This window comes from Rana temporaria, chromosome 1 (assembly GCF_905171775.1).
Source record: "Rana temporaria chromosome 1, aRanTem1.1, whole genome shotgun sequence".
Taxonomy (NCBI): Eukaryota; Metazoa; Chordata; class Amphibia; order Anura; family Ranidae; genus Rana; species Rana temporaria.
In genome coordinates, this window is record NC_053489.1 from 482069310 (window position 1) to 482141398 (window position 72089).

Sequence of the window (72089 nt, forward strand, 5' to 3'; positions counted from 1 at the left end):
TCCGCCACTGGGGGCATTTCTCATTGAAATGCAGCTTTGCGTATGCAAATGAGGACTTAAGCAGATTTTCAAAGCATTTCATCACTGTGATTTCTGCCTAAGTTCCGAATTTGCCTGCGCAAAACTAGGGCTGGTTTTATAATGTGGAAAGTTAGTCACACATTGTAAAGGCCCATTCCAGCGACGGCATTTGGTATGCATTCCCGAGGGAGAACTCCACGGCAATTTTAAAATTCAAAACCGGCATGGGTTCCCCCCCAGGAGCATACCAGGCCCTTAGGTCTAGTATGGGTTGTAAGGAGACCCCCCCACGCCGAAAAATCGACGTAGGGGGTCCCCCTACAATCCATACCAGACCCGTATCCAAAGCACGCTACCCGGCCGGTCAGGAAGGGAGTGGGGACGAGCGAGCGCCCCCCCCCCCTCCTGAGCCGTGCCAGGCTGCATGCCCTCAACATGGGGGGGTTGGGTGCTCTGGGGCAGGGGGGCGCACTGCGGGCCCCCCACCCCAGAGCACCCTGTCCCCATGTTGATGAGGACAGGACCTCTTCCCGACAACCCTTGCCGTTGGTTGTCGGGGTCTGCGGGCGGGGGCTTATCGGAATCTGGGAGTCCCCTTTAATAAGGGGGCCCCCAGATACCGGCCCCCCACCCTAAGTGAATGGATATGGGGTACATCGTACCCCTATCCATTCACCTGGAGGCAAAAAGTAAAAGTTAGTAAACACACAACACAAGGCTTTTTAAAATAATTTATTATTCTGCTCCGGATGCCCCCCCTGTCTTCTTTATTAGCTCTATTTCCAGGGGGGGCTTCTTCTTCCACTCTCCGGGGGTCTTCCACTCTCCGGGGGTCTTCTTCCACTCTCCGGGGGGGGTTTCTTCTTCCGCTCTCCGGGGGGGGGGCTTCTCCGCTCTCCGGGGGGCTTCTTCCATCTTCTCCCCTCTTCCGCTGTTGACTCGGCGAACACCGGTTCTTCTCCAGCTGTCCGGTGCCTTCTTCTTCAGCGCTGGCTGCCTGCTATGTTTGTGTGTTAGCTCAATTAGTAACAGGCAGCCGGCGCGGTCTTCTGTGACGTCAGGGTCTTCTGTTCTTCTCCCCTCTTCCGAAGTTGACTCGTCGCATCTTGTCGCTGTAATGATGGAAGCGCGCCTTGCATCCCATTTATATAGGCATCACCGTCCCATCATGCTCCGGCAGGTACCCACGTGGTGGGTGCACGTGGGTAGGCACCCACCACGTGGGTACCTACCGGAGCATGATGGGACGGTGATGCCTATATAAATGGGATGCAAGGCGCGCTTCCATCATTACAGCGACAAGATGCGACGAGTCAACATCGGAAGAGGGGAGAAGAACAGAAGACCCTGACGTCACAGAAGACCGCGCCGGCTGCCTGTTACTAATTGAGCTAACACACAAACATAGCAGGCAGCCAGCGCTGAAGAAGAAGGCACCGGACAGCTGGAGAAGAACCGGGGTTCGCCGAGTCAACAGCGGAAGAGGGGAGAAGATGGAAGAAGCCCCCCGGAGAGCGGAGAAGCCCCCCCCCCGGAGAGCGGAAGAAGAAACCCCCCCCGGAGAGTGGAAGAAGACCCCCGGAGAGTGGAAGACCCCCGGAGAGTGGAAGAAGAAGCCCCCCCTGGAAATAGAGCTAATAAAGAAGACAGGGGGGGCATCCGGAGCAGAATAATAAATTATTTTAAAAAGCCTTGTGTTGTGTGTTTACTAACTTTTACTTTTTGCCTCCAGGTGAATGGATAGGGGTACGATGTACCCCATATCCATTCACTTAGGGTGGGGGGCCGGTATCTGGGGGCCCCCTTATTAAAGGGGACTCCCAGATTCCGAAAAGGCCCCCGCCCGCAGACCCCGACAACCAACGGCAAGGGTTGTCGGGAAGAGGTCCTGTCCTCATCAACATGGGGACAGGGTGCTCTGGGGTGGGGGGGCCCACAGTGCGCCCCCTGCCCCAGAGCACCCAACCCCCCCATGTTGAGGGCATGCGGCCTGGCACGGCTCAGGAGGGGGGGGGGGCGCTCGCTCGTCCCCTCTCCCTTCCTGACCGGCCGGGTAGCGTGCTTTGGATACGGGTCTGGTATGGATTGTAGGGGGACCCCCTACGTCAATTTTTCGGCGTGGGGGGGTCTCCTTACAACCCATACCAGACCTAAGGGCCTGGTATGCTCCTGGGGGGGGAACCCATGCCGTTTTTTTCTTTGAAAATTGGCATGGAGTTCTCCCTCTCAGGAATGCATGCTGAGCGACGCTGTCATTTTTTTTTATAATTATTTGTTTTCCCGGCGCGTCTTTTTTTTTTCACCCGTCGCAACTTTAGTGTCCCGTCGAAATTCTCAAAGCCGCCCGGCGTTAATTACGTTCGCGCGCTGCACGTCGGGAAAATGACGTCACACGCATGCGCAGTACGGCCGGCGCGGGAGCGCGCCTCATTTAAATTTTAAACGCCCCCAGGAGAGGAGGACCGCCTTACGACGGCGGCACTTAAGTTACACGGCCTGAAATTTCTAGGTAAGTGCTTTGACGATCGGGCACTTAGGTAGAAATTTTAAGTCAGTGTAACTTAACTGCTGAAATTTAAGTTAGGCAGACTTTTTGAGAATTTGGCCCTCTGTGTATTTTTAGTTAGTTTCTCTCCTCTCTTCCACAAGCGCTTTGATTTTAGGAAGGGCTAGTCGTTTTGTTTGCATGTTACTAAATGTGTATTATCTATTTCTGTGTTTCCTTGGTGGCAATTCAGAGGCTTTTTGCTGACTGATGTATACAGCTACCAAGTCACTAGCTAGCATTAATCCTCTACAATAATAAAACAGTTATACAAACAAGTTGTATCTCTTCCAATATGGAATTACATTTCTATGAGTCTGTACATGAGACAATATATAGTAATAACTCCCAATACTCCATTCAGTAGAATATGTTGTATATTCAAAGGAAGGAATAAGTGAAATTAACTAATAATGTTATATAATATTAAAAGCATTAATTAATAGCGTTAAGAGTGTTTTGACAACACACAGAACCATGTACTTGCAAAAAATTCCTTTTTTGAACAATTATAAATGTACTGCAGAAAAAAAATGTGCACTTATATTTAAATTTAATCATACTTCCCCATCATGCGTAACTGGCAACCATCCTCCTACAGGTTGGCCAGGGAGGGATAAATATTCATAATCCAAACCTATTTCTATCCTATTGTCTATTTCCACTCTATTACTAATGGTAATCCCTGGTAGCAGGCATAAGTAGACAATCAAGCTGGGTTATGGTAGAACAAAGCAAAGATAGATCTAGCAATTTAGCTTCAGCTGAACGCATCAAGGCAGTGCTACATTTAGTGAGACACCCCTGGGGGAGCACGACTTGCCGAGCAACTCGGCAAGGCGATCTGCCCACGACTTTAGAGGCGACTTGCAAAATGACTTCTGTATTGAAGTCAATGCAAGTCGCCCTGAAGTCGTCCCAAAGTAGTACAGGAACCTTTTTGGAGTGACTTGAGTCGCTCCTATTAGAATGGTTCCATTGTACAGAACGGCGGCTTGTCAGGCGGCTAAGTCGCCTGACGAGTCGCGCCTGTGTGAACCGGCTCTTATATGCTACACATATTTGAAATAACGTTGAGCTTTGATTTTGTCACTTGCCAATCACATAATGAATCAAATACAACAACTGACACCTAGGATTATTTCCAGACCACACATAGATAACACTATGATTGTTAATTGAAACATGCCAAACTACAAAAAATACGGAATTAAACTGTGGTTGCATAATGCTTGAAACCAGCCTCTGAGCATTGCCTATACTATTTACTAATCAGGCAGACGGTTAGGCATCTTTAAACACACTAAAAAAGTAGGATTATGAGGTATGTCTTCGTATTTTGGCTAATATATGTAACCTCAACATGTATGCCAAAGATAATCATGACTGCTGAATACTACACCAACCTTTTACGGACTGCGTAAAACTGACCCCTTCTAGGTATAATGTCGTATAATGGGTTACCTACCTAGATACCAGGTAGGTCGGTAGATATTTAAAATACTCTCTAAAAGACCACAACAAATACAATAATAAAGCAGCAGTTAAAATCAAGGCTGGGTTAAAGAACAGCCACACTACCTGGGCATTCTTTTATTTGGTGCTAGTTTGGCCCATTTGTATCAATTTGTTGTTGCCTGTACTAATAAAACATTAAGAAAATACAATTTGTGTTGTATGTAAAATTAACTTACAGTATTTATAAAGATACAAGTTCTTAAGGTGAAATTCTCTCAATCAATATCCTATAATTTAGTTTGTACTTTTGTAATGCACTATAAATGAATAGCCACTTTATTTACAATGTACTGTTATTGCTATAAATTGCTCTCATATAATGTCCAAAGGAAAGAAAAGTGAAGAATTCCCAGCTTCAAACTGTTTAAATCATCAGTCATATTTGTTTTTACATAAAACATTAACAACTATGTATGCTAACAGAAACACAGTACCAATATAATGCCAATGGATAACAAGATCAGGAGGTGTCACATACCTGCCTGTGAATCCTGAGATGACAAGGGTGACCTCTTCCACAATTCTCATCTAAGCACCCCTGGTGGTGGAGACAGGGACTATTGGGGCAGCTGAAGGGTGCATGTGCCAGGAAGTTGGTTCCGCAAAATTCAACTTGGATATGTTGAAGTTGGATGAGCAGAAGCGAGGAGTCAGGTCACAAGCCAAGTTTAGTAACAGTCAAGCAGGTAGGTTCAGAATCACGTAGGTAGGAAAAAGCCTATACCTTAAGCTTAGTGGGGACCTCACCAGGGTCCCTGCTGGCTTACACATTTTGAAGGTACTTTGTCCTTCTTCATCAGAGCCCACCGTGCCTATGTTTAAAAGTAGCTATTTATTATATTTTACCCTTAATACAAATTGTTGTTGGATAATGCACTGGGCCAGTGCACCCTCTGTTTTTATCTATGTTCTACAGTGTTCTGAGGACAACCCCAGTCCTAGAGGGCAGCAAGGCTTCAAAAGTATTATCCACTTCCTACTACAGTGTACTTTTCCCATTTGAGCCGTCGCACTTATGTGCAGGGGATTATCGCTGTGGTACAGAATCACGATCAGAATCCAGGTTAGACACAGGCTGGGGCTGGGGTTGGCAACATGCTGCCAGCAAGGTACAAAATCATCAGGCAGAATCTTAGACAAAAGTTTAGACCAAGGTTGGTAACACACAGATCAGTAGCAGATATAACAGGCAAGAGGAATCCAAAGAGAGGTGTCAGATGTAGCTGGCTAGTAGCAAGATCAGAGTACAGATTACAGGGATCAGAGCTGAAGACAATCCAGCAATGAGGCTAGGAAGACATCTTGTCGTCATCATCAGGATGCATGCTTGAATGCACCCGTGCATGCTTGAGTGCACCTGTGAGCACTTTCCACACAAAAATGAGTTCTTGCTAGACAAGATTTCTGCCAGGAGGGCTGCCTGTACCCCCCTAGTGACAGTTCTGTACAAAAAAGTGTGAGCAAACTCAGTATATTAGTGATAATGACATTACATACCTGTTTCTAAAATAGATGCTAAAACATTTATTTTTTTTACTGTTATACAGTAGCTTCAAAGGGGGTAAAATCGTCAGAAACAATTGTGCATACATACTACAGCACATCACAGCATTAAATTACATGTTTTCTAGATGTGGGCACCCTAAACCTAAACCTCTAGCTGGTTTACTAGTGTTATTTATTTGTACGGTTCCAGGAATTATTTTACTCATTAAGCCTTTATGCATATATAAAAAACAAAAGGAAATGCAGCGCTAGTAAATGATAAATAATAGATAGTTCATGAAAATATATAAATACAAATATAAATACAGGCTCTTCCTAAATAAATAAAGAGAGCAATAAAAAAAGAAAAGTTCAGTGTGATAAAGAAGAAAAAAAAATCTCTCCAAAAAGCCACTCAGTGATTAAGAGTTAAATGATGAAAGTCCAGCAATAAACTTGTGATAAAAAATGCTGCCAGGAAAGGTGATCAAGTAAAATCCAATTTTCTGGTGATTAAAATGGTTCCTCACACCGCACACGTGAATTAAGACTGCCTGCTTACCAGAAGGAGAGACTGTTTTGCATCAGTCTCATAGAACATAGGGAAGTCAGGTCTCCCTGGAACCAATCCGTGAAATGACCAGAAGACATTCAGCAATGGGACCGGGATAATATAAACGATAAAAAAGAAAGGACTCACATAGCGTATTATGTATGTCTAAAGCAGGGGTTTAATAAGTAATGCACTTACAATTGGTTGATATAGGTAAAGCATGTAATTGTGCTGAAGAGCTGTAGTCTCTCCACTCCGATGCCTCTCGCTACTCGGACGAAAAACAACACCAACGTACAGGACGGAACGCAATGACGTCACGGCACCCTACGATCATTTCGTCTCGACAGGACTTCAACGGGGGATCAGCCGCTGAAGTCCTGTCGAGACTAAACTATCGTAGGGTGCTGTGACGTCATCACGTTCCGTCCTGTAAGTTCCGGCTGATCCCCCGTTGAGTGGAGAGACTACGGCTCTTCAGCACAATTACATGCTTTACCCTTATCAACCAATTGTAAGTGCATTACTTATTAAACCCCTGCTTTAGACATACATAATACGCTATGTGAGTCCTTTTTTTTTATCGTTTATATTATCCCGGTCCCATTGCTGAGTGTCTTCTGGTCAGGGAGACCTGACTTCCCTATGTTCTATGAGACTGATGCAAAACAGTCTCTCCTTCTGGTAAGCAGGCAGTCTTAATTCACGTGTGCGGTGTGAGGAACCATTTTAATCACCAGAAAATTGGATTTTATTTGATCACCTTTCCTGGCAGCATTTTTTATCACAAGTTTATTGCTGGACTTTCATCATTTAACTCTTAATCACTAGTGTTGCTCACGAATATTCGTATTGCGAATATTCGGCTCGAATATGGCATATTCGAGTATTCGCGATATATTTCGAATTTCGCAATGAATATTCGCAATTCCGAATATTCGCATTTTTTCAATTTTATTTTTAAAACAGATCACATCCTATCGACGTCTAAAAGCATTGCTGGTATGATTAGAGACCCTGGGCCGAGTAGCTAAGCTGAGGCGATCCTTTTATGTTGCCGAATATAAAAAAAAAAAATTGCGAATTTTCGCTAATGCGAATGCGAAAATGATTGCGAATTTTCGATAACTGTGGTAGGAGAACTCTGATTGTCTCTGATGCAAAAGGGGGGGCTTTGTGTATGTTTCTGTTATGAATATTTGTATGTTTGATATTATTTTTTTTTGTAAGAAGGAAAAAATTGCGCATACCTTAAAAAAAGGGGAGAATACAGCAGCAACTCAAAAATGTTATACAACATAAATTAATACAAGACAGAAAATGGAGTCGCTCTACAAGAATAAAAAATATGTCTAGTGACAAGACATGTGGGCAAATTATAAAATAAGCAAGCGCAAATAACTTGTGAAATACACAGTGAAACAAATATATAAAGAAATAAAGTCCCAATAATAGAAAAATAATCTTTCATAAAAATGTCTTTGATATGTGAAGTGAAAAAAGTCCAAAGCATGCAGCATGAACGTGTTCAATCTTCAAGGTGTTTGATTGACAAACGGCTGTGACAGATGGATAGAGTAAAGAATCACCACCAATGCAAAACACTTTTTATTTTGTATTGTAAAATATCAAGAATATTCTGAGCCAATCAGAGTGCTCCTTCCGCATTTGCCGAATATTCGCAATTATTTTGTATTGTAAAATATCAAGAATATTCTGAGCCAATCAGAGTGCTCCTTCCGCATTTGCCGAATATTCGCAATTATTTTGTATTGTAAAATATCAAGAATATTCTGAGCCAATCAGAGTGCTCCTTCCGCATTTGCCGAATATTCGCAATTATTTTGTATTGTAAAATATCACGAATATTCTGAGCCAATCAGAGTGCTCCTACCGCAGTTATCGAAAATTCGCAATTATTTTCGCATTCGCAATAGCGAAAATTCGCAATCATTTCATTTCGATAAAATATCACGAATATTCGAATTTAGCGAATATATCTCGAATATTCGACTATATATTCGAGATATATCGCGAAATCGAATATGGCGTATTCTGCTCAACACTATTAATCACTGAGTGGCTTTTTGGAGAGATTTTTTTTTTCTTCTTTATCACACTGAACCTTTCTTTTTTTCTTGCTCTCTTTATGTATTTAGGAAGAGCCTGTATTTATATTTGTATTTATATATTTTCATGAACTATATATTATTTATCATTTACTAGCGCTGCATTTCCTTTTGTTTTTTCTATGTTTTATTGAGTTGTTGTACACAACTTTTTGGTGCTAGCAGCTTACAGTTCATTTTTTCACTGTCACTAATTCAATATTCACGCCAGCGCAACGTCAGCCTTCTGTTTTTTTGTTTAACTTCATGCATATAAAATTAAGAAAATTCCAGAACTTTTCTGACCAATGGAAGCTTTTATGGTGTTGTGCTTACACTAAATAGCCATGAGCTTGTCTAAGCAGCTGAATGGCCATTTGAAAATACAGATGACCAACTCTTAAGAGCAGGGAAAAGGTTATAAAGATACATTTTAAATCTTCCTACTGAACTATTATACTATCCAAATTGTATTAAAAAATACAAGTTTAGGAGAAGGAAAGATTTGAAAGAGGAAGAAAATTTACATGAAGAAATTGTTGTCTCAGCAGAGGGTCGTTCGTTTTCAGTAGGGGGTGGGGCAACACTGATTATAAATGTGGGTATGAATCAGGAGGTGGGTGCAACAATATTGCTCAGTGGGGAGAATTGTGCACGGGGGGGGAACAATAGTGCTTAGTGGGCAAAGGAGCGACCATAGTGCACAGCTGGGGGTAGGGGAAAATAGTATTTAACTGGGGGCAGGGCTTTTTTTCTCAAACAATAGGTGCTGGAACTCAACCACGACCCCCCCAAACCCCACACACACCCTCCAAATCACATCAAATAGTGGGTGTGGCCAGATTTCACAAACAGTAGGAGGGTCTTAAAGGGGCACTGAATATCAGGATTGGATTACATACAGAGTGAAGAGTTCAGGGGTGTTACACACAGCAGAGCTGTCATTTGTAAACACAAAAACTGGACTACTGTGTTTACAAGTGATTGTGGTGATCAGGCACCAAAGGGTCTGAGCCAGAGGTGGTGGAACTGAGTTCCACCTGAAAAAAAAGCCCTGGCTGGGGGTATGGGTAAACATTGGTATCATTGAACAAAATTACCATGCACTTTAGTTTGTGCCCCACAGAATCAGGAACAGTTGGAGGGTATACAGAAAGTGGAATACAAAAATGATCCAGCCCTCTGCAGTGAATGAATTAATTGGGGATGAGTACACAGTTTACTCAAGATTTTAATTATTTTGATCAGTAGAGATAATAAGTAGGTTTCTCCAGACTATTACTATCAGAACCGCTGCTGCCATAAAAACATAAAGTAGTAATTTTTTTGATAACCCTTCGCAACTTCTCAAATAGTCACAAATTTCACTAGCCAAGTTACATTAAATATAGGTAAATGTAGCGTGCCAGATTCAGAGAGAATGGCGTAAGTTTAGGCGGGTGTAGCACATCTCATATACGCTACGCCGCCGTAACTTTAAAGAGGCGAGTACCGTATTCACAAAGAACTTGAGCCCTAAGTTATGGCGGCGTAGCGTAAATGGGCCGGCGTAAGCCTGCGTAATTCAAAGTAGGCTGGTAGGGGGCGTGTTGTATGGTAATGAATCGTGACCCCACGTAAATGACGCGCCTTACGAACGACGCATGCGCGTGCATGCTCAGTATCACGACAAATTTTCTCCATAAGCTCAATGCTTAGTCGAAGTGAACGTAACCTACGCCCATCCCCATTCACGTACGACTTACGCAAACGACGTAAAATATGACGCTGTTCCGACGTTTCCGACGTTCATACCTAACATGACTTACCCCTGCTTTATGAGGGGTAAAGTTACGCCGGTCGGACGCCTTACGTAAACAGCGTATTTTAATACGTCGGGCGCAAGTATGTTCGTGAATCAGCGTATCTAGCTCATTTGCATATTTGACCCTTGGGCAGGCAGGTGTCTGGTAGCAGGGATGGTTTGTTGAGGGCTGGCTGGGGCTGATTGCAAAATATCAGACCATGCTAAGAGCAGTGGTTGCACAAACTGCGGGTTACATACTGCCTGTCTGACAAGGGGATTGTACAGAATCAACACATTCTATTATCATCTGCTGGGAACAGGCTGTGTAGTGTTCAAAAAAGTAAGGGGAGTCATCTTCCAAATGCCATACAAGCGATGTGACCTGATTAATATTGAAAGGGGGAGAGAAATCATCATTGCCCTCTGGGATGCAAGGCAAAGCCAGCTCTGTGCAGGTTTGAATTAAAGGCTGAACATCCCCAAATAGCATGCAGCCCTGATCAACCCAGGAGTGAGCAAAACAAATGATTTCTAGCAGCTGATCACTGGTCCACTCTTTCAATGACTGGCGGAGATATGTATTACTCTCTGACGCCAGCAGAGCATAATAACAAATCACATCCAAATTCTTTGCAGCAAAGCAACCTGAACCAAGATGGTTCCTCTGTGCAGCCACTTCTGGTCAGAAATTGCCCTGGTATACTGTCATGTACCAGGTGTGACCAGAACTGTGTGGCTAGCAACAGAGGAACACCAAACACATATAAGTGAAAATATAATGATTTATTTAGGTAAGTGAATAATATAAATATAAATACAACCACCTCCAATATGACACAGTGCAACAAACCAACCAACAGACAGAGACCCACAAATAACAACAGACAGATATGTACAATAAATGGGAAATGCCAGAATCATAAACAATAGCCAGGCCAGGGTCATACACAGCAGATCGGCAGATGGACAAAGGGATATTCCAGAAGAATAAACGTTAGCCAGGCCAAGGTCATACACAGGGAGATCAGCAGATGGGGTAAAGAACACAGGACAGGGAGAGGATGGATGGTCAGGACAGGGAGACAGGATCAGGAACTCAGGTAGCAGATTTCAGGAACAGGTTCAGATAATCAGGCAGCAGGTAAAGGACGATACCTGGGCAAGGTATGTTTGCACTTGCCGGGTATTTATAGGAATGCCTGGAATTGGCCTCAAGTCACACCTGAGCGCAGAAGGTGCTGTCTGCTCCACACTGCCAGGATCCATCCGCTGGTGGACGCCAGTACTGCGGCCCAAGGATGACATAACACCAGCAGGGAGAAGTTCCCCTGGTGGACCTCAGTACTGCATGCCAAATGATAGATATTACCAGCCGATGGAACATTTCCTGACAGTTTCCCCGGAAAACACTGGCACGCATGCACGTGAGCACGGGCCGGCATACATGCGCAAGAGTGCGTCCCTAATATCTCTTGGTGCCGGTCTGCCTATTGTTACCAGTCTGTTATCAGCCTAATAACTTCTCACACGTTTTCCAAGACGGGAGATAGAAGCGTGTGTCAGAGGAGGTTGCTATAAATAGATTAGCAGTCAGCTTGCCGTCTAAGAGCAGAGCTGTGAAAGTATTTTCATTCTTCAACCAATGTGGAGGGGGTGTAAACCTTTTTTTCCAATCACTGCTCCCAGTGTAATCCAAGTCTTCTTGTGCAGAATGAGAAAGTGAAAATTCTTACCCGATGTAAGAATTCTAAAGAATATAGCAAGATGAAGACAACAGATTTACATGTAAAACTGCTGAACACAGCAACAAGTCACAAGGTAGTTATACTGCATCAGCAAGGTCTTTTGAAGAAACACAAAGAAACAGCCAACATTGAGAACTGTAGATGCAGTCATCAGCCAAGGAAACTCAATGCAGCAGATGACTGTCAGAAACCATGAATCAGACCAAGACACAAGTACAGTTAAATCACACCTGTTTAATAATAAAAGTGAATAGAACAAATGTAGTCAAAACATAGCCAAAGTTCTGTAACTGTAACGGATAGTCAGACAAGCCAGGAAGTCATGAAGCCAAAAATCAGCGTAGTGGAACAGCAAGCAGGATCTGGAGCCAGAAGGAACATCAGCCAAGCAAGTCTTTAACAGGAACACAGGAGAAAGTCTCTGTGATGTTGACCAGGCGAAGGCAGAGATCATTTGGGCTAGACGGCTATGATTAAGCACTGAGTTACAGTGTGAAACGCGTTAGCGTGTATCTGTTTTTTTGCTGTGGCATGTATTTTTGTGATTTGATTTTACAAAAGGAACCAATTTTTTGGAGTGCGGCTGTCCAAACCTTCCTTCCTATTTTGGCATTATCATTTGCATTGCCAGCACCTGTGGCTTTGGATCCAGTGAAAAGGTTCAACAATCACACCTGAGCGGTTACTCCCTTTTTCTTTGTGAGTCACTGTGGAGAGATATGAAGTGACAATTACCCGACAGCTGAGTGTCCAGCTCAGAGAAGGAAGGGCTGAGCCCCAGAGGTGTATCTAGGGTATGGCAGCCATGGCAAGTGCCATGGGCGCTATATGAAGGGGGCGCTGGTGAGTGGCTGGGCAGCAAGACACTTACCAGGGTCTGATGGTCACGTCTTCCCTCCAGGCTCCCGAGCATAAGCTGAATCTCCTTTTCAGCACCTTTTCTAATGGATAATGGCAGCACTGCGAGTGGGACTATTTCTCATTTCATACTTCTGTGACTGCAGTCACTGGTCGCGGAGTAAGCAGGTGCCGCGTTTTCCGATGCTATCTCTATAGTTCTGGCTACAGCAGCCCTGACAGCTAAATATCACTCCGCCGTCTTCTGTCAGGGATGCTATAACCAGGACTATAGCAGTGGCATCAGGGCTGGTGTATTTCTCGACAGGACTGTGGATTCAGTCAGGAGATGTCTCTGCAGATCTTCTGGCTCGGGGTCCTATCAGTGCAAACGCAGAGCCCATCTACCTGCCCAGCAGGAGGGACGGCTGTACTACCAGTTCCTTATGCTGAGACTGATCCTCTTGATTAAGCTGCAGGCATGCTTTCATGCTTTCCTTTGTTCATGCTTTCCTCTCTCCCTGCAGACCATGGCTCCTTTGTAGCCTAAATCATATTTTTTGGGGCCCCACGAGATCAATAACAGGGGCCCAGGATGCTCTAAAATGGAGGGATTGTTTTTTCTAATTCGGCTTGCTGGAATATCAACTCCTCCCCACTTGTATGCAGTTAAAGGAGTTGTAAAGGAAAATGTTTTTTCACCTTAATGCAATCTATGCATTAAGGTGAAAAAACATCTGATGCTGCCGCCCCCCCCCCCCCCGAGCCCCCGTTATACTTACCTGACCCCTTGAAAGTCCCACGCGGTCCCGATATCTTCTTCGCCGCTCAGCCTGGCCGCTGATTGGCTAGAGCGGATGGATTGAGAGCAGCGCAGCCATTGGCTGGCGCTGCTGTCAATCACATCCAGTGACGCGGCGCGCCAAGGGGCGGGGCCGAGTGATACAGTGAGCGGCTATGGCCGCTCGCTGTATCATGGGAGCGCTCCTGCATATAGTGACCACCATGCAAGCTCTCGCATGACTGTGGTGACTAATTGCGGGGAGGACCAGAGACAGCTGCCGAGGGACCCCAGAAGATGTGGATCGGGGCGACTCTGTGCAAAACGAACTGCACAGTGGAGGTAAGTATAAGGCCGCGTACACACGACCGGTTTTCTCGGCAGAATTCAGCCAGAAACTCGATGGGAGACGTATTCTGCCGAGAAAACCGGTCATGTGTACACTTTTTGCAGAGAAACCCGTCGAGGAACTCGTCGAGCCAAATAGAGAGCATGTTCTCTATTTCCTCGTTGGGCAATGGGAAAATTTGGCTCGCCGAGATCCTCGGCGGTTTCTCGGACGTGTGTACGGGGCCTTACATGTTTGTTATTTTAAAAAACAAAAAACATTTTCCTTTAGTGACCCTTTAATGGCAATAAAGTTCCAGCCGGGTGGAGTGATATCAAAATGCCACTTCACTGCCTGACTCCTCCAGCAAATAGTTTGAGAAGAAGTCGGGCTTGGACTGAGGGGAAATCATCATCAGTGGCCGACTTCATCATCAGTGCAGTGTCTGTGTGAACACAGAAAGTAACAGCACAGCACACTGTTTCTACTGAATGAGGGAACTGAAGTGGGAACCATCAAGACTACAGAGGATTATTTTTCTCTCAAAAGGACCAGTCACAGTCAAGACTCAGTGCACACAAGCCCCTGTCACTCATGACTGAATTAAACACAGCTAAATGTGATCATCTTCATTGATCATGTTGATCACATTTGGCTGCTATATATCTCAATCATTATTGTCATGATAGTCTCACAGTACAGGTGCTTTAAGCCACATCACCTGTACTGTGTGTAATTATCATGATAATGATGATGGGACAGTAAAATGCATCCTTGGCACTGATAGGGTTCATTCACACAAGGCACAGACATCCATCTCCCATGCAGAGACCTTTACTGGCCGTGTTGCTTGCATCCTCATGCCCGTGTCCCATTTATTTATTTTGGGACACATGGCTGCATAGACACAGACACCAGGTCCCAATATGTCTTGAGGGTGCATGTCCTAATAGAAATGGAATATGGGCATGAGGATGCACACAACATTGTGCTGGTAAAAGTCTCTGCATGAGACATGGATGCCTGTACCCTGTGTGAATGTGCCCTTACACTCAGGGACGATCCTAGGGTCACAGACACCTGGGTGCAGAAATATTTCTGGCGCCCCCACATGGGCGTGGTCATCTTACTAACTCCTCCCCTTTACACATGTTTCTATGGCTACGACTCAAACACAGAGATGCCCCCCTAAGAAGTCTTCATTAGTGTCCACCATCAGAGTCCCCCCCAGCAGGTGTCCCCCATCAGTGCCCCCCCACAGCAGGTGTCCCCCATCAGAGCCCCCCCACAGCAGGTGTTCCCCATCAGAGTCCCCCCCAGCAGGTGTCCCCCATCAGAGCCCCCACAGCAGGTGTCCCCCATCAGAGCCCCCCGACAGCAGGTGTTCCCCATCAGAGCCCCCCACAGCAGGTATCCCCCATTAGCGCCCCCCAGCAGTTTCCCCCCATCAGAGCCCCCCACAGCAGGTGTCCCCCATCAGAGCCCCCCCACAGCAGGTGTCCTCATCAGAGCCCCCCACATCAGGTGTCCCCATAGATCAGCGCACAAAGAAGAAGGAGGAACATCAGTTTCTCCCTCTCCTCTGTGACAACTGAGACCATAAGTTATGAAGAGTTCATCACTTCCAGTATCGGTTCTGCATTTACCTGGCTGGTACCAGTTAAGAAAGCAGCCAATATGCCTTGGAGGGCAGAGGAGGGAACATGGGTCTAATAAACCCCAGATTTCTCCATAAATAGGATATGTCACTACCCAAGGTATCACAGGGGATGATAAATATAACTTTAAGACAGCTGAATTAATTTTTGAGGTTAGGGCAGGGTCAGGGATGGGCCCAGGGGTTGGGTTATGCCCCATCAGGTAGGCTGTAGGGAACCCCATGATATCTAACAGCGGCCCTGGTCTTTGGAAAGGGGGTAGTGGGGGCACAGACTCTGGCAGTGGCTGTGTATGTGCAGCACTGCAGCAGGCAGGGAGAGAGGGTGTCCTCTTGTATATCAGTACAGTCATCAGTCTCAGTCACACTGTGTGTGTGGGGCACTGGTGAGCAGCAGAGAAATAAGAGCACAGCTTATTATGCTGGAATTTGTAGTCCCATGGAGGTGGGGAAATGCTCACACATACATATAAAGTTAAAGGCTCTATGCTGTTACAGGGCTGCCATGGCTGACCTGACCCCTGTCTAGAAATACTTATTGTCTGGCACACTGCTTTAAGGGGGAACTCTGCAGACTCTGGGGTAAAGGGGAACGCTGATGTAAGTGGGGTCTCTGGGCTCCCCAGTCTGCAGAGATCCCCTTTGTGTCAGCGTCCCCCCTTACAATGTATATAAAGATGACACTAGAGTCCACAGCATTCTTTAGATTAGATTTCCCAGTGTGAAGGGGAACTCCTTGGATTCCAATGTAAAAGGGGCTCTCTGGGAACTCTAAGGGGGGAACTGTGATATAAGATGTAACGCTATTGACTTGTAGTTTTGTTAGCTGTTTTTTTTGTTAAGGTTATCTGAAAGATGGGTCTCAAATTGTTTGACAGGGGCGCAGTTTCAGTGCTTGCCATAGGCGCCATTTTCACTAGATACGCCTCTGGTTCTGAGTTTGGGCCCTCAAAAAAAGACTCTGTCACTCTGCCTGAATTTAATGAGAGCAAAAACATTTGTAGACATTTTAGGGGGTGTTTAGGGTAAAGCACTACAATGGAGCTGACAAAATATATTGTTAAGTGACTAGGCTAGGTGTATATGGGCAATGAAAAGCATGCAGGAGAGGTTAGTGAAGGGAAATATGCATGTAGGCTTAAAAAGGAGCATTAATAGCTTACAGCATGCATGGGGACAAAGGGGGCATTCACAGCATATTACAATCATGGTAATTAGGGAATAAAGAAATACAATACATTAGCATACATTAAATACATAGAATATGATGTTAAAGGAGAAAACTTACCTTAATATAATCCTTCTGCAGGACTTGAATGATGGCAGAACAGGTCTCTGGGATAATGATCCCCAGAGCCTGGGGGTAGATGCCTGTCATGAACTCTGCTCAGGAGTGATGGCTTGCCGCATGCAGGTGTCCTGCTTCGTGATATGAGGGGACAGCAAAGCCAACAGACGGTGAAAAACGGGGTCTGTCATCCGGAGATAATTCCTGAAGTCATCAGGATTATTCTCCTGGATCTCCCGCAGCAAAGGCATGTGACAGAATTGGTCACGCTGGAGCAACCAATTCTTTGTTCATGAACTCCTCCCCACCCTGTTCATGGACTGAGCTTGGGTCAAAGCAATAACCCCAACACCAAGCCTATGCACAGCACGAACTGGACGACGAGTACGTACCCGCAACATGGCTAGAAAACAGTCGGTTGGTCAACAAACTAACAGAACGCACTGAAGAAAAGCAAGGCCTATAAAGAACGACCTGAAAATCAAAAACGAGCAGACAAGAATGCACTGAAAACTAGATACAAACTCACTACACGCACTGAAAGAAAGATACAAACCCACAAGCACCAACTGAACAGCAGAAAACAATCTGAAAAGCACGAAGACTGAAAAGTGCGAATCGTCTCTCATCAAACTTTTACTAACACAAGATAAGCAAAAGCAGCCCAAAGGGTGGCGCTGTTGGAATGGAACTTCCCCTTTATAGTGCCGTTGTATGTGCTGTACGTCACTGCGCTTTTGACAGGTGGAATTTGGTGTGACCGTGTGTATGCAAGACAAGCTTGAGCGGAATTCCATCAGGAAACCTATCAGGTTTTTTTTCCGATGGGAAAACCGCTCGTGTGTACGTGGCATTTCTCTGTGAATATTTTGAGCTGTTCAGCAGTGTTTAAAAAACTTACATTGCTGCTCTCACCTCTACCAGTCTAAGTACAGCTGTACACAGGATTATGAGAGGCTATAGTGGAAACAGGTTTAGGAGCTTTCCTCCGACTGAAAAATACATCTAATAATTTTTTTTAAACGGTAGCTAGAGTAAATTGTCTAATTTTTGTATATATGTCTGGATGTCAGCTCTAAGGAGCATGCTCTTGGGTAGAAGTTAGCAATCAAACACAAAGAAGAATATTTACAGTACCAATCTACATTTTAATATCTATGATCAAATAGAATATTATTTATATTGTATTATGGGAGGAACTTTATTTAGTGTTTTCATACTGCAAAGCAATCTATCATTGCCAAAGTTATAACTAGAAAATGGAAGACTGAACCCAGCTGTTCCAAAATTATTTAAGTGGTAAAACAAAACTATCATAGAAAAGAATGTTCTTTTTCTGTACCAATTCAGAAACATGGCTTTCTTTAATACTTTTTTATGGAAAACAATTCTTGTATTTTGAATGTGCTAGTTATAATCTGCACTGTTCTACAGCATCAAAATCATCGCCATTATGTTAATTAAAGTCATTAACATGAAAAAAATGAATGAAAAAGAAATAAATTCACTGTTTGTTGATTACTGTATTCACTTTCTTTGAAAGGACAAGCAGAGCATAAAATATACTTGATGTCTAGCCAGTGAAATCAGTAAGCTGTTTTACTTAAATCATTCTTAAGCTGTTTTACTTACAGACGCATTTTCATGTTCCAGATTTATACATGTGATTTCTAAATGTTGAGAGTGTGAAATAACATTTCTATTACTTTAAAGGGCTTAGACTATTTTAAAAGAGACCAATTATTTATTTTCAGTTCTATGCTACTCTTTTTAATTCTACCAATTCATAAAGAGCTTTTCCTTATGGGACACCTCAATCTGTAATCTTCAATTTTCTCCACTGCTGAGCAGCCATGTAGAAGTGGCACATATACGCAGCTGAAGGTTTGCTTCTTTCTCTTTTCTCTGTTGAAAAGGCACCTAGGGCACGCAGTTCTTCTTCTAACTTCCCTCAGTACCCTTGCACTTACCTATTGACATGGTGCCATGTATTTTTCTGCAGACAAACAGACTTCACACCCCCAGCAGCAGTTTTGTAATGTTTAATGAATTACTGGGGTCCTATGCTTATCTGTAATTGTATATGTCTTGTTCACCTAAAGCAGAAATTTTAATAAATCAAAAAGTCTTTGTTAAAATAAAAAAGGCAGTTCTCACTACAATACTCACCATGCATCCAACATTGACCTCTGTAGTAACTCTGCTTTGTTACCATGGGTTAAATGACTATCCAGAGGACCCCAGAAAACAAATATGTATGAAGGAATTTAAAAAAGCTGTAGCAAAGGGGTGTGAGGAGGAATCGGGGGCAAGGTGAATGGCATAGGAAAACATGGAGCTCTGATTTATCAAATTGCAGTCTATTTATTAACAAGGTTTATACAGTTATACATTTGTTTTACATCATCTAATTTATTACTTACTTTTTAATTTTTGAAATTAGATTTTTGTTTTCTCTCACATAAACAGATTTATGAAAATAGAGTTATAACTGTTAACATCATTTTATTAAAATAAATTCTTTCATCTTACACCTAAATCTGATCCTAAGAGGTGAAATGCATTCCCAAGTATCAGCTTATGGTTATATTGCTTCCTAAAGATAAAACATACAAAGTGGATCAGTGGAGATGTAAAATACCATTTATCCACTTAAGACCTGAACCATTACGCAGGTAAAGGACCTGGCCAGTTTTTGCGATTCGGCACTGCATTGCTTTAACTGACAATTGCGTGGTCGTGCGATGTGACTCCCAAACAAAATTGGCCTCCTTTTTTCCCACAAATAGAGCTTTCTTTTGGTGGTATTTGAACCTGATTGGCTGAAGTGACATCGAGGGCAGGACTACTTCGAGGGATCGTGGAGGAAGATCCGAGGATGGCTGACCGAAAAAGGTAAGTGTCAGGCGGGGGGCAATCTGCCGGCATTTTAGGGGCAAACTGGTGGCAATTGATGGGCACAGTGGCGACAATTGATGGGCACAGTGACTGCGTTTGGCATGGCACAGTGGCGACAATTGATGGGCACAGTGGCGATAATGGCATGGCACAGTGGCAAAAATTGATGGGCACAGTGGCGACAATGGCATGGCACAGTGGCGACAATTGGTGGCATGGCACAGTGGTGACAATTGATGGGCACAGTGGCAAAAAAAAACTTGAGCACCAGCCGCCACTGTTACAGAGGAACCGTTCAGAAGAGAGCTATAAGACTTAGCTCATTGAAAATAAAAAAGTTTGTGTATCTCCCTGCCAAAAATAAATAAACAAAATTAATTAAAGCTGCACCCCAAAAATCAGTGCGTACTGAAATATGTGCTGAAAAAAGAAGAGGGTGGGGGTGCTATAATCTACTGTATAATAGATATACATACAAATACATAAACTACAAAAACGAATTCCCCCAACCTATTTGGATCACAAAATATTTATTTATTTACTGTGCAACTTTATATTACATCAATTGCTATATCAAACTAGCAAATTAAAAATGTGACATCATGCTATATTAGAATAATAGTGCATCAATGAAAAATGGTTGATGTGGTGAATATCACTAATAGATAAGGATAAGACTAAGGATAAAGTCCTTGAATAAAGTGCTGTGTGCATAAACAAAAGTCCTTCAAATTTACTGCAAATTGCTCCACCTTCACCGACTGTGAATAGACACCCAAAAGTGCTCAAAGTGTGAATGGCACCTTACCACATGTTGTTGACCCTTTTTACCAAAAAAATTGGTCAATCAGAGCTCAGACAACAAAGCCTTTACTGCATCTGGGACTCGGACTCCTTGGGGCAGATTCATGTACAATGGTGCAGATTTGCACCGGCGTGGCGCATCATTTTTAGACTACACCGGTCCAGCGCGGAGAGGCAGTTAGGTGATTCTAGAAACTTTTTTTTGTCTACGATGCCCCAGCGGGGCGGATTTTAGACGGCGTAAGGCGGGGTAAGGCCAAATGGGAGTCACCCTATGCTAATAAAGTGCCGACCGTGGCGCAGGGGTCATGCCGGGGCGCATCTTAGACCGCACTTGCGCAGTGACATCCACGGGTAAATGCCCCAATCTGCTCAGAACTGCGCCCTGAGCTACGCCGGCCCACTACCAACGCCCAGTCCATAAATCAGCCCAGACTTCCGCCCTGCAGGTGCAAATGTACTGAAGCTTTTTTTTTCCAAGCTAGGTCGTTTGCAGTGTGCTGGGGCAGTGATGGCTGATGAGGAATCAGGTGGGCGGATGACCAATTTCAGCCCAGAGGAGAGGGCTGTCATTATTGAGGGCCTCTCCCAACATGGGGACTGCCTCTATGGGCCACAGAGTGCCTACACTGGCAAGGCTGACAAAGACAGAATTTTTGCGGAGATCACAGCGCAGGTAAATGCTTTGGGGGTGGCGGAGAGGGAGCCAAAGCACATTCGGAAGAAACTAAATGATTTGCGTCGCTTAGTAAAAGAAAAATTGGTGGCCAAAAGAAAGCATGCCAGTGGAACAGGAGGAGGACCAGCCAAAAGGATCACCCTGACAGCGGAGGACCTTGTTGTGGCCAGGTTCCTGGCTAGGGAGCTGGTGGAGGGCCTGGAGGGCTTTGGTTCTGGGGATCAGCCCTTGAGGAGAGGTAAGTGTGTTTTACCTTCTTTCGGGTGTGTTGCTTGTGTGTGTGGGGGGGAGGGAAGAAGTGTCAAGTGTGTGGGTCCACCAACATCTGAATGTTTTGTGTCCTCCACAGATGTGCAGGATGGAGCTGGGCCATCATCGGCTGCAGGGCAACCCATCACATCCAGGGTGGAGACTGCCCCTTTGTCTGTGATGGAGGAAGTGGAGGAGGAGCAGGTGGTGTTAGAGGAGGAGACTCTTTATTTATTGGTGGAGACCCCCATTGCTGGCCCCTCCCAAACCTCTCCCCTCGTTAGAGTTACCCCCTCAGGGCTCTCAATCCCGATCAGGTATTCCCCCTCACGGGACCCCAGCCCCTCCAGGGCCAGCCCCTCACGGGACTCCAGCCCCTCCAGGGCCAGCCCCTCACGGGATCCCAGCCCCTCCAGGGCCAGCCCCTCACGGGACCCCAGCCCCTCCAGGGCCAGCCCTTCCACCCGGCCTCAAGCCGCTCCTGCCCCGAGGAAGGCTTAAAAAAAAACGAGGGGAGTCCCTGCAGAGCTGGAGTTAAGTCTTGCAAGGGACCAAACCAGGCAGACCCGCCACATTGGGACTCTTGCGGGGGATCTGACCCGGGTCGCAGCTAGCCTGGCGTCCTCTGCCGAGAGCCAGGCTGCCTGCACTGTGGCAGTGAAGGAGGCTGTTACGCAGCAGGCTGGGCAGAGTGGGCTCATCAATGAGAGCCTGCAGGACGTTGTGGGGAACGGGGCAGCCCTTCTGTCCTGTATGGGCGACCTGCAGAACACAACATCCGAGCTGGTTGCTGAGGTCCGGAGCCTGGCAGGTGCTGTCAGAGAGGAGGGGAGGCTGACAAGGCGGCAGCAGCGCAGCAATATCACCCGCCGGCTGCGGATGCAGGCTGCCACGAATAGCTACCTCCACCGGCTAGCCGTGGCAATGGAGGGCAGGCAGGCAGCTATGGAGAGACTGGGGGAGGTTCCACCACCAGCCCCCCAGCTCCACCTGCCCCACCAGTCCCCCCAACCCCCCCAGCCCCGGCTCACACCAGGCAACAGCGCCCCAAAACTCTAGGGACAAGAAAGAGCCCACGCCAGGGCCGTTGATTTTTTGGACTATTTATTTTTTATTCAGGTTATGAGTCTTTTTAATTTATTTTTTACTCAGGTTATGAGTCTTTTTTATTTATTTTTTACTCAGGTTATGAGTCTTTTTTATTAATTTTTTACTCAGGTTATGAGTCTTTTTTATTTATTTTCCTGCACACAGGCAGTAGTGCAGGCTTCAGTGTGAATAGTGTGTGAATGTGGGGGGGTGACACTCCTGCCATTAAGGTTTGTCACCCTCAGTCGTTGGGGAGAAGTGATCCCCTCGACCCGTGTGAAAGGTGTATGAATGTACAGCAACATAATTGGAGCCTTGGCGCGGAGTTGCTGCTCCCTAGTACCATGGGGGGTACTTCGGTCTAATCCAATTCAATGTGGATGTGGGGTGTATGTGCTAGGGACCACAGTGGAGTACATGCGTGCATTCTCATTGTGCCATGATTAATGGGGGTGTTTACCGTGAAAAGAAGCCTTCCACGAGGCGTGTCCTGACTGCTCTTCCATCAGCAGACGGGATAGCCTCTGGCAGGGGGGGACTGGGTGGTTGGGGGGTCAGGTCATCACGTAGCTCAATCTCCAGGCCCCTTCTCATGGCGAAGTTGTGCAGCATGCAACATGCCCCGATGATCTGGCACACAAAGTCTGGGGAATACAACAGGGTTCCCCCAGTCTTATCCAGGCATCGGAAACGGGACTTCAGGAGGCCAAATGTGCGTTCCACCACTCCACGGGTACGTGCGTGTGCTTCATTGTATCTTCTCTCTCCTGGGGTTTGGGGGTTCCGGAATGGAGTCATCATATGGGGTCCCAGTGCATATGCCGCGTCACCTGGAAGGGAAAAGACAGGAGGATGTTAGTCATGCATGTGCCCCTCGTGATGTCTGCATCATGGGGGGGGGCAGACATACCTGACACCCATGTCACTCACCAACCAGCCAACTGTCCCTGTACACGTTCTGTTCAAATTCTGTTGGGATGTTGCTTTGACGGTATATGAAGCTGTCATGGCTGGATCCGGGGTGTTTGGCACGGACGTGCCATATGAGGCATTGGGCATTGGCTATCACCTGCACATTGATGGAATGCCAGTGCTTCCTATTGCAGTATATGTGCTCCATGTCACGGGGGGGCTGTAGTGCCACATGGGTGCAATCAATGGCCCCCACAGTGCGTGGGAATCTGTCAATTTGGTAGAAATCTGTCATTGTCTTCAGCCGCTGGACCTCCTGGGTGGGTTTTATGATTTGGTTGGCCATGCGTCTCAGGATTGCAGGGATAACCTGGTGCACACATCTGCTCATGGTGGATTGTGACATCCCAGCCGACAATCCACTTGTGCGCTGAAAAGATCCAGTGGCCAGGAAATGCAGTGTTGCCAGGACCTTGACCAGTGGCTGCACTGCTTGTGTGCGGTGTGTTGGGCTGGTGATGTCATCCTGCAGGATTCTGGTTAATTCCAGGATGGCTTCACGGCTGAATCTGTAGGTGCAATACACCTCCAATTCCCCCATGTCAAAGACGTCAATGCGCGTGCGGAATATCCTCTCCCGTACCCTCCTACGTGCCCATCGACGCAATAGTGCAAGGACCACGGCTGCCTCTGTCATGTTGGCACACAGATGTGTTGTCCAGCAAGTGTTGTTGCTCAGGTCGTCTGTAACGCTGCTGCTTTAGCTGCTCTCCAGCTGACCTGTGCAAGTCTGGTGCAAAGTTACCCCTGCTTTTATGAGGGGTAACTTGGCGCCGGAATTTTCAGTTCCGCACACCGGGAGTAGCCTGCGCCAGACAAGCTTAAGTTAATGAATCGGCCCAACAACCTCATTTGCATATTTAAAATACAAAAACCTTGGCCGCGCCAGATCCGACCAGCGTAAATCTGCGCCAACAGAATGTTACACCGGGGCGAAGAAGTCTATTTGGAGGCGTAATCTGGTTCTCTGGGTAAGGCGCAGCGATCCGCCGGCGCAAATCTGCACTTACGCCGCGCATCTCCCAAAAAAACGGTGTAAGTGCTACATGAATCTGCCCCCTTATGTTCAAAATACTCCAATTGCTATATGCGAGACAAAAGAAATGACCGCAATAGTATAATTCCGTTTTATTAAAAAATATATGATAAAAAAGGGGTGCCAAATGGCTGCTTACTTTTGTGGGTGCTCAATGGCGTAACAAGTTTGTGGAGAGATGGTCCCTTAGCTGCAGAAGCTGGCGTGCGTTCCACCTCTGAGAATGGCGAGCCAGCGGGACCGGAAGTTGCGTACTGTGCGTGACCAGGTACCGACTCGACGTACGTTTCGTTATCACGTCATCAGGAAGCGCACCAGGTCACGTGCTGAATGAGCTTAAATGTGTGCATCAATTGGCTGAGGGGAGGGGATTAAACTGAATACAGCCTCTGTCCCGGCTCCAACGGCCAAACGATACTCCATAACAACTTTATTTAAAATGCAATCTATATATTACCATAAGTCAGGTGCATACCCAAAATACAAACCTGACTATAGGCAACATTTACTACAATGTCATACATTAATAAGGCTTACATTTATAAGTATTAAACAAACAACCATAAAGGCCAATTAATTAAAAAATAGATTATTTGAAAAGAGATAACAAAATACTGCAGATATATGTGCCCAGCTCAAATTTCATGAATCAGATTTACATCCACTTTAAGGGTGATACCAGAATGGCAACTGAGAATTCTAGGTGATTTTTGAAGACTTTAGCAAGACCCCTGGTATAATAAACGATTAGCAAGGGTCTTAAAGAGATTTTCCAACATATTGGAAGATTGCTTCTCATAGAAAACAATTTGAATGCGCACAAACACTGTTTTCACTACATGGCCCTGTGGTCCTGTTTGATGCTTGAATTAGGAGTGATACTTATTGTACCACGCATCACCACTTTAAGTCATTCAGAATACTTTTTAATTGTAAAATGGTCTTGTTAAAAATCAAGATATAAACCAGTTCAGCACCAGTAGTTCTTTTAGAGGAATATTTTTTTGAATGTTTTAACCACTAGCCGACCGCGCACCGTCATTATACGGCGGCAGGTCGGCTCTCCTGGGCGAGAGCCCGTAGCTATACGTCCTCTCTTTGAGCCGCCACTAGGGGGCGCGTGCGCGCCGCCGGAGGCGCGCGCGCCCCCGCTCGCCCCCGACTCCCGTGCGTGTGCCCGGCGGGCGCGATCGCAGCCGGGCACACGCGATCGCTCGTTACAGAGCGGGGAACGAGAGCTGTGTGTGTAAACACACAGCTCTCGTTCCTGTCAGCGGGGGAAATGCTGATTTTCTGTTCATACAATGTATGAACAGAAGATCAGTGTTTCCCCCAGTGAGGCCACCCCCCCCCCACAGTAAGAACACACCCAGGCATACTTAACCCCTTCCCCGCCCCCTAGTGTTAACCCCTTCACTGCCAGTGGCATTTTTATAGTAATCCAATGCATTTTTATAGCACGGATCGCTATAAAAATGCCAATGGTCCCAAAAATGTGTCAAAAGTGTCCGAAGTGTCCGCCATAATGTCACAGTACCGAAAAAAAATCGCTGATCGCCGCCATTACTAGTAAAAAAAATATATTAATTAAAATATCATAAAAATACCCCCTATTTTGTAAACGCTATAACTTTTGCGCAAACCAATCAATAAACGCTTATTGCGATTTTTTTTACGAAAAATATGTAGACGAATACGTATCGGCCTAAACTGAGGAAAAAAAATGTTTTTTTATATATTTTTGGGGGATATTTATTACAGCAAAAAGTAAAAAATATAATTTTTTTTTTAAATTGTTGCTCTATTTTTGTTTATAGCGCAAAAAATAAAAACCGCAGAGGTGATCAAATACCACCAAAAGAAAGCTCTATTTGTGGGAAAAAAAGGACGCCAATTTTGTTTGGGAGCCACGTCGCACGACCGCGCAATTGTCAGTTAAAGCGGCGCAGTCCCGAATCGCAAAAAGTCCTCTGGTCTTTGGGCAACAATATGGTCCGGGGGTTAAGTAGTTAAATAAAAAGGATATGATTTCCATTGAAGGATATAAGTTCACATTATTAAAAGTTGTGCAAGCAAAATGCAATGACATTTTCTGATGTGGGTATGACATAAAACAATTCAGCAGCATTGCCCCAGGAACAATTCTGCGCAATTTATATATATATATATATAGAAAGATATTTACCTAGCATGACTATGAGATGCTGCAGATACCCTTAAAAGTACCTAGTATGATCAATAAATTATGATGCCGCTTTCTGTTACAAGTGAGACTCATGTTCATTGGGGAGAAAGCGTGCATGAAAAATGAACTACAAAAACCCCTTGATCTTATGTCTGACCAGAGTATGCTTTCATTTGAATCCATTTTCTCTTTATGAAAGGAAATCAAGATTCTGCTGAGAACATATTTAAAATGATCTCTATTTAGGAATCAAATATTCATTATTAATGTTTAAAAATAGGACATTGCAGAGAGGTTTTCTGGCATATAAAAAATAAATAGTTGAATTAAGAAGGATTCCAAATATATTGTAGATTTAGGCCTTGTACACATGATCAGTCCAAACTGATAAAAACTGACTGAAGTTCAGTTTCATCAGTCCAAACCTACCGTGTGTATGCCCCATCGGACTTTTGTCCTTCAGACCAAAGTTTCAGAACTTGCTTTAAAATTGGACTGATGGATGCCTGACCGATTGGTCAAAACCGATGGTTAGTACGCAAAAGCATCGGTTCAAAACCTGCGCATGCTCAGAATCAAGTCGACGCATAAGCACGTCGTGTTTTACGTCACCGCGTTGGACTCGATCGGTTTTTGAACTGATGGTGTGTACGCACATCAGACCATCAGTCTGCTTCATCGGTGAACCGATGAAACTGAACTTCAGTCCGTTTTCATCAGTTTGGACTGATCGTGTGTACAATGCCTCAGGCAGCCTATAGATGGATCTGTTTTTTTTTTTGTTCAACCAGTGGATTGAACAATAAAAACTGACCTGATTTCCCCATCCACACATTTAAGGTTGGATGAGGGCAACCTGAGTGCTGAGCTATAATATTCTGACAGTGGAAAGGATTCACTGCCGTCAGAATACACTAAACAGCGCTGCCAGCTATAGCCTGTAGCACTGATCAAGAAGGGAAATCTAACAGGGCAGTTGAATAGAAGTCAATCGGTAGATCAACATCTGTACAACCTCCCTGCCCCCTACATGGATTGCAATTTGTCCAGTCTCTGCTGAACCAGCCAAATTTCGATCCACGTATGGCAGGTTGTAGACTTCCTATGGGTGTCTTTATGTAAGATGGCATTCTTCTGTCTGCCACTGAAAACCATGACCATGCATTTCATAAGATAAGGTAAGACATTTATATGAGGCGACATCTATCTGAGATCACAAGGAACATGTCCAGATCCCGAGTTATAGCCAAACTCCTGGTAGATATAAAATACATGAATTAATGCAGTTCTGTGTTCAATAATACATCAACAAATGTATTTGTTCAAATGCAGATAGTGCATGTATCCTTATTTGACTTTGTATCAGCCTTTTGCAGAATCTGTAACAGCAAAGCTCAGACTCGGGAGGTGGAGGAAACAAAAAAAGGAGCCAAATGATTGTGCTGCAGTGCAAGAAGAATTCTGATAGAAGGAAAAGGTAGATTGAGAAATCTAGACAGTCTAAATAGGAATCTAGATAGTCGGTTTTCTCACCGTCCAGTTACAAGGTGGGGGTGGAAAGGGTACCAGTGAGTGTTATGACCCATTCATACCATGCATGCATTTGTGCAAAGCCATTTATTTTCCTTTTTTTTCTTAAACCAGTATTAAAACCAAAAATGTGATATATTGCAGCTCACCAATCCTCAAATGCTGTACCTACATTAGTTATCTTATCTTTTTTTCTTTTATTGTCATCTGGTGATCCAGCCTATAACAAACTTCCTGTCTTAGGCCCCATACACACCATAGAATCCATCCGCAGATAAATCCCAGCAAATGGGTTTCATCGGATAGATCCTATGGTGTGTACACGCCAGCGGATCTGTTTCCGCGGATATATCTCCCCTGGGATGGATTCCAGCAGATCGGATATTCGCTAACATGCAGAACAAATCCATCTGCTGGAATCCATCCCAACAGATGGATCCGCTGGTCTGTACAGACTCACCGAATCCATCCGTCCGAAGGGATCCCCCGCATGAGTCGCAATGATTCAACGCATGCGTGGAATTCCTTATATGACAGCGTCGCGCACGTCGCCGCGTCATAATCACGGCGACGGCGCGACACGTCATCGCCAGAGGATTTCGGCGCGGATTTCAATGCGATGGTGCGTACACTCCATCGCATTAAAATCTGTCGAAATCCTCGAGAGGATTTATCCGCGGAAACGGTCCGCTGGACCGTATTCGCGGATAAATTCTCTCGTGTGTACGGGGCCTTAGAGTGTCTCCACTCTGGATGGTGGTGCAACAGAGACACCTGCAAACTACAGCCTTGGCTATCTGGGGAAATAGTGTTGATGCACTATCAAATTATATATGTTTTCCTTTTGGCATAAAGGTTTTACATAAATGAATAATAGATAAATTGTAAGCACACTTATCAGTGTTCAATGGTTTGTCTCAACCATCTAATTGGCACTTTCGCTGGGAAACTTGGAAATTGAAAAATAACAGACTTACTAGCAAGATCAACAATTACAAGGAAAAAAAAACAAAAAAAGGAAAGCTAATGCAGCCACCATATCTAAGAATGGGTAAGCTCAATTCAATACATTTTTATTTTTAGCTCTGATTGACTTGAATGCATGTAAAAAAACGTTGTTTATTCTCATGAAAAGAAAACTAAATTTTTCAAACGTCATTTTAAAAAACAACGTTGCCTACACACCATTGTTTTTTCAAAATGCTCTAGCAAAGCGCGGTTACGTTCAGCACGTACGACTTGCTTCTGAACATGCGCGGGTTTAAAAACGTTGTTTTAAACGTCGTTTTAGCCCACACACGATCATTTTAAATGACACAAAAAACGACATTTTGAAAAACGACATAAAAAATTGAAGCACGTTCGATTTTTTTTTTGGGTAGTTTTTCAGAAGACAAATAACAACGTTTTGCCCACACACTGTCATTTTAAATGACGTTTTTTAAAACGTTGTTTTATTTCATCACAAAAACCGACCGCGTGTACGCGGCATTAGTTGCATTGGGCCAGATTCACAGCCAGGCGGCGCAGCGTAACGTAACCGATTTAGGTTACACCGCCGCAAATTTTCTGGCTAAGTGCCCGATCCACAAAGCACTTACCTGGAAATTTGCGGCGGTGTATCCTAAATCCGTCCGGCGCAAGGCGGGCCAATTCAAATGGGGCGGCTACCATTTAAATTAGGCGCGCTCCCGCGCCGGACGTACTGCGCATGCCCCCGACGCAAATTTCCCGACGTGCTTTGCGCGAAATTACGACGCGCCAACGATTTGTGAATCGCGACGTAAAAAAAGACTTGCGCCGGGAAAAAAAAATAAAAAAAAAATCAAAAGCGACGCGGGAAAGACGGGTATACTTTTACATGGTGTACTAAGTTTACACTTTGTAAAAGGTGCCCTATCTTTGCGACGGCAAACTAACACTTGCGGCGACGTAACGACGGGAAAAAGTTTTGTGGATCGCCGTAACTGCTAATTTGCATACCCGACGCTGGTTTACGAAGCAAAATCCCCCCAGTGGTGGACGCGGTACTGCATCCTAAGATCCGACAGTGTAAAACTATTACACCTGTCGGATCTTAGGGATATCTATGCGTAACTGATTCTATGAATCAGATAGAAACAGGGATACGACGGCGTATCAGCAGATACGCCGTCGTATCCCTTTTGTGAATTTGGCCCATTGAGTTTTATTACTGTCTTAAACTTTATTCTGTTCTTTGTTTCAGCATTTGTTCCCTTTAATCATTTTTATTGTTCTCTACATATCGATTACCTTACTGGGTTCAAAAATAGGCCAACCAAATGTTAGATGCATATTAACTTCTTGTGGACTGGCCGCCCTCAATGTTCTACAGACGGGCGACCTGTACAGTCAAAGAGACATACTGATATGTCGCTACCTGTTTATGAGTTTATGAGTACATGCACACCCTCCCCTTCGTTGGGATTGTACACAGCGGGAGTTTGTCAGCAGGTCCCAGACAATGATTCATGACCTGGACCTGCTGATCGGCTGTGTCTAATGATAGTCCAGAGCATTGTGTTGACAATCAACACAGGCTTCTGTACAGAGGGAATAATCCCTGCAAAGCAAGGATAAGAAACAAATAGATTATTAGTAAAAAGCAGCACACATACATGCATTAACACTTGTTAGGCAAATAGTTAACACTTTGATCACCCTAGATTTTAATGTGTTCCCAGACAGTGTCATTAGTACAGTGACAGCATATAATATTTTTACTAGGGATGAGCTCTGGCGTGTTCGCACACCCCACATGCAGAGCCCGCCAGGAAGTCAGCACTGCGCTGCGCTTATCACAGGCAGTGAGACATTGTCCCGATGCGCAGCTGCAGAGATCGGGAAATGTCTCACTGCCGGTGATTAGCACAGCGCAGTGACGACTTCCTGGCGGGCTCTGCACGTGGGGTGTGCGAACACGCCGGAGCTCATCCTTAATTATTACTGATCACTGTATTAATGTCACTGGTAATGCTAGTGCCAGTCGGTCAGTTCCCACCTAGTGTAAGTCGGTGTCAGATTGTCTGCCGCAATATCACAGTCACAGTATCACACTGATCACTGCCATTAGTAGTAAAAAAAATAACACAATAATAACACTTTTTTTTTAACAAAGACATGCAGCAGAATAAATTTTGGTCTAGATTTATAAAGATTTTTTTATTATTATTATTATTATTATTATTATTATTATTATTAGATACGTTTTATAGCAGAAAGTAAAAAATATCCTTTGTTTGTTTTTTTCCAAATTTTTCAAAAAAATATCAAAAAAGAAAGCTCTATTTGTGTGAAATTTTGCTTGGGTGCAGCGTTGGATGACCACGCAATTACCGGTTAAAGTAGAGCAGTGCTAAATGGCAAATAATGGCCTGGTCAAGGGGTAAATCCTTCCGGAGCTGAGGTGGTTAATATGAAATAATCAGTTTGTCAGTAATCGCTTAAAGGGGTTGTAAAGGAAAAAAAATAGCTTCCTCTACCTTAGTGCAGTCCTCCTTCACTTACCTCATCCTTCGATTTTGCTTTTAAATGTCCTTATTTCTTCTGAGAAATCCTCACTTCCTGTTCTTCTGTCTGTAACTACACACCGTAATGCGAGGCTTTCTCCCTGGTGTGGAGAAAAATGACTATGGCCCGGATTCACAAAGCACTTGCGCCGACGTATCTCGAGATACGCCGCGGAAGTGCAAATATGCGCCGTCGTATCTATGTGCCGGACTCAGAAACTAAGATACGCCTGAAAATAGGCTTCATCCGACCGACGTAACTTTTCTATTCACATATGCAAATGAGGGAGATATGCAGATTCACGAACGTACGTCCGTCCGACGCATTGCGCGTAAAGTCATACGTCCGGCGTAAAGTTATGCCCTATAAAGGAGGTGTAACTCAGCAGCATCCATGCAAAGGGCTGCACCAGGGAACACAAGTCGACATATTTTACGATGTTTACGTAAGAGGTGAATATGACTAGGCGTAGGTTACGTTCACGCCGTAGGCATTGATCCGACGTATCTTAGGCAGTTGTTCCGACGTGATTGTGAGCATGCACACTGAGTTGCACCCACGTGACGGCGCATGCGCAGTTGGCGATACGTATCTGTCTGGCGCTCGGCCCATCATTTGTATGGGGTCACGCCTCATTAGCATGGCCCACGCCCACTTCCACTTACGCCGACTTACGCCTTGGAAACCCAGTGCAGATTTGGAAGCACTGGCTTTGTGAATTCAGTGCTTGCCTCTCTGCGCTGTGTCGGCGTAGCGTAAAGGAGATATGCTACGGCGGCATAAATATGCGCCAGTGTCTGTGAATCCGGGCCTATATCTTTAACTCGTGATACATTAGTGTGATGGTCATTGGGAGAAATGTTCCCACAATGTTCCTTGTGGAAACTGGGAAGAATTACAGATATCTAAAAAGATCAATGCTGTTAGTAGGAACTTATCTGAGAGGTAGAAATTGATAATTCAAGAAATGGAGAGAAAAAAATTGAAAAAATCTGTGCTCGGTTAGGTAATATGAAATCAACAGCAGCTATTCATTTAACTGTGATACCAGTCAAAAGACAATAAAAATATATATATATAAGCAGCACTATAAATATATGTGATCAAACAAAAAAAAAATTCTATAAAGTGCAATCGTGCAAGCATACTAACCATCATATTATTAACAAATGATGTAATGTAGTGCAAAAATTAAAAAAAACAGCATGTATAAATTAATATCAAAGCAATCTGTGAATGTCCATTAGTAGTGAGCCATCCATAAGTGAAGTATAGTGGAACCTCGGTTTAAGAGTAACTTGGTTTGAGAGCGTTTTGATTTGCGAGCAACTTTTTTTTTTTAATTCTGACTCGGTTTGCGAGTGTTGACTTGCAAGACGAGCAGAATTCAAGCTAAATAGGCCTGCAGTACCTCATTTGGCCTGAGGTACAGGGGCACAGAAGCCGAGCAGAGCTGAAAATAGGCCTGCAGTACCTCATTTGGCCTGAGGTACGGGGCGCAGGAGCCGAGAAAAGCTGAACATTGGCCTGCAGTACCTCATTTGGCCTGCGGTACAGGGGCGCAGGAAACGAGCCAAAGTGTCCTTGGGCCTTTTCGGGCCGTTTTCGGCGCTCTCTGGCGCCCCCCCCCCACACCACTGGCCGCATTCTGTATTGCATCCCATTGAAGTCAATGCGGAACAAATTATTTTTGTTTCCATTGACTTCAATGGCAAAACTCACTTTGATATGCGAGTACTTTGGATTACGAGCATACTCCTGGAACGGATTATGCTCGTAATCCAAGGTTCAACTGTAAATCAATTATTTTTGTTGGACTGTACCAAAAAAACTGTAAATGACATCATCCTAACTTTAAAACTATAATTTTACAAAATGGCTATTAGCATGTATAAAAATATGATAAATAAATAAAAAAAGAAGCAGTGTTTACTTTTCGGGGTATGTTAAAAGATATGGCTAAAGATTGCTGGTGAAGGAGTTCAGTCGTTTACCTGGAATGAGAAATAATGAAAGTGTTCTTCCTAAGTAGATCTCACAGCATACTTGAGATACAGAAGATGTTTTTAATTTCATTATAAGTATTTATTTTTTTATGTTTTCCTTTTAGCGAAAAATAGCACTCTAATGCATATATATTTAGTAGATAAAGCCATGTCATCAATAAACACCACAAAACAGTAATATTGAAATTCATCATTGCTCTTTTCAGGTATAAAAACAGTAAAGAATACTAACATACAAGAGGTCAAGAAAGTTAATGCTACTGTTGCACACTTGGAACATGGGAGTCCATATTTATAAAAGAATATATCACACTTCAGTTTTAAAAGCACTGTTCTAGATTTGTTAATGGAACATCTGTTAACGGATAAAGCAATAGGAAAAAAAAGATTGGCTAGATTCACAAAGAGTTACGCCGGCGTATCAGTAGATACGCCTCCGTAACTCGGAATCTAAGCCATCGTATGTTTAAGTGTATTCTCAAACTGAGATACACTTAAACCTAGCTAAGATACGATGGCCTGCGCCGTCGTATCTTAGCTGTCTAGTTACGCCGGCCGCTAGGGGCGTGAACGCTGATTTACGCCTAGAATGCGTAAATCAGCGAGATACGCCGATTCACGAACGTACGCTTGCCGTCGCAGTAAAGATACGCCGTTTACGTAAGGCGATTCCCGGCGTAAAGTTAGTCGAACAAATAGCTGGACTAGTCAATGTTAAGTATGGCGGTCGTTCCCATGTCGAAATTTAAAAAAATTACGTCGTTTGCGTAAGTCGTCCGTGAATGGGGCTGGACGTAATTTACGTTCACGTCGAAACCAATACGTCCTTGCGGCTTACTTTGGAGCAATGCACACTGGGATATGTCCACGGACGGCGCATGCGCCGTTCGTAAAAAACGTCAAATACGTCGGGTCACAAATAATTTGCATAAAACACGCCCCCCTCATCCTCATTTGAATTAGGCGCGCTTACGCCGGCCCATTCACGCTACGCCGCCGTAACTTAGGAGGCAAGTGCTTTGTGAATACAGCACTTGCCTCTCTGACTTACGGCGGCGTATCGTAAATACTATACGCTACGATGCCTCAAAGATGCGCCCAGCTACCTGAATCTAGCTAGATGACCAAAACAAAGCCAGGGACTATTCTTACTGCTAGTGGGTGGCCATTGCACTGGAAAACATCAGTGTGAAATAAGCATAGATCTATCTCCGATAAGGAAAGACATAGAGGTAAGTGACATAAGAAATGTTTAACCTCTAATGACTCTACACTGTAAAAGAGTGTATACCAAAAATCATCTGATCTTACTGAGTCACTGAACTTTGCACACTATCATCATTTCTCTTATGCTGTATTATTATGTCTACTCAAAGGTAAGTACACGTTACTATAAAAGATTTGTCCCAAATAGTCTATGCAGTAATAAGCTCTGAAATACAATGTACCCTTATAAGAAAAAAATGCCTATGCAATTTATGTCTTGTCCTTTAGACCCCTTTCACACTGAGGTGCTTTTCAGGTGATTTCATGCTAAAAAAAAGTGCCTAAAAAAACAGAGAAAAAAATTCTATTCAAATCAATGGATGCTTTCACACTGGGACAGTGCACTGGCAGGGCGGTAAAAAAAAAAGCATCTTTGGAGCATTCATTGAAATAAATGGGTTATTTTGACTATACACATACCTGTGTATAGTAGCCAGTCAGCTAATTGTCAAAGCTTAAGACCCCTTTTGCACTGGGTAGCGGCTGAAGAAGGCGTTAAAAGCATCCATGTTTCAGCACTTTCCGAATAGTTTTTCAGGCGCTTTGGAAGTGCTGGCCATTCATTTCAATGGGCAGGGCATTTTGGGAGCGCAGTATACAGCACTTCCAAACAGTTCCAAAGATGCTGCTTACAGGACTTTTCCCAACATCCCACAAGCTCACTGCCCCAGTGTGGAATTTTACATTGAAATTAATTTGAGGCGGTTTTCAGTTGCTTTACAGGCGCTATTTCTAGCGCTCAAAAAAGCCTGAAAACCGCTTTAGTGTGACAGGGACCTAAATGAAAAAACTGAAGATAGAAGCTGATTGCACAGCTGCACCAATTAACAATGGCAACCCCATTTTTTGTAGGGGTGCCAGAGAGACAGAAAATGGGTGAAAAAATGCACAATGGATCAGGCAGAAATAAAAAATTGGCTAAATTCAATCTCTTTCCTATGTTAAATAAAGTAAGAAAAAATGGCTGCAGATGCACATGTGTCACAGTCTGACATTTTTGTAAATTTGTTCATTTTTCCATAGTGCCAATGGTAGGATTGAAATATACTTATATACTAATACAGTAGATATGGGCTTGACGCAAAGGAAGCCGATGTTTGCACTTGTATTAGGTATGTATAACCCCCTTCATGACCAGGCCATTTTCTGTGATAAGGCATTACAATTGACAATTGCGGGGTTGTGCGACACTGTGCCCAAATAAAATGTATGTCCTTTTTTCCCACAGAGTTTCTTTTGGTGGTATTTAATCACTTCTGCGTTTTTTTATTTTTGTGCTATAAACAAAAAAGACCAACAATTTTGAAAAAATATATATTTTTTACCAATATGTATTCTGCTACATATTTTTTTTTAAAATCACAATAAGTGTATATTAATTGTTTTGCGCAAAAGTTAGAGCATCTAAAGACTATGGGATACATTTATGGAATTTTTATTTTTATGTATTTTTATTTTTTTACTAGTAATGGCAGCGATCAGCAACTTATAGCAGGAATGCAACATTGCAGCGGCCACCAAATCAGGCACTTTTTTGGGAACCAGCGACATTAATACAGTGATTAGTGCTAAAAAAAATATGCACTGTCACTGTACTAATGACACTAGCTTGGAAGTGGTTAACATTAGGGGCGATCAAATGGTTAAATGTATGCCTAGCTTGTGTTTTTGTACAGTGTGGAAGGTGCTTTTACTAGAGGAAGGCCCCATACACACGAGAGAATTTATCCGCGGATACGGTCCAGCGGACCGTTTCCACGGATAAATCCTCTCAAAGATTTCCGCAGATTTCGATGCGATGGAGTGTACACACCATCGCATTGAAATCCGCGCGGAAATCCTCTGGCGATGACGTGTCACGCCGTCGCCGCGATTATGATGCGGCGACGGCGCGACGCTGTCATATAAGGAATTCCACGCATGCGTCAAATCATTACGACGCGTGCGGGGGAATCCCTTTGGACGGATGGATCCGGTAAGTCTGTACAGACGAGCGGATCCATCCGTTGGAATGGATTCCAGCAGATGGATTTGTTGTGCATGTCAGCAAATATCCGATCTGCTGGAATCCATCCCAGAGGAGATTTCTCCGCGGAAACAGATCCGCTGGCGTGTACACACCATAGAATCTATCCGCAGAAACCCATTTGCTGGGATTTATCTGCGGATGGATTCTATCGTGTGTATGGGGCCGAAGACATGGATCCTTGTCCCTGCTTTGTAGGAACATAGGATCCATGCCTTCCCTGCTGACAGAACAGCAATCTGCCTTGTTTACATAGGCAGACTGCTGTTCTGCCTCTGTACTGAATGATCAGTGCCGGTGAACATCAAGTCCACAGTACGCGCTGATCGGCCACCCCTGTGTATAATCACAGCCAAAGTAAAACTGCTATAGGGTGGTCAGAAAGTGGTTAAAAAGTTAGTCAAAAAATAGTTGAGAGGGCAGCATAGACAGGAGAGAATAAAAGGGGTAAGGAGGGAGCAGGTATTGGAAGTGAAAGAAGGAATGTATGGAAAGAAAAAGAGGAAGGGTAAGGGGACAGGGAGAGCAAACCGTTCACCCCCCCCCCCCACTTTGCAACACATCGCTGCCTCAAAAATTTCCTTTTTAAGGTTATAAGTAAATCCTAAAGGGCATTTTGGTGTATTTAAGCCATGCCAGGGTATCACACATTTAGAAATTTATCAGGGAGAATATAAGTAATTTAGTATTGCTTATAATGCCCATTATTTGCTGCAAAACATCCTGGTTAAAGCTGAAGTTTAGTGAATGCACCAGTAACATAACTTACCTCTTCGGAAGGTAGATATACATCCTGCTGGCTGCTTATTATTGGAGAAATCCTCCCCTCACTGATGTCAGATCCTTCTCTCAGCTGTGAACTTGTGTTGCTGCATGGATTAGGAGCAAGTCTTCTTACACCCATCGTCCCCTTTTTCACCCTCCTTCATTAGGTTTTTCTTTCACAGAATGCAGCATGTTCTGTTAATAGGGGGGGGGGGGTGGATGAATGATAGGATACCCTCCTCCACTCACAGAACGTTGTGTTGTGTGAAAACAGTACAAAGAATTTTCTTAATGAAGGGGGGGGGAGGAGAGGGCAGGTGGGTAATGGGACTTTGACAGCTTCGGTCACTGATTTGGAGAATGCCTCTGATGGACTCAGTGTATACATGGACTATACCTTTGCAGGTATGCCAGGGAAGCACATAGCCTGAGTTAGGGTTAGGGATGTAGGAAATAATTATGCCTCTATATGTTGGACTTTGTAATGCCTTTTGTACTTTTTCAAGTAAAGTTTTGAAACCTTGTTCCCGCCTGATCGGAAGTCACTAAAAGGGGTGTAATGCAAGTAGCCAGCACCATCCCATGGCTCAAGTCACTAAGGTACTTTGGGTATGAAGATATCACTACAGAAATAAGGCAATGTGAACACACAAGTGTTTACCTAGGGTAATGGAAATTTAGCAAGCAGCCTGTCAGTAGCATTTACCCTTCTGCAGGTAGAATGGCCTCTAGCAGTGAGGTAGATGTTGTCTGCCAGCGATCTGTCTCCCAGAGTAACAGGAGAGGATTTGCACCACAGATGCTCCCATACTGTACAGAGATATTGAAGTACAAGAGTTAAAGTGTAAGTAAACCCTGCTATCGTTTTCAGCCAAGGAAGCTGCCATCTTTGCCTCAGTTTAGTCTACAACTGCCATGATGCTGCACATGTGATCAGTTATGACACCAGCCATTGGATGGTTCGACAGTTTGGTTGAGAGCACAACCAATGGGATTGTTACATTTCCGGCACGTGTTGGAAATGAAACTGTTTTACTTCAAGTTAAGTTCATGTGCGGAGCCCGCACAAGGTGGAAGGATGAAAACATGGAGGACGTGACTTCCACCACACTACCCTACCTCCTTCTAACGCATTAAAGTATCAGAGATGGAGAACAGGGAAGTGACACAAGTTGGATGACTATCTACCATATCCAACAGGATCTATCAAGGAAAGTTACCAAGAAAAAACAAACAGTACCCCTGCATACACCTTTAAAATTTCTGCTTTAGTGTAAACAAAATGAATGCATGAAAAAAAGGGAAAAAACAAACAGGCACATTCCACTGCCAGGGGTCTCTAAAGTGAACTACACACTTTTAAAACTGACAATGTGAACAAAAATGATCCGGTGCTGTAAAATGATGTCACTTGGGATTCCCCAAGAGGTCATTGACCAATTATGGTAATGTCCTGTAGAGAGGCCAGCCCGTACCACTGTTTATTTTAGCAATTTAAGCCCGATTTTTGGAGAGGCAGGCACTCTGATTGCTCAGGTGTGGGCTGCTTTCATAATAGACCTCAGGGCTCCACCCAACAGACAGGAGGTCTGTGCATGGGAGTCAGGGGGACTCCCATCCTCTCTAGGAGTCAGAGTGGCTGCATGGGGCAGCTAGAGTGTGCATGTCTGCAGGAGGCATGTGTAGTCTGTGACAGAGTAGCAAGAAGCTTATCATGAGTATGCTATGTATTACACAGGTATGTATTACACAGGTATTTGCTCCCTCCTCCCCCCTGAAATATGCCAAATGTGACACCGGCGGGGGGGGGGGGGGGGGTTCCGAAATGCGTAAGTTCCATTTTTGGATGGAACTCCACTTTAAGAAAACTGACATAAAATGTGTAAAAACACAATTTGATTGTGCTTTAGACACCCGAACACAGTGCTATTATGTAACATCTGAACTCAAATTCAACTTAATTTCCATCTACCAACTCCACTTTAGAATTCGCTTTATTGGCGTAAATAACAGGTATTTGTGCTAAAAAAAATAACTATGAAAGATGTATCTTCGAACAGGCTAAAAAGGGAAAAACGTGCTCAAGGGGTGTCAAGCACCCTAGTGTGCATTGGCACAATGTGGCGGTGAGAGAGCAGAGGTGAGTATCAGTGCAGTGGCAAATGAATGAAGAGTGTTTATGCAGCAGAGGTAGTGGGAGGGGAGGAGAGATTTAGCATAAAGGTAGATGTAAAAGGACATTTCAGGTCTGTTGGTGAGAAGGGTGATGCAGGTACAATCTGAGCAGCTGCAAGAATGTTTTATGCCCTAGGGCGGAGAAACCTAATTATTATACAAGTTGCACAAAAAGTTTGGGCACTATAGTTTTTTTCTCCATTTAACTTTGCCAGCTTGTGAAAAGAACATGTCCATACCTGGTCTCCATAGCAACATTAAATTAATTTTTGTGATTGATCTATTCTATAACAAATCTGCTATCCTGTCTCTAAAAATTTATAATTTTGTGGCTTGCCTTAATAAAAAAAACTTTTTTTGAAAGATTTCATATTCTATTCGTTATTGTTTTCATATAAAATTGTCAGTATTATTTGTAAGAAATTATGTAAATGTATGTATTATATTATACATTTAAGCTGACATAAAATTTTAATGAAGATTCATTATGGGATATTTGGGAAAGGTGAACATAATGTGGCTATATTGGTGATATCTATGGTACAAAGCTGCCCACCCCAACCTCATTCCGAAGACTAGGGGCCAGATTCTTAGAGGAGATACGACGGCGTATCTCCAGATACGCCGTCGTATCTCTAAGTCTGGCCGGTCGTATCTATGCGCCTGATTCAAAGAATCAGTTACGCATAGATTTCCATTAGATCCGACTGGCGTAAGTCTCTTCGGCCGTCGGATCGTAACTGCATATTTACGCTGGCCGCTAGGGGCGTGTACGCTGATTTACGCGTCGAAATATGTAAATCAGCTAGATACGCAAATTCATGAACGTACGCCCGGCCTGCTATATGGTGGCGTAAGTGCGGCGTACCAATTTTAAGTATGGCCGTCGTTCCCGCGATGAAATTTGAAAATTTTACGTTGTTTGCGTAACTCGTCCGTGAATGGGGCTGGACGTAATTTACGTTCACGTCAAAACCAATACGTCCTTGCGGCGTATTAGGAGCAATGCACACTGGGAGATTTCCACGGACGGGTCTTAATGACCCATATGAATTAAAAGTCAAGACTAGTTGAAAAAAGAGCTTGATAAGAACGAATAATTTAAACATTGTCAGGACTATTGGGGTTAAAAAAAATATATAAGGCCTGTATATCATATATTTTTTTAATATATATATACGATGAACATGACCAAAGCCATTTTTGCTTTAATTTGTTTTTTTAAAAGAGGTTAAACTAAGTTCTCTGTCTCTAAAGAAGAGGTTTTTCTTTTGTAAGAGAATTTTAGGCTCCTTGCATTATCCTAGGTTATAAATCTAGAGCATTTGACACTTAAAGTGGTTGTATACCCACTTTTTAATATTTTTTTTCTACAGGTAAGCCTATAATAAGGCTTACCTGTAGGTATAATGAATATCTCCTACACCGGTATGGTTTAGGAGATATTCACTTTGCATGCAGCTGCTGACGTCAGTGGTGCATGCGCTGTGAATGCCCGGCTGAAAGTCCGGCAGACGCTGCCGGACCTTGCCGGGAAGAGAACTCCAGCGCATGCATGGGTGTGACATCATCGTGGCTCCGGCCTTTTGCAGTGCCGAAGTCACGAACCCCGTAAGACACACCGAGGGCAAAATGTCAGCTCCCTCGACGCGGACCGGGATGACATACCGACACCTCGTTCTAAGGTAAGTATTTCATAATGAGCTTGTATGCATACTAGCTCATTATGCCTTTGCCTTTTTTTTTTTTTTGTCCTGCGGGTATACAACCGCCTTAAAGATAAGGGGAGGTTCTAAAGGCAGTGGTTAGAATAGAGAATAGTATTTCAAGTGAGCTTACAGACCTAATTTGTGTTTCCAGAATTGAGCCACAAAACAAGAGGGCTTATTCACGAATGAAGCTATTGTATTATGTATTTTAATAATAATGTTTTTTTTATAATATTTTCATAATGTATTGTTTGGATATTCATAAAATCCATATTCACAAAATCCATTTCATGAAAACATGATATCCTATTAATGAGAATATTCATGAATAACTGTTATGCTTATCATTAGAATCATGACTTCACTTTCATGGCCTTTACAACCTCAGTTAATTGTGTGGGGTGTATTTTCTCATACACATATTTTGTTGTAGACAAGATGGCTAGAGTGGTTTGGCAGATTTTTGACAGTTTTTTTTTTCAATTTATAGTATCTGCTAATCCAAGGTCAAAAGGTTATTAGATTATTAAATAGAATCCATTCTAATACATTTCCCCCTGGTGGTGAAAATATTAAGAATATAAGATGGCCGCACATACGTGGTTGTCATGGTAACATGACAACAAACCGTCATTTTACATCATCAGTTACGTAGTAGTGACACACACACACACACACACACACTTTTTAGGTCGGATAAAAGTGGTTACACATAGCAGAGAGAGGAGGCTAAGATATAAAGGAAATCTGGAGAGAGACTGGGAGATCATGAAAGGCATAAAGATGTAGGAGGTTGGAGATCCTTTGGGACTCATAACCTGATACTTCTCAAAACCAAAGTTTTATAGACCGTCGTTAAAGTATTAATTTTACATATTAATCTTTTCATGTATACCTTTTGGGTAATTTAATTGTTTTTGCACATACATTACTAAAACAATTTAAATATACTGTATGGCAAAGCAAATTGGAGTTGTATTATTTTTAACTGCAGTATGAAATAATTATATTCCAAATATTAATACACAGGTTTGCCTGTCTCTGAAAAGCTAAGGCCAATGTCTGTACAATGGTTTTGTCATGATATGTGTTTAAAAATAGATTCATTCTAAATTAAAAAATAATTTTTCATTGGATTATCAAGCCACGTGCACAATATAAAGAGAAAAAAGAAGGGCTCCACATGGTATAGATCAAAAAGGATAGGTTTTATTGAATAAAAAATTATTTACATCCCTAGTAATACAAATTTGTGATCACAAAAGTTAAAAAGGAGCAATATGGAGAGCAATAAGCAAAGACCGACAAGTTTCATCTAAGTAGACTTCAAAAGTGGTGTATGTTGGCTGACATATGCCCCTGTTGAAGTCTACTTAGATCAAATTAAATAAAAACCTATCCCTTTTTATATTTTTCATGTGGAGCCCTACTTTTTTCTCTTTACATCTTCCTCAATGAGAGGTTTTTTTTTGGCCCTTCCATCCGGCTGTTTCAACTTGGTTTCTCAACCTTACGGTCACCTACAATGCCCCTGGAAGCTGCTCCTGGAAATGCCTGGGTTTCCATGATTGTTGTGGAAGACTGCCCATCTTGGCTCTCTCTGCTCAATTGACTCGTTCTCGTCGACATTCGAGTCCACCATCTCTGGTAAGAGTACATACCCCATTATTTTGATTGAAGATACAACCCCTCGATGAACGTCTGTACAATGGTTTTGTCATGATATGTGTTTAAAAATAGATTCATTCTAAATTTAAAAATAAGTCTTCATTGGATTATCAAGCCATGTGCACAATATAACATTTTGTCTATGCATTTTAAAGTGTAAGTTTGAAGGTCGTTTTGTTTTGAGAAGTAGCCACAGGTGTCAAAGTAAGTCCGTGAGGCCACGGAAAGCTAATCACTGAAAAGTTACCAAGTTTAAATTTACCAAGTTATCATTTAAGTATTGAAATATGGTATTTTGTAATTAGAGCTTGCGTAGAAATGTGATTATCATCATCTGTATCATCATAACTCTTTAATATTTAAAAGTATATCCATATTTGTATTATCACAAAATATATCTGATATTAATTTATACTGTATTTTTAGGTAATAAAATATATATTTTTAGCATATCATTTGTGTCACTTGTCTTCAAAATAGCACAGATAAACAAACTTGAATTACTTGGTTGTAATTGTGGAAAAAAGGTAAATCTCCCCAAAAAAATTTGCATAATTATCCCAGTATAAACATTCTGACAACATGGTAAGTAAATGTTTGCACCTCAATCCCCTTCTTCACCTTAGATATGCACCTCAACCCACCTTCTATATCCGTGAATCGTCTCTCACAAAACTTTTACTAAAAAGCGGTAACACAAAAGCAGCCCCAAGGGTGGCATCATCCGCATGGAACTTCCCCTTTATAGTGCCGTTGTACATGTTGTACGTCACCACGCTTTGCCAGAGCATTTTTTTTTTCACGATCGTGTGTGGGCAACGTCGTTTTAATGATGAAGTTGAAAAAAAATTATTTTTTTCTAGAGCCTGAAAAACTTTGTTTTTTACAACCCGAAAAATGATCGTGTGCACGCGGCATTAAATCCAATCAATTAAACGTCTCTGTATTCCTCTCATAAATCAACTCAACTTCACATAGTGGTATAGCATATACCACACCTCTCAGTTTTCTATAATGTGGAGCAGGTGTCACCCTGTGCTGGAACAAATTTGGACAAGTTTCAAGGGAACATACTGGCACCGATATTGAAGAAGGACCAAAATGGTAAGTTGGTGGAGCCTATCAGGAGTCTTCAGTCAGAAGATAGCTGGTGTTGAGAAAACTCCCTAAAATGTTGAATCAGTTTAAATAGATTCCCTGTGTTTGTGGTTAGGGTGCAGCATGGTGTGTCAGGAAGCATATATTAAGGAAGTCCCAACAATGTATAGCTAGGCCCGATGAGTAGCGGCTGGTCCTCAAAATTTTTGGGGGGGTGCAAACAAACTGAACAAAAAAAAACATCAATTGCAGCCACTGTGCCCATCAAACGCGGTTACTGTGCCAAACGCAGCTACTGTGCCATCAAACGCAGCCACTGTACCCATAAATTACCGCCACTGTGCCATCAAACGCAGCCACTGTACCCATCAATTGCTGACACTGTGCCCATCAATTGCCACCAGTGTGCCCATCAATTGCCGCTACTGTGCCCCATCAGATGCTGCAAGTGTGCCCATAAATTGCCGCTACTGTGCCCCATCAGATGCTTCCAGGGTGCCCATCAGTTGCCGCTACTGTGGCCCATCAGATGCTGCCAGTGTGCCGATCAATTTCTGCTAATGTGCCCCATCAGATGCCGCCAGTGTGCCCATCAATTGCCGCTACTGTGCACCATCAGATGCTGTCAGTGTGCCCATCAATTGCCGTTACTGTACCCCATCAGATGCTGCCTGCACTTACCTGTCTCGGAGAGGGTCAGCGGTGGTCTCCTGCATGTCCTCCATGTCTTCTTCCGTCCTCTCTTAGGTGTCCAATAACAGCATCTGACGTTTCAGCCAATCAGGTGACTGGTATCAGACCCGTCAACCTGATTGGCTGAGAGGCAGATTCAGTGTTAGCAAAGCAAATTCCTTTGCTTTGCTAACACGCGGTTGAGTGAACAGCGAATGCCCAGCATGGCGCCCGCTGTTCACATTTTTGGGCGCCTATTAGAGCCTACAGGTGCCCATCGCCCAAAAAGAGTCCGGACACCTAAATAGGGGGTGTCAGCAGTGACCATAGATAGATTGATGCAACGCATAAATCTATCTATGGTAATTAGAGCAGTGCAGGAGAGAGGGGGCGGCACTCCTGCGCCCTTTATGGACGCACCGCCACTGGTCACCACAGCCGACCAGATCCACTTACAAAACTGTAGCGTATCCTAGGATGATGCCAACAGCTTCTGCAACGAGGAGCGGGAATGCAGCCTGGCCAGTCCAAACCCAAATATGAGGCTTTCTACATGTTGATAGTGTAGTTCCTGCACTTTCCCTACTTCTTTGTCAACTACAGTGGGGAATACAGACTGCACCTGCCTATATGCTGACTAGCTGAAAAGTGTGTTGGGGAATGTTTGCTCTCCTGTCACTCTTTTTTCACTTTTTTCTCACTTCAGGTACACATTAGCCTGGATTCACATACATCGGCGCATATTTATGCCGGCGTAGCGTATCTAATATACGCTACACCGGCGCAGCGCACAGAGGCGAGCACTTGATTCACAAAGCACTCGCTCCCACTCGCTGTTAAAGATACGCTGGGCTTCCTCGGCGTAAGCCAGCGTAGGTGGAAGTGGGCGTGAGCCATGCTAATGAGGCTGACCCCATGTAAATGATGGACGGAGCATCATAAAGATACGAATAACGTACGGCACATGCGCCGTCCCGTGGCCGCATCCCAGTGCGCATGCTCAGAATCACGTCGAAACAACTGCCTAAGATACATCGAATCACTGCCTACGACGTGAACGTAACCTACGCCTAGTCATATTCACGTACAACGTAAACGACAAAAGATACGACGGCTGTGTTCCCTGGTCCATACCTTTGCATGAGTTGCGCCTCCTATATGGGCAATAACTTTACGCCGGACGTACGACTTACGTAAACTGCGTATATTATGCGCCGAACGCAACTACATTTGTGAATCGCGTATCTAGCTCATTTGCATAGAAAATCAATGGGAGCGGAAAAGCCCAGCGTAAATATGCACCCACGATACGACGGCGTAGGAAAGTTACGTCGGTCTCATGAAGCCTATTTTCAGGCGTATCTCAGTTTATGGGCATGGCGCATAGATACGACGACGCACATTTACACTTACGCGGCGTATCTCGAGATACGTTGGAGTAAGTGCTTTGTGAATCCGGGCCATATTCTTTTCAATTCTGGCTTTAAAGTGGATGTAAACCCACTCTCATCATTTCTAAACTACTGCCATAGTGCTGATCTATAAGGATATACATGCCTCCTGCATGTATCCTTACCTGTCAAATGTCTCCCCTCTGTCTGTTATAAGAACTGAAAAACTGCAGATTCTGTGGGTGGATCTGTTGTCTGGAGCTCTGTGGGTGGAGTTGTGATGTCAGTAGACTCCCCACCCACCTTTAAACTCCCCTTGTCAACATGCATTTTTTTCCTGTGTATTCCTTACACTAAATTCTGCTATGATCACTAACATCCAGTCAAAATCCAGAAAAGTAACCACATGACTTCAGAAAAGGAGTGAGGGTGGGAATTAAAAAATAATGCCTGTCTCCAGGCTAGTGCATGAGATATGTAAATAACCTGTCACTCACAGCAAGGGGGCGGAATGGACTAAGGTTTTTCTCTGTATGGCCTCGTACACACGACCGAGAATCTCGTCAGAAAAAAAACATTGTTTTCCCTGACGAGATTCTTGGCAAGAAACACTTGCTGGCCGAGTGTACAGACTTTTGTTTCAAAAGAACCGCGGTTCTCTTGAAAGGAAAGAACGCGTTGACGTCATCGCGTACAACAAGCATGCGTCACATTCGAAGCCTTCGCTGCCATCTTGCTTCACCCTACCTATGCTGTGGAAGCTACCGCGCATGCGTCATAGTCATTTCGAGCATGCACGGGTTTCCACGGCGACAGGTAAGTATACACACTCTCGGGTTTCTCGTCGGGAAACAGGCTGACAAGAATCTCGACGAGAAAAAAGAGAGCAGGTTCTCTTTTTTTCTCGTCGAGATCCTGGCCAGATTTCCCAACAAGAAACCTGAAAAATCCGCGCATGCTCAGAAGCAAGTTATGAAACGGGAGCGCTCGTTCTGGTAAAACTGCCGTTCGTAATGGAGTAAGCACATTCATCACGCTGTAACAGACAGAATAGCGCGAATCGTCTTTTACTAACACTAAATCAGCAAAAGTAGCCCCAAGGGTGGCGTCATCTGAATGGAACTTCCCCTTTATATTGCCGTCGTACGTGTTGTACGTCACCACGCTTTGCTAGAGCATTTTTTTTTTCACGATCGTGTGGAGGCAAGGCTGTTTTATTGATCGGGTTGAAAAAAACATTTTTTCTAGACCCTTAAAAACTTTGTTTTTTACAACCCGAAAAATGATCGTGTGTACGCGGCATTAGTCCGTTTTATTTCACAGAACAATAAAAGAGGATTGCTCAGAGCTGGCCTAACTGTGTGGAAAGACTGGGCACAGATGATAGGAAATCTTATACTGTGCATTGTGACATAAAAAAAAAAGGTTTACATCCACTTTAACTTTAAAGCACAGCCGAAGTTTTTACGCCAATTAATCTTCAAATCATCATCGTACTTTTAGCCACTTCCCGACGGCCGTACGACTATATACGGCCGCCGGGTGGCTCTGAATCTCTGGGAGGCCGTGTTTTTACGGCCGCCCCTTTTCGCGTTCCCCGCGCGCGCTCCCGAGCGCGCAGCGGGGAACTGCTGTGCTGGCCGTGTCCCTTGGACACAGCCAGTCACAGATCGCCGTGAACGGCCAATCGGAGCGGCCGTTTCCTAGGCGATCTGTGCGGCCAATGAGAGATGATCTCATATGTTTACATATGAGATCATCTCTCATTCCCGGCTCTCGCAGACAGCGGTGCTGTCAGGGGAGAGAGGAGACGGGTCTGTGTCTCTTGTACATAGAGACACAGATCGGTCACCCCCCCAGTCACCCCCCCTCCCCCACAGTTAGAACACTAATTAGGATACACATTTAACCCCTTCCTCACCCCCTAGTGTTAACCCCTTCCCTGCCAGTCACATTTATACAGTAATTAGTGCATATTTATAGCACTGATTGCAGTATAAATGTGAATGGCGCCAAAAATGTGTCAAAAGTGTCCGATGTGTCCGCCATAACGTCGCAGTCCCAATAAAAATCGCAGATCGCCGCCATTTCTAGTAAAAAAAAAATTTATACAGTAATTAGTGCATATTTATAGCACTGATTGCAGTATAAATGTGAATGGCGCCAAAAATGTGTCAAAAGTGTCCGATGTGTCCGCCATAACGTCGCAGTCCCAATAAAAATCGCAGATCGCCGCCATTTCTAGTAAAAAAAAAATTTATACAGTAATTAGTGCATATTTATAGCACTGATTGCAGTATAAATGTGAATGGCGCCAAAAACGTGTCAAAAGTGTCCGATGTGTCCGCCATAACGTCGCAGTCCCAATAAAAATCGCAGATCGCCGCCATTTCTAGTAAAAAAAAAAAAATAATAATAATAATTCTGTCCCTTATTTTGTAGGCGCTATAACTTTTGCGCAAACCAGTCGCTTATTGCGATTTTTTTTTTTTTTTTTACTAAAAATATGTAGAATACGTATCGGCCTAGACTGAGGATAAAAAAAAAACGTAAAAAAAAAAAATTGAGCTATTTATTATAGCAACAAGTAAAAATATTTTTTTTTTTTTCAAAATTGTCGCTCTATTTTTGTTTATAGCGCAAAAAATAAAAACCGCAGAGGTGATCAAATACCACCAAAAGAAAGCTCTATTTGTGGGGAAAAAAGGACGTTAATTTTGTTTTCGAGCCACGTCGCACGACCGCGCAATTGTCAGTTAAAGCGACGCAGTGCCGAATCGCAAAAAGTCCTCTGGTCAGGAAGGGGTTTAAGTGCCCAGTATGGAAGTGGTTAGAGAACATTACAATTGTTTTCTGGCATGAATCATGTGGGAAAGTGATCACACTGCAAATTTAATTGCATCAGGATTAGGATATTGGGTTAACCTGTCAATCAAAAAGAGGTAAACAGTATAACATTTTACAAAATAAGTAACTGGATGTTGTTGCAGGAGTATAGTAGTGTTAAGTGTTTGATTACAGTAATTTGCAATTTGCAAAATGTCAGCAATGATGGATAAAATATATGCTTACATCTTATATTTTAAGCGCTTTTTCACCTTCTGGATAACGTACAGTAACATCAAGGTGTTATTGCTATTGAAAGTTAATAATATGGCAGTAATAATACTGCTTATCTCATTTATATTATGCCATCTAAATGTCCTTTTTATACATGTCATTTTGGCTTTAGATATGTAAATTAAAATGAATTCTCTAAAGTTAAAACATTCACTTCCTACATAATAAATGTTTTATAATAATAATAAAAATAAGCCTCAGGGCTGTTCAAAGAATCTAGAGATGCATGAATCTAGTGGTCTGGTATGCACTGGGGGGGGGGGGGGGGGGGGGACGCGTCGCTTTTTTTGTTCAATGATTTTTCATCCATATTGCCTGGAGCCGGCAACATATTACAGCCGCTAGCAAATTTAAATTATTTGTTGTTCCTTTAGAAATGTCATTATTGCTGCGGCACTGTTCTACACATCGCACAGATGGCAATAGCATGCATTTGAGCCTTTAAAATGAGGACTGCTGATTTTTCATGTTCATGTCCGATAAAGTTTAATAGGGCTTGCATGTTCGCTAGAATTTTTTTCCTGTTCGAGGTGTTCCACCCGTCCCTAGCCCTGATACATCTGCTAAGAGATATAGCCCACAAGAAATATAAGAGATGGAGACACTACTTGGCTGAAGTGGTCTGGAAATACAACCACACAATGCTCTCCACAGAATTTAGCTCACTTTATCATGTCATGTTTGGATGTTTTCTTGGGGGGACTACAGATCCTTGGGGTACTCCCTACTTGAGAATTACAGAACATTCCAAAGTCTTGAATTTGGAAGTGGAAATGGCATCTGAAAGAACACGAAGGGTAGGGGAGGTCAACTTCAAAGACAAAATGGAAAGGTCCCCCAGGGAGTTTTTTTTTTTTTTTTCGACAATGTATTCAATTCAAGAGATATTAAATGTATTAAATTAGAATCTTTACTTTGTTTATACAATAATTAAGGATACAACATGGTTAAGTCATTAAAAATAGTAAACTCTGGTTATACATGATTAAAAAAGAGTAACAGCAGTAGTAAAATGGTCAACAATACAATACAGTACATGATAAACCATAATTGAATTAACTTCCATATGAGTACCCCGACGCGTTTCGACCAATACTGTCAAGGTCTTCTTCAGTAAAAAAAATGGAAGACTTGAAGATTGAAAATTGTTCCCCACACCTCGTCGTGACAGCTTGAAAAATAGGGGTGAATGGTTTTGTACAGGGCTAGTCTGCTCTCCCACTAACCATTGGTTAGATCAGAAACGGTGGACATTACTACAAGCAGAATAATGACTGCTAGAATACCGTATTTGCCGGCGTATAAGACGACTGGGCGTATAAGATGACCCCCTACTTTTCCAGAAAAAAATTTGGTTTTAGGATATACTTGCCGTATAAGACTACCCCCTTCCTATTAGTCTTTCTGGAAGCTGAGGGGTAGCCAGAACAACCGCTGACAGAAACAGGCTTTTTTCAAATCTCACTGTGCCATTACATTACATGCCTCACTGTACCATTACATTACATGCCCCCACTGTGCCATCACTTGCCCCCACTGTGCCATCACTTGCCCCCACTGTGCCTCCCCCCACTGTACCATCACTTTCCCCCACTGTGCCATCACTCACGTTTTGCAGATTCTGGCTTCCAGGCCGGTGACAGTCTCCATCTGCTGTGGGCGTCCAGACTGTCCTGTGATAGGCGGAGCACAAATTTTCCCAGCAAGGCCTCTGCTCAGTGTTCCGCCTATCACGAATGTCCTCTCGTCCGAGGATGAGAAGGCATCCATTAAAGGAGGTACACAGAACAGAGGCGCTGCTGGGAAAATTTGTGTTCCGCCTATCACAGGACAGTCTGAGGAGAAGGTGCGTTTTTCAAATCATGGACGCTCGCAGTAGACGGAGACTGTCACCGGTGTATAAGACGACCCCCGACTTTGGATGCATTTTTTTGCATCCAAAAAGTTGTCTTATCCCCCGGAAAATACGGTACTCAGTAATAAGCTATCACATAGCTCGTATCTGGCTCTCATGCGTTGGATGGGGGAGGGGTGTTTAACCACCCGAGAAAGAAAAGACAAAATGGAAAGGTCCCCCAGGGAGTTTTTTTTTAGCAACAATGTTATTAATTCAAGGGATATTAAATGTATTAAATTAGAATCTTTACTTTGTTTATACAATAATTAAGGATACAACATGGTTAAGTCATTAAAAATAGTAAACTATAAATAGTAAACAAATACATGATTAAAAAAGAGTAACAGCAGTAGTAAAATGGTCAACAATACAATACAGTACATGATAAGCCATAATTGGATTAACTTCGATGAGCCCCCCGACGCGTTTCAACCAATACTGTCAAGGTCTTCTTCAGGTGGAATGGATAATCATAGGGTTGATGATTATGGAGTGGATCTCATACTGATATAAAAGTGACGAAAATGTGTGACGAAAGTTGTATGTATAGGGTAAGTGGTGGGTGAGTATCAATATTGGTGTATGGTGTGGTGTATATGGAGTGAACTGTGTGTGGGTCAGTAACTGAAGATGTAAGTATATGTGCCAAGGAGTAAAATGAAAAAAACACAAAATAAATTGATGTAAACAGAAAAAGTAAGTGAAAAACATGGAAGTGTATGTGGGAAATGAGTGTCAGTATGAGTGTGTGCCCCAATGTTGTATTTAATAGTTAGATTTGATTATATTATATATTGGCGTTAGTGAAACACCAATGCTATTGAATGTACCAGGATTATAAAATATGCCATAGATGTCATTAGTAAAAAATGGTCTAATATGCTGGGTTTAGTACTTACATGGGCTCCAATCCTGATATGTGTGTGAAGGGAGCTCTCCCCGGATCGCGATCGGACCCAAGGGAGATATGGTGCTTAAATGTGATCTAAGTCCAATAATGTCAGGTGTCATCTCATCCCTCCCCCTCATCGTCCATGCCGCCAGAAGGCGGACATCCTGTGTCTCCCTCGGCGTTCCTGTGAGCTTCCGCTCCGGCCACTGCCGTCACCCCTATCGCAATTGCGTGACGTCATGACGCCAGAAGGCACGCTGAGCCGAAGCCGCACATGCGCACAGCGCCATGCTCTGTCTAGTGGTGATCAAGGAACGCCGCCGACACGTAGTGCTTCCCCTGATGGCCAAAGGTGGAATGGCCTATCCCTGGGGAAGCATAATAAAGGAGAGAATCGCAAAACCTTCCACGTCTCCCCACCGTGCCAGGAAGCCTAGTTGTAAGGCGTCATCCCTCCTGGGGGAAAGGGGGGAAAACATTGACCTGCAACCTAGAGACAGGGTTTTAATTCAGTATAAAAGCAAACCTTAGTAAGGAAGTTAGAGACACCATGGGAAGAATTGTATTACATCAACCTGTTCTGAGCATACAGTGCCTTGCAAAAGTATTCACCCCCCTTGGCATTTTTTGCATTTTGTTTCCTCACGACCTTGAATTAACATGGATTGTTTGAGGATTTGCATCATTTAATTTACAGAACATTCCCACAACTTTGAAGATGTTTTTTGTTTATTGTGAAGCAAACAACAAATAGGAAAAAATAACAGAAAAAGTCAATGTGCATAACTATTCGCCCCACTAAAATCAATACTTTGTAGAGCCACATTTTGCGACTATCACAGCTCCAAGTCGCTTTGGATAAGTCTCTATGAGCTTGCCACATCTTACCACTGGGATTTTTGCCCATTCCTCCTTGCAAAACTGCTCCAGCTCCTTCAAGTTGGATGGTTTGCACTTGTGAACAGCAATCTTTAAGTCTGACGACAAATTTTCTATTAGATTGAGGTCTGGGCTTTGATTAGGCCATTCCAACACATTTACATGTTTCCCCTTAAACCACTCAAGTGTTGATTTAGCAGCGTGCTTTGGGTCATTGTCCCGCTGGAAGGTGAACCTCTGTCCTAGCCTCAAATCACACACAGAGTGGTACAGGTTTTGCTCAAGACTATCCCTATATTTAGCACCATCCATCTTACCCTCAACTCTGACAAGTTTCCCAGTCCCGACTGCTGAAAAACATCCCCACAGCATGATGCTGCCACCACCATGTTTCACTGTGAGGATGGTGTTCTTTGGGTGATGTGATGTTTCGGGTTTGTGCAGACATAGCGTTTTCTTTGTTGGCCAAAAAGTTCAATTTTAATCTCATCAGACCAGAGCATTTTCCTCCATACATTTTAGGAGTCTCCCACATGCCTCTTTGCAAACTCAAAACGTGCCATTTTGTTTTTTTGCTGAACGTAATGGCATTCTTCTGGCCACTTTGTCATAAAGCAAAACTCTATGGAGCATATGACTTGTTGTTGTCCTATGTACTGATACTCCAGTCTCTGCTGTGGAACCCTGCAGCTCTTCCAGGGTTACCTTAGGTCTCTGTGCTGCCTCTCTGATTAATGCCCTCCTTGCCCGATCCGTGAGTTTTGGATGTGCGGCCGTCTCTTGGCAGGTTGGCTGTTGTGCCATGTTCTTTCCATTTGGTTATGATAGATTTGATCGTGCTCTTAGGGATCATCAAAGTTTTTTTATAACCTAACCCTGACTTGTACTTCACCAACTTAGTCTATTGTGTTCTGATCCATCACATATACAGTAATTCAGATTAAAAAAAAACATTGAAGTAAAGGCTGTAATGTAACAAAATAGGTAAAAAGCCAAGGGGGGTGAATACTTTTGCAAGGCACTGTATATATAATCATATATAGAGTATATACACTCAACTGCCACTTTATTGGGTACACCTGTTCAATTGCTTGGTAACAAAATTGCTAATCAGCCAATCACATGGCTCCAGTGCTCACAGCAAGAGAACCCCTTGATTTGTTGGTTTATGAATTAGAAATCAGTAAATGAAAATATAACTGACCGTGTTTGAAGACAGTAGCATTAATAAAAAATAAATAAAAAATATAAATAAAAAAATCTGCTTGTCATAAAAATAACAGCAGCAACCTCATTGCAGTGATACCACAAAATAACACATGAAAAGCAAGTGTATTGCTGCGTACACACCATCAGAATTTCCGACAACAAAAGTTCCATGTGAGCTTTTGGTTGGAAATTACAACCGTATGTAAGCCCCATCTGACTTTTTCTGTTGGAATTTCCGACAGCAAAAATTTGAAAACTGGTTGTCAAATTTTCAGACGGGAAAAGTTCTTGTCGTAAATTCCGATCGTCTGTATGCAATTCCAAAGCGCAAAAAAACATGCATGCTCGGAATCAAGTTGACGCATGCTCGGACGCATTGAACTTTATTTTTCTCAGCTCGGCTGATGCCTCGTACACACGACCGAACATGTTGGCTGAAACTGGTCCGCGGACCAGTTTCCGCGGACATGTTCGGTCGTGTGTAGGGCCTACTGGACAATTTTCCGGGTTTGCGGACAGGTTTCCAGCCGACAAAAGTTTCTTAGCATGCTAAGAAAGTTGTCCGCTGGAAAGCTGTCCATCGGACATGTCCGCTGGTTAGTACGTCTAACCAGCGGACTGAAATCCCGCGCATGCGTGGAAGCATTGAACTCGCGTGTTAGAGAACATCGGTGTCTTCTACGTCACCGCATTCTCTGTCCACGGGGATTTTGGTCTGATGGTGTATACACACATCAGACCAAAAGATCCCAGCAGACATGTCCGATGAAAACGGTCCGCGGACCGTTTTTTTATACTTTTTTTTGAGCCAACATTCCATCGGAAAAAATCCAAGGTTTTCTTGTCGGAAATTCCGATCGTGTGTATGCAGCATTAGTCTCTTCTCAGTGGGGTAGATTCAGATAGATCAGCGGATCTTTAGATCTGCGTAATCTATCTTATTTACGATCCGCCAGCGCAAGTTTTTGAGGCAAGTGCTGTATTCACTTCTAAAGTTGCGCCGGCGGATCGTAAATTCCCAGGCGGAATTCAAATTCCACGGCTAGGGGGAGTGTATTATTTAAATCAGTAGCGTCCCCGCGCCGATCGTACTGCGCATGCGCAGGCTGCGATTTTTCCCAGTGCGCATGCTCCAAATGACGTCGCTAGGTTTCGGCGTGAACGTAAATTACGTCCATCCGTATTCGCGAACGACTTACTCAAACGACGTAAAAATTCAAAACTCGATGCAGGAACGACGACCATACTTAACATAGGATACGCCGCATAAAGCAGGGGTAACTATCCGCCGGAAAAAGCCGAACGCAAACGACGTAATAAAAAAAACGACGGGCAGGCGTTCGTTTCTGAATCGGCGGATCTCCTCATTTGCATATTCGTCGTGTGTAAATAACGAAACGCCACCTAGCGGCCAGCGGGAGAATGCAGCCTAAGATCCGACGGTGTAAGTCACTTACACCTGGCGGATCTTAGGGAGATCTATGCGTAACTGATTCTATGAATCAGTCGCATAGATCCGACCGTCGGATCTCAGAGATACGATGGCATATCAGGAGATACGCCGTCGTATCTCTATCTGAATCTCCCCCAGTGAATCTGGGAAACCAGGCCTTGTTTAAACAAGCTGCGATTCTTACTCCAAAGGATGCAGGGTTCCTCTGTTTTAATATTCACACATTTTATTTCTCTCTGCACCCTTAATAAGTAAACTGTGGGTCCACTTGTGGGCTAAAAAAATTAATTTACATAGATATGATAGATACTTAAAGTGGTTATAATGCCTAAAGGTTTTTTATTTTCATGCATTCTATTCACTTTAATACCAGTATCTTACAGATAACATTGCATAGCTGTGCCTGTGGTTCTTAACCTCCCTTTATTTGAGGTTATCTTCCAAAACTTCATTACATTAACCATTTCAGCCCAGGAAGGATTAAACCCCTTAATGACCAGGCCATTTTTTTGCGATACGGCACTGCATTGATTTAACTGACAATGTGCGACGTTGTATCCAAACAAAATGTACATCCTTTTTTTCCCCACAAATAGAGCTTTCTTTTGATGGTATTTGATCATCTCTGCTTTTTTGTTTTTTTGCGCTATAAACAAAAAAAGCCGTCAATTTTGAAAAAAATATATATTTTTTACTTTTTGCTATAATAAATATCCCCCAAAAAATGTAAAAAAAAAAGAATTTCTTTATCAGTTTAGGCCAATATGTATTGCCTCCAGGGCCGTGCACATGCCCACGATATCTATTACACAAAGCGCCTAACCGGTTCGGCAATTTGCGCAATAGAGCTGCCCTGCCACAGTATAACTGTGATGGCTAGTCAGCAAGTGGTTATTAAATTGCACTGTATTATTGTTATTCTGTAAATAAGTACATCCTTGATTCTAAATAAAGCTTTACCCAGAAAGTCAGTGCTATGCTCTATGATGAGTAAATTTATTAGGTACTCTTACTCTCTTACCTTTATTCCAGTCCAGTCTACCACTTATCTCATATGAAATTGCTGGACCCATGAACTATACATACGGGCAAATTATTGTCATATCTCATAACTAAATCTTGACTTGACTGGTTTTGGCTAAAATCCTTGCAAATAGGCTAAATAAGGGCATATTAGGTTTATTAGGGAAAGAGCAAGTGGGTTTTATGCCTAGCTGCTAGGCCACTGACAATATTAGATGTGTTATCTACTTGATCCATCTGACCAGAATGCATAGACAAGCAGATTTGTTACTGTCCCTAGACATCTGAAAGGCTTTAAAGTTTCACTTTGTCATTTCTGATGACCCTCCTGGTAAAATGGGGCTTTGGTCCCCATTTCAAGATGTTGTTCCATCATAAAGACATGCTGTAAGATATGTTCAGCTAATCCTGCATAAAAGCAAAGTTATTGCTGAAAAAAAAACAACAGGTTATAGTTCCCAGGCCCTCAGGCACTGGAAAAAGAACTCTGCAATCAGTGAGTACTGTGTGCAAGCTGCTGAAAGATGGCGAGCAGTTCAAATGTGAAGTTTGCAATTGCAAAGCTGAAAAATGCCAATTACCAGCTGTGGAATTTTAAACTAGAAATGCTTCTCAGTAAGGATGGCTTGTAGCAAGTGCTGAATACAGACAGACCCACAAATGGAGAGACGGAGGAATGGGACAGGAAAGATAGACAGGCAAATACGACCATAAGCTTATGAGTGAAATATGACCAGCTTATCCACATAAGAACAAAGAAAACTGCCAAAGTTATGTGGACTTTATTAAAAAAAACTGCATGAGCATTCAAGCCATAACAGTAAGCTGCTTCTACTAAGGCCTCGTACATACGATAGGTTAAACAGAGGACAACGGTCTGATGGACCGTTTTAATCGGTCAAAACCGATCGTGTGTGGGCCCCATAGGTTATTTAACCATCGGTTAAAAAAAAGCCAACTTGTTTTAAATTTAACCGATGGATTCCTAACCGATAGGACAAAACCGATCGTTAGTAGGCACGACCATTCGTTAAAAATCCACGCATGCTCAGAATCAAGTCGACGCATGCTTGGAAGCATTGAACTTCGTTTTTTTCAGCACGTCGTTGTGTTTTACGTCACCGCGTTTTGACACGATCATTTTTTTAACCGATGGTGTGTAGGCACGACTGACCATCAGTCAGCTTCATCGGTTAACCGATGAAAACGGTCCATCGGTCCGTTCTCATCGGATGGACTGATCGTGTGTACGCGGCTTAAGAAAGCTTTATAAGATGAGACTAGATTAGAAGAAGGCCAGCAAATGTGTAACCACATGAAAGTTATGCTAGAAATCACAGAGCAGCAACGTGCCAAAGAAGAGGACATCAAAGATAACCATATTGTTGCCCTGATCCTCTGCAGCCTTCCAAAGACATATACTGCGAATATGTCAAAGGCAAATTAATTGATTAATGTGACAGAAGGAAAGAAAATGCGCACCATGATGACAAAATCTTAAGATGTACAAAGGCACAAAACACAACAAAGAAAGCATAGCCTGTTTTCGCTGTAAAAGGACTGGTTACTTAAAAAAGGACTGTTCTATCTGGAAAGCCGAGCAGCGAAAGCTAGAGCTATCCACAAAAAGCAGCCACAAATGAAACTGCAGACACTTAATGAAGTGGCACCTTTAAAGTGACACAGAGCAGCAAGCCACGCGACTGGTACATAGACTCAGGAGTAGGGATGAGCTTCATGTTCGAGCCGAACATGAGTTCGACTCAAACATCGAACAATTTGGGGTGTTAACGGCAAATTCGAAAAGCCGCGGAACACCCTTTAAAAGTCTATGAGAGAAATCTAAAGTACTAATTGTAAAGGTTAATATGCAAGTTATTGTTCTAAAACCTGTTTGGGGCCCCCGGGTCCTGCCTCAGGGGACATGCATCAATGCAAAAAAAAGTTTTAAAAACAGCAGTTTTTTCGGGAGCAGTGATTTTAATGCTTAAAGTGAAACAATAAATAGGACCCCAGCCCTGGCCAAAATGTAGTGAAAGCATGGATGGTTCTCAAATAAGTCTACAAAGAGAAATTCATGAAATTCAAAAAAAAATGCAGAAACTCAGGAGTCCAGGGAAATGTAAATAAGAATGATGATTAAAATGCTGATAAAATAAAGTCTTCTTTAATAAACAAATAAAATAATGAAAAGTGACACTTACATCGGAAAAGTCATCCCACTATAGAAATTATGTCACCAGAAATGACGTTCCACTGTTGGAACCAGCACACAGTGGGGTTGCCTTCAGATGGCACACACTGTCTTGGTGTCCGTGGCAACATTACAAGTTCTCTGCCTCTTTGTCAAGCCAGGAGACTGAGAAAAGCATAGGGCTGTATATATACATATACACATGTAAATGCAAGCAGCATGAGTTAGGGGAGAGATTTAAATGCTCAATGCAGATGGAATCTCCCACCACTACACTAACAATTAACCCCTTCAGCCGTGCCAAATTCCCTATACAAATACAATAAAACATAGCTTTGCATAAAACTTATGATCATAAACGATACCCAATCGAGCAATACAGCAATGAAGCAATGATTAAAGCGTAAAGTGTACAAAAAAGACTCACTGGTGATACTTAACCACTTCAAAACCGCACGCCATCATATGATGTCCAAAAAGGGGATCTGTTATCCTGGGTGGATGTCATATGACGTCCTGTTCTTTGTGCGGTGATATCTGAATGATGCCTGCACCTAGAGACATCATTCAGATATCATTTTCACAATCTCATTCTTTACAGCCTGGAGGAGAGATGTGGGGTCTCATTGACCCCCCATCTCTCCTTAAAGAGGACCTGTCACACACTATTCCTATTACAAGGGATGTTTAAATTCCTTGTAATAGGAATAAAAGCGATTGGAATTTTTTTTTTAAAAAAGTGTAAAAAATAAATAAATACGTAAAAGAGAAAAAAAATAATAATAAAAAAAAAAATGAAAACGCCCCTGTCCCCGGTAGCTCGCGCTCAGAAGCGAACGCACATGTAAGTCCCGCCCATGTATGTAAACGTCGTTCAAACCACACATGTGAGGTGTCGCCGCGTGCGTCGACAGCATGTGCAACAATTCTAGCACTAGACCTCCTCTGTAACTCTAAACTGGTAACCTGTAAAAATTTTAAAGTGTCGCCTATGGAGATTTTTAAGTAACGAAGTTTGGCGCCATTCCATGAGTGTGCGCAATTTTAAAGCATGACATGTTAGGTATCTATTTACTTGGCGTAACATCATCTTTTATATTTTACACAAATTGGGCTTACTTTACTGTTCTGTTATTTTTTAATTCATGAAACCATTTTCTTTACAAAAAAAAGGCGTTTGAAAAATGATTGCGCTAATACCGTGCAAGATAAAAAGCTGCAATGACTGCCATTTTATTCCCTATGGTGTCTGCTAAAAAACATATATAATGTTTGGGGGTTCTGAGTAATTTTCTAGAAAAACAATGATGATTTGTACATGTAGGAGAGAAGTGCCATAATAGAAGTGGTTAAAATAAAGCTTCAAAATAATTATAAAAGCAATTAGAATCAAATTAAAAACAAAGGATATAAGTAGACTTAGAAAGCAAAACATTTAAATGGAAGCAAAAAAACAAACAAGCAAGCCCAACCTTTTTGAAAACTGTAAATAGATTGCTAAAAAGATGGTGGGAAATAAAAGGACAGTGCATACAGTATAGATTGTGGGGCAGATCCTCAAAGAAATTACGCCGACGTATCTCTTGATACGCCGCGTAATTTCAAATTTTGCGCGTCGTATCCACAAAACAAGATACGACGGCATCTGGGTTAGATCCGACAGGCGTACGCCTTAGTACACCGTCGGATCTTAGATGCAATGTTTCGGTGGCCGCTAGGTGGCGTTTCCGTCGTATTCCGTGTCGTGTATGCAAATTAGCTATTTCTGACGATCCACGAACGTACGAGCGACCATCGCATTTTTTTACGTTGTTTCCGTTTGGCTTTTTCCGGCATATAGTTAAAGCTGCTATATGGTGGCGTACTCAATGTTAAGTATGGCCGTCGTTCCCGCGTATCATTTTTAAAATGTTACGTTGTTTGCGTAAGTCGTCCGTGAATGGGGCTGGACGCCATTTATGTTCACGTCGAAAACAATGACGTCCTTGCGACGTCATTTGGAGCAATGCACCCTGGGAGTTTTTACGGACGGCGCATGCGCAGTTCGTTCGGCGCGGGGACGCGCTTCATTTAAATGAAACACGCCCCCTACCCGCCGAATTTTAATTCCGCTCCCTTACGCCGCGAGAGATACACTACGCCGCTGTAACTTACGGCGCAAATTCGTTGAGGATTCAAACCAAATCAAAGTAAGTTACAGCAGCGTAGCGTATCTTACATACGCTGCGCCCAGCGCAGATGTATGTGGATCTGCCCCTGTGTATCTAAAACCATGCATACAAATATAAATAAACAAACACATACCTAAATATGTGTGTGCTCATAAAAAAAACTGTATGATTTAAAACAATTGACCAATTAGTGAAAATTATTTAAAAAAGATGTACACGTGTGTATATAAACACACCAACGCACATACACATGCGTGTGTGGAACATGAGGTAACAGTACCTTGAGAGAATATAAACCAAGAACTCTCTGTAACACTGTGTATACTTCCAAGGTCCTATTCAACCCATTATCTGTAAAGTTACATAGTTACATAGTTACATAGTTAGTCAGGTTGAAAAAAGACACAAGTCCATCCAGTTCAACCACAAAAAATAAAAAAAAACAAAATAAAAAACACAGTAAAATCCTATACACCCAACTCCATACCCACAGTTGATCCAGAGGAAGGCAAAAAAAAACAGCAGAGCATGATCCAATTTGCTACAGCAGGGGAAAAAATTCCTTCCTGATCCCCCGAGAGGCAATTGGATTTACCCTGGATCAACTTTACCTACAAATCTTAGTACTCAGTTATATTCTGTACATTTAGGAAAGAATCCAGGCCTTTCTTAAAGCAATCTACTGAGCTGGCCAGAACCACCTCTGGAGGGAGTCTGTTCCACATTTTCACAGCTCTTACTGTGAAAAAACCTTTCCGTATTTGGAGGTGAAATCTCTTTTCCTCTAGACGTAAAGAGTGCCCCCTTGTCCTCAGTGTTGACCGTAAAGTGAATAACTCAACACCAAGTTCACTGTATGGACCTCTTATATATTTGTACATGTTGATCATATCCCCCCTTATTCTCCTCTTCTCAAGAGTGAATAAATTCAGTTCCTCTAATCTTTCCTCATAGCTGAGCTCCTCCATGCCTCTTATCAGTTTGGTTGCCCTTCTCTGCACTTTCTCCAGTTCTCCGATGTCCTTTTTGAGAACTGGTGCCCAAAACTGAACTGCATATTCCAGATGAGGTCTTACTAATGATTTGTACAGGGGCAAAATTATATCTCTGTCTCTGGAGTCCATACCTCTCTTAATACAAGAAAGGACTTTGCTCGCTTTGGAAACCGCAGCTTGGCATTGCATGCCATTATTGAGCTTATGATCAACTAAAACCCCCAGATCCTTCTCCACTAAAGTAGCTAGGCATCATTTCTATAGCAAATACTTTCAATTCTCTAGTGTTCTTGTTATGTTTGGGGCAAACTAGGGTTGATTTACTAAAACTATATAGTGCAAAATCTGATGCAGCTCTGCATTGAAACCTAAGCTACTATTTTTTTTTTGTCAAAGCTTAAAATAGTATGGGAATGGTTTTTATTTTAGAATCATACTTACCTACAGTGCCTTAAAAAAGTAACGAGCAGTACAAACCTAAAAAGGAGGGGTGTGTGCTGTGTCCGTCCATGGACGACAGGGAAAAGGATTTTACGGTGAGCACAAAAAATCCTATTTTCTCTTTCGTCCATGGACGGACACAGCCTTCACTAATCTTGACATATGGGACATCTCCAAGCAGTGTAAGAAAAATGAGGGGTGGGAACAGTATCAATAAAAACAATTAACTTCTCCCCAAAACAAGCAAAGCTCCTCAACGGAGGAGGTGCAACTTTAAACAGCCGCCTGCAAAACCTTGAGGCCGAAGGAAGCATCCGAACATGCACTCACATCAACCTTGTAAAACTTGGAAAAAGTGTGAACAGACCTGGTTGAATGTGCCGTGACCGAAAAGGAGGGCGCGCGCCCCTTAAGAGCATAGGCCTGTATGACGGTCTGCCTGATCCACGAGAAATGGTGGCCGACGAGATCGACAGGCCCTTTTGTGGACCAGACACCGTCACAAATAGCGAGTCAGACCTCCAAAACGGAGCCGTAAGTATGAAGCGCAACCTCCTTAGGATGCGCCGGCCGAGGACACAAGAATGGAAGTACAATGTCCTCGTTAAGGTGGAAGGCCGAAACCACCTTCAGAAGAAAAGAAGGTTGCGGGCGCAACAACGCCTTATCCTTATGGAGGACCAAGTATGGCGACTTGCAAGACAAGGCCGCCAATTCAGAAACACGTCTGACAGATGTAATGGCCACTAAAAAGGCCACCTTCTGAGATAGTGTCAAGAGAGGAATCTCTCTGATGTTTTCAAAGGGAGGTTCCTGAAGAATCGAGAGCACCAGATTCAAATGCCATGGAGGAAGAGGTGGTTTAATAGGGGGAAGTACATGACGAACCCCCTGCACAAAGGTACCCACCAGAGAATGGGCCCCCAAAGGCTGTTGAAAGAACACAGCCAAGGCTGAACTCTGTCCCTTAATGGTGCTTAAAGGAGTTGTAAAGGAAAAAAAATTGCTGAAATGACTGTTTACAGGGTATAGAGACATAATAGTTAACTGATTCCTTTTAAAAATGATTAAAAATAGATAAAAATCAATCATATAATATACCTACAGTTTCAGTTTCATTTTTTCATGTTTCCTGCTTCTCTGCTGCACAGAGCCAATACAGGGCAGTGATGGTTTGGAAAACGAAACTGATTGGTGTTGAGGGGTTTTAGACACACAGTAATCACACCTCCTTGATTAGTGACCACAGAGAGAAAGCTCCCAGGACTTTTTTCATCAGGAAACAGACAACCAGGAAGTGTTCAGAACAGAGAAGGATTAGAGCAAAAACGAACAATGAGGACATGAAACCAGGACTGCAGTAAGGTAAAGGAAGCTATTTAGCTAAAAAAATGTATTCCTTTAGTTACCCTTTAAGGCAAGTTTTTGAGCGACTCCACGCTGTAAAAACAGCAGGATCCTGGAAACCGAATACGTCCGTGGACGCCACCCCATCTCTTTGCACATAGAGATGTAGGTCTTCCAGGTGTGATGGTAGATCTTCCTGGAAGAAGACTTCCGTGCCGTCAACATAGTTGAGGACCTGGCCACAAACCTTGACACCTTGCGGTTGAGGCGAGAAGCCAGGAGATCCACATCCGGTGTGCCCCACCTCCTGCAAAGGAGTTGACACACCTCTGGATGCAATGACCATTCCCCCTGGTCCAGCATCTGGCGACTCAGGTAGTCCTCCTGCCAGTATTCTACGCCCGGAATGTAGGCGACCGACAGAGCCGGCACGCTTCTTTCCGCCCACCGCAGTGTGTGAGCGACCTCTGACGCTGCAGCCAAGCTCTGTGTTCCCCCCTGATGGTTGACATAAGCCACCGCCGTGGCGTTGTCCGACTGGATCCTGATTGGGCGACCTTGCAACCTCCTCGAGGAGAGGCACAGCCTGATCGTTCGAAGTTCCAGGACATTGATCGGCAGACAGGATTCTTCTAGAGTCCAGCGACCCTGGGCCGACTGGACTCCCCAGACGCCCCCCCAACCTGTCAGGCTGGTGTCCGTCATAATCACTGTCCACTAGAGCCGGGGATCTCAGCCACCAATTCAGAGAGACTCTGACTAGGTGACCTACCTGAATCTGGCGATCCAGAGACAATAGAGATTTGTTCCATTTGGACAGGATTCCCCTCTGCAATACTTGAGTGTGGAATTGGGCATACGGTACCGCCTCCAAGGAGGCTACCATAAGGCCCAGGACTTGCATACAAAAACGGAGAGAAGACCATTTGCGGGATGCCAGCAGCTTTACCACAGACTGAAGAGTCTGCAATTTTTCCAAGGGAAGGAAGACTCTCGCCTCTGCGGAGTCCAGAATCAACCCCAGGTATTCCAAGCGCTGGATCGGTACCAGGACCGACTTCTGGATGTTTAACACCCAACCCAATTCTCAAAGGGTCTGGCTGGCTATAGACACATCTACCTCTAATTCTGAGCCAAAAGCTGCTCTCAGAAGAAGATTGCCTAAGTTGCCCACAATGGCAATGCCTCGCTGTCTCAGCAAAGCTAGAATCGGGGCAAGCACCTTGGTGAAAACTCTTGGTGCTGACGCTAGGCCAAAGGAAAGAGCCACAAACTGATAGTGGTCTTCGCCGATCGCAAATCGCAGAAACCTCTGGTGTCCTGCGCAAATTGGGACATGCAAGTATGCGTCCTTGATATCCAAGGACGCCAGAAAGTCCCCCGGTTGGAGTGCAGCCACCACCGAACTAATTGACTCCACACGGAACTTCCGTACTCTTACAAAGGCATTTAGGGCTTTGAGGTCTAAGATTGGATGGACTCTGCCCTTCTTCGGGACTACAAACAGATTCAAATAAAATCCATGAAACCTCACGTCCTGTGGAACCAGTAAAATTACCCCGCAACTTAGCAAGTCTTGCACTGCCCCCAATAGGGCAGACCGACGAGCCGGAATGAGAGGGAGATTTGAGAGAAAGAATCTGTTCGGCAGACAGGAAAGAAAATATATCCTGTATCCCGAAGTGACCACCTCGTAGACCCACTGGTGGGAGATCAGGGAGGTCCACCGAGCCGTGAACCTGCCAAGACGTCCCCCCACTCATGAGTTGGGCGGGGGCAAAACTTCATGCGGTGGCGGGTTTGGTTGCCGGCTCGTTCGGCTTACGCACCCAGGGACGTTTCTGTCCCCCAGTTGAGCCTTTGTCAGCCTGGGAGGGTCTACCCGCAAACCCTGATTGACGAAAATACTGTTTCTGCGTGGGAAAGGAAGGATCTGGCTTACGGCGCGGCTCCTTCCCCTTGGTGGACTAAGGGAGAAGAGTACTCTTACCTCCAGTGACATCTTTAATAATGTCGTCCAGCGAGGTACCAAAAGGTCTCCCACCCTTGAAGGGTAAATCTGCCAAAGCTTATTTGGATACTTGGTCAGCGGACCAGCATTTCAGCCAAATCAGGTGGCGCAATACTACCGCAGATACAGAGGCTCTGGATATCAAGGGGGTCGCATCCAGGGTAGCATCACAGACATATACAAGGCCCTGAACCAACTGGTCGGCCAGTCTTATACACTCTGGAGGGAGCTGATGCTCCTCCACTGTCTGGTGCAAAATCTTTGCCCATTCAGTTACAGTCTGAGACACCAAAGTCACAGCCAAAATAGGCCGCAACGCAGACCCCAGCATGGTAAAAAAAGGAGCGGGTCACTGCCTCGGACCTACTATCAGTATGGTCCTTGAAAGCAGGGGTACCTTCCACAGGGATAGTGGTTACCTTATTTAATTGAGCGACGGGGGGGTCAACCACCGATGGAGAAGCCCATTTTTTCAAAAGGCTGTCCTCAAAAGGGTAAAGGACCGCCAGGCGCTGAGGGACCACAAAGGACTTCTGCGGCTTGTCCCATTCCTTATCTATGAATTTATCAAAGAAGGATACATAAGGAAAAACCTTTACAGAGCGGTCCGATTTGTGCGACCCAAAATAGACTGATCCCTCTGTGGATGCCTCAGCTGCACTATCCTCACAGCATTGATAAGCGCACTGACAAGTGCCCTGTCATGCACTGACCCAGGCGAGGGGTCTTCCTCACAAGGAAGGTCCTGGTCCACATCCTCCGACAACCCAGAACCGGGGGCCTGTGCCGCAGCCAGGCCCGGGTCAGAGTCTGAGCATTCCCCAGGAGATGGTGGGGGGAGGGAGCGCTTTTTACCCCCATTACGCCCGCATGACGCTTCCACCCTGGCAACAAATGATTCCAGGACTGGCGACAAAGTGTCCATGGGGACCGCAGGTGCAGGGGCACCAGCTGCCATCTCTGCCATGTTTTGGGAAGAAGGACCAGACACTGACTCCCTAACACCACAGACAGCTCTCAGGGACTAATTCAAGACCTGAAAAGTCCACCCTCCTTGCTGCACTGACCGGGGAGGTTACCCAGGGGACTCACCAACCCAGCAAGACACTGCTCAGCGCAGCTGCCCGCCCACTGTACACAGCGTGTGTGAGTAAAATCTGTGAGGAGAATTGTGATGCGTGCCGTTCAGGAAGCCAACACTAGAGGCCAAACCCACACCAAAATAGCCACCAGACGCCTCAGAGAAAAAAGGGCGCAACCACAAAAAAATGGCCGCCTGCAATATCAACCTGCGCTACAGCGCGGCCACGACAAAATGTCCGCCAAAGGGAAAACAGCAGGCATACTATAATAGCATTGGCGGCGGAGCACCACGATGTGGATGAGAAGGCCGAGGTAGGGACTTTCCCCGAGGCAGAGCATCCTTCCAGAAAAAGCGGGCCCGACACCCCCCAGTTCCCCACTGAGACCCGGAGTCCCCCCACAGGTCCGCCCCAGTCGCAGCGAGCCCTTTAGAGCAGAAGGGGAAATGTGACAGAGAGCAGGGAAAGGGAGGATAGGAGAACCCCCTAATCCCAGGAATGCCCAGCTGTTCCAACCCGCTGAGGCAGGAGGAACCGTACTTACCCGTTGTTGCAGAGCGAGGCTCCGTCCCTATGGAAATGGTGTTGAAATGGACACAGAGTCTGCATATAGCCAGATTGCAGAGCTACAGAGCGTAAATTTAAAAACAGAGAAAACTGCTCTGGCAGTTTTCTCAGATTTTTCTATTTCTGCATTGGGCTCTGTGGCTTGGAGATTCCTCAGAGATATGGTTGGGACGGGATCTCCAACCCTGTCTCCAGATCTTATAGACAGCCTGCAGGGTGTGTGCCCAGGTGCACACAGCTCATATAATGAAGGGCTGGGGAGAGCAGAAGTGAGAGGAAGGTGGAGTTGGAGCAGTGGCTGCTAGTGAGAGTCTCTGTGTGAGAAAAGAAGCTGTGTGCATTAACCACTTAAGGACCGTCTCCTGCACATATACGTCGGCAGAATGGCACAGCTGGACACATGCACGTACCTGTACGTGCTGTGCTGTTGTCCAGCCGTGGGTCGTGGGTCGCCGGACGTACGACTTACGCAAACCGCGTATATTATGCGCCGGGCGCAAGTACGTTCGTGAATCGGCATACCTCCCTCATTTACATATGTGCCTTGAAAATCAATGGGAGCGGCAAATGCGCCCTGCGTCCTGTATGTCCAGGACGTCAGCGCAAGAGGAGCCGAGACTGCCCGACTATACACGAGTGTACTGCGCTCGGTATATGTCGGCGCAGTATTCAAACTCGGCGCGGGAAAGCGGGTATCGACGTATATCGCGCACCCACGATTTTGCCCTGATTTTCTGGGCAAAAAAGTGCGCGGTATACGCCGATAAATACGGTAAGAGGGTGGTTTTCCCCCAACAGGAACACATAAGGCAATTATTGTCTCAATTCCTATTCATAGTCCAAAGTCCCTTCGCTTTTGCCTTACAAAAGGTTATATTTAGCGTTTCAGAGTGATAAATGCACTGGGGATTCCATTGTCTATAAGCTATTATATTTTACATTGCATTGATTATATTCTCATTCATCTTGCCTAAAAGACTTGCACAAAACAGATGTTCCTTTGTAGCTTTATGTTTTTAATACATAGAGTTTTACTAAAAAGATCTTTAAATGCCTTCATAAAGAACACTTTTCGTTGCAACTATGTCCAGTACATCTCATCTCTCATATTTCATATGCTGTAGTAAATGTCTAGTTTCCTTTTATGTATTTTACCAAAGATCATTTGTCAACACTCATTTTGTTTTATTGCTATGTCAGTCCTGATTTGTGTATTGTCAGTCATCATACACAGCTATCAATATCCTTTTTGCTGGTATGGTGTAGAGATTTATGTAGAAATGTATACCATACGTTGTGCTGTTACAGTACATGCTGAAAAGATATATATGCTAGATTCAGTTTTGTAGCTGAAAATCAAACCTTTTATTAAACATGTTAATAAATTAGAGATCTTTAAACCATTTGTTTTTTTTGTTGTTTTTGATGACATAAATTAAATTACTATTAGAGAAAATAGCATTTCCATATATTTCAAATAATATTCCTTGTTTTTAGGCATAAATTCAGTTTACTTAATTGTGCAAAGCTTCCTCATCTCATTATATTTCAATGTGCTGCTTTGCTAAATAGTTTCCATGGCAATCTAATTTATCTATTGATATATAATGTTCTCATAGCCATCATACAGAGAAATTAGAGATGTTTTATTTTTTCATTAAAAACCTCACAGATTTAATTTAGGACACATATGATTTACATTAAAGAGTAACCACAGATATGTTGAGAAAAAAACATTCCACTCTGGGCAGTGCCAAATTTATGAGGGGGCAAAAGGGACAACTGTCCTGGGCCCCTGACAGAATGGGCCATCCCTTCTATACAAAAAGTGTTTAAAACAATATAAAAAAAGTATATAAAATAATTAAAACATAATATTAATTTTATAATATAAAATATGTAATAATAATAAATTACTTTATTTTAATAAATGTATCTTGGGAAGTAACATATTGCTGCCTATAATATGTAAAAATGTTTACTCTGGATTGGTATATTGTATCATTTAAAAAAAAAAAAATTTGCAAGCTCAAGCGAAGCAGACATCGAGTGTACTAGGCCCCCCATATTGCTGCCTATAATCTGTAAAAATGTTTACTCTGGATTGGTATATTGTATCATTTTTAAAAAACAAATTTTGCCAGCTCAAGCGAAGCAGACATCGAGTGCTATCATCTGTGTACTAGGCCCCCCAAACCTGAAGTGCCCCAGGACCCTGAAGGTCTAAATATAGCCCTACCTCTGGGTGGTCTATGTACATTGCAGGGCTTTTAACAAACTTTTTGCAGATTCCTACCTTTTGTTATTCTGAAGAAATAGCTGTTAGTTTGCCAGTGTCCATGTGCCAAAATAACGGGAATGAGAGTGATAATTATCAATCTGCTGGTGTACTTGCAGGGTTTTATCGAGGAAAGTGTTTGTTGTACATTTTTGTTGCAGGGGATGGCAAAAATCTGGCTTGTATCTTAGTGCAGACTTCTGGGAAAATCAGTAAGACAATCCCATAAGCAGGAAATGGCATATCTGGGGGGTGTTCTGTACACCATCCGTGTAAAGAATGCCTTCAGGTTGGCATATTGCATTGCATTTTACAGAAAATTACCATGCTGCAGATTGGAAACACAAATCTATTTTATTAACATTTAAATACAATTGACTTGTGTAGCAGTTGCTATATTTTTTTATTTGCTATTTTTTTCCCCACAAAAGTGGAGTTACCCTTTAAGGCTCAAATAAATGCTGTAACTCAAGGACCCATTTAGAGTCCAATGAAGAAGTGTTTGTTTAGTTGGTATGTGAAATCTGGAAGGGTTGAATTCCAGCAGTTGGGCTTATCTGAATATTACAAATGGGCAAGATGCTGAAGTATCCTCCCTTACAATTTTAAAACAAAATGAACAAGAGGCCCAGTTTCCATGTGCCTGACAGAAAAAGAGTCCCTTCTAAGAAAATCTACAAAAATATTTCAAATCAACTGTAGCGCCTGGCTACTTTCATAGCCGGTGCTGCTGTAAATTTAGAGGGTGGTCAGAGAGTTAGTTACCTCTGACCGTGTTTATTTGGCCAAATATAGGGCCTCTGTTCCAGCTTTGGCTGTACTGTGTGTGTACACTGTCGGTGTCTGGGGAGTTGGTTCCACCCCAGACCGAAAGGTGGCAGCAGTAGAGTCTGGGTAGTGTGGATATTTATCCTTGGCAGCTAATCAGGAGGGTTGATCGCCTTGCTGTGCATGCTGGGGAGGGGTATTTATGGGGCGGACCCCATTGGTTCGGGGTCGTCTTCGCCGCCATCCGCCTGGGCACTCGTCGCACCACCCTTGTGTGTGGCCCTCCTGGCCGGGGTGTGTGTGTTTCAGTGTTCCTGGCTCCGGGACCACGTTGGTCCGGAGCAAATAATCTACCTTGTAGGCTCAGTGGGTAGACTGAGTCTGTGTTTGCAGAGTTGTCCTGTGCTTTCCGTCCTGAGGGAGGAAGCCGACCGGTGAAGAACCTGAGGGAATACTGAGCACGAGGCTGGTATCTCCAGAGAGGCCTACTGCTTCATCAGAGGACACATAGTTTCTGAGAGGCTGGACGATGGTCGCCTATCAGTCCCGAGATTACTAAAGCTGTTCAAGGGAGATCCGGGTGCTTAATCCAGTGTTGAGAAGGATTTTGGACCGAGAATGTCTCTACCTTTGGGAAGGTCTGTGGCAGAGACATTTTTCTAAAGTTCCGAGTGACACTCTGGCCGCTGGTCCAGTGAGAGTGGCCCATGCGGATGTACTATGCCCACTCTGGCTGGAGTGGCGACGAGAGTTGTTGTTGGAAGCAGGCCAGTTATGCGCCTGAATCCATTACCTACCACCTCTTCTATCTTCTCACCTAATACTACTAATACTACCGTTGGGTAATAAAGCACAGAAAAAGATACCTAGAGTGTGGACATTGACTTTCTTACAGCTCTCATCCAGCACCCAAATCAAACCAGCAGCTCCTTCGGGGGTAGTGCACACCAACCAATATTGAAACCCTTTCAAACGATGATAGAAAGAAAGAGGAACGCATTTATGAAAGTACAAATATTGTTTAATTCAATCTTAAAATTGCACCTTAAAGTGAAAGTCTAGGCTTTTCCTAACTATGCATAAACCTGCTCCCACACTATTCTAACTATCATGTGAAAGGAAGATGTGTACACTTACCTCTTTGGAGGTTTCGGAGGTTTCTCTGGTCTGGTCACATGATCAGCTCCAAGTGGCAGCTTCGGGGAGTGGAGGGACAGCCAACAACAGATGCCCCATATCAAGCCAATGGGTGGCGTCATCGTCCAGGCATTGTGGCGTAGCTGGAGTAATTGCATTGGTATCATTCGTAAGGAAGCAATCGTTCAAGTCCTTCTCTAGACGATGCAATGAACCGGGTTGCT